The 65,275-nt window shown below is 44.9% G+C and overlaps 1 protein-coding gene across 1 annotated transcript; it reads right to left on the bottom strand.

Moving 5' to 3' along the window:
- Positions 1 to 15,203: 15,203 nt before the first annotated feature.
- On the bottom strand, positions 15,204 to 19,625 carry CAVIN3 (caveolae associated protein 3). The gene is made up of 2 exons (XM_082659852.1): positions 19,106 to 19,625; positions 15,204 to 18,538 (listed from the first exon to the last, which is right to left on the bottom strand). Exons 1-2 carry the CDS (start codon positions 19,487 to 19,489, stop codon positions 18,134 to 18,136), a joined length of 789 nt encoding a protein of 262 aa, XP_082515978.1. The 5' UTR covers positions 19,490 to 19,625; the 3' UTR covers positions 15,204 to 18,133.
- Positions 19,626 to 65,275: the final 45,650 nt, after the last annotated feature.

The raw sequence follows: 65,275 nt of genomic DNA on the forward strand, positions 1-65,275 counted from the left end.
GATGTTGTAAACAAGTAGGAGCACGTGAACATCAGCTTTCTATGGACCTAGAAAGCAGGACAAGATGAAACAGCCCCAGAGTGGGGGTACACATATACTTTTCTCAGTCCTGAATAACATTGCTTAAAATCACCACCATTGCTGATCAGTTTTCAGTGCCCAACACAGTAGTGCTTGGTGTTGTTCACAAAAGGATACAGACTTGTGAAGATATGATGGTATTGTACCCTCTCCCAGACTGTGAAACAAAGTGTGGGTTAGTTGCATATTTATAACCACCCTCCAACATAAGAGCACACCCAAAAGAAGGCCCAAAGCTGGAGATGTCCCTTCTTGGTTATTTCTTGTCCTTCTCTTTTGTAACTGGACCACCCAAATGAACCACATACTGGAAACCTGAGGCTGTCCACAGGGTGAGATTTGACAAAAGTTCCGTTGTGATGGTGCCCAAAGGTGATGTTTCACAGGGTGTGGTCCCTCACAGCCATAGCAGGGTGGGGGAGAACAGCCATTGAACACAAAGACCACCTTAGTTTCTTGATCAGGGAGAAACCATCCAGGAGGTGGTGCCTGACAAGACCCTTGCCCCCCAGGAAGACATGGCATGTTAGATAACCCCTCATCTGTGAGCCAAATAGCACAATCTTTGCATGAAAAGGAGCAGCAATGAAGGGGGTGATAGAGGCAGCTCTTTTTCTGGTGAGAAGTAAAGCTTATACACATCCAAAACTTATGGACATCAGCATAACCACTGAAAGGGGTCGGTGTCTTATTTTATTCTCCTCATCTGCTTGGGGCTGTCTTGTTGAGAGCTGGCCCAGGACTCACATATACTGACTCAGAACCATGTTAAAAACTGTGAGCAGGACCCCACTATTCACCAGAAAGGCCCTGGCTTCTGGCAGCTTCTGAGAAGTTTAAAGAATCCAGAAAGTGGCTGATTAAGGTTTTGTCCTGTATGTTCAACAGCTTTCCACCCTAGGCCACATGTTAGCCACCTGTCACCCCCAACCCTGGACAACTGAAGTCCACGGGATGTGTTTGGGTTCATTATCTGACCAGAAGAATGTTTTATTTATCCTCTGTTCACCCCATTTTTTCTAACAGTCCCTATTAACGTTGGCAACACATCTGCAACAAGCTTTGAATTACTCTAACATATTTGATGTTCTGGGTAAGCTCAGTTGCCATCTCCACCACAGAACAGTGATTTGTTTGACCCCTATCCAAGCTGCCGGAGCTGAATGTAATATTCAGGATACATTTACTTCAGGTTTTATTTAGAATCTCTGGGTACCCCTTTGGCCATTTTCTGGGATGTTAAACAAAAACAAAATCCATGGAAATATTCAGTAGCCCCAGTATGATCCACAAGCCTTTTCCAGTGCATAACACTTTTCAGAAATTTATCTACCCCCAGACATCATTCTTTGGGGTCCCAGTTACCTCCGAGTTTCCCTGAACATTTCCCTATTTTCCTATCTCAGAAGCCCTCTGCACTCCCTCCACTGGGTCCTGGCTGAGCTGGGTAACCCAGCGCAATGGACAGTGACTTGGCTGCCAAGACAGGCTGTACAGGTGGCCTTGGCACAGCAACTATGGTTGTGGGAGGCATAGCTCTCAAGTGGGCTCGCAGCTCTGTCTTAAAATCTTCCTTGTTGGGCTTCCCTGGTGGCGCAGTGGTTAAGAATCTGCCTGCCAATGCAGGGGACACGGGATTGAGCCCTGGTCTGGGAAGATCCCACATGCCACGGAGCAACTAAGCCCGTGAGCGACAACTACTGAGCCCGCGAGCCTAGAGCCCGTGCTCTGCAGCAAGAGAAGCCACCGCAATGAGAAGCCTGTGCACCGCAATGAAGAGTAGCCCTCACTCGTCGAAACTAGAGAAAGCCTGCGCACAGCAACGAAGACCCAACGCAGCCAAATAAATAAATTAAATAAATAAATAAATTTGTTTTAAAAAAAATTCTCCTTGTTATTTTCAGGCAGACTGCTGACAGGCCTGGTCAGCATCCACTGACCTGAATGCCCTTTTCTACATCATCAAGTCCCATTTTAAATTCCTGCTGTGATGATGACATTTATCTTCACTGGATTCACACAGTGTCTCTTTTCACTTTCTGTGTAATCACACCTAAATCACAATCAGAAAATAGTATTTAAAAATAACTGTTAAATGCCTCTGAAAAATGCACACACATAGACATACACTTGCCCTTTTGTATCTTTTTTTTAACATCTTTATTGGAGTATAATTGCTTTACAATGGTGTGTTAGTTTCTGCTGTATAACAAAGTGAATCAGATATACATATACATATATCCCCATATCTCCTCCCTCTTGCATCTCCCTCCCACCCTCCTTATCCCATCCCTCTAGGTGGTCACAAATCTCCTAGCTGATCTCTCTGTGCGTCAGAAAGAGAAAAACAAATACCATATGCTAACACATATATATGGAATCTAAAAAAAAAAAAAAAACGTTCTGAAGAACCTAGGGGCAGGACAGGAATAAAGACGCCCTTTTGTATCTTGCCCTAAAAATCATTTCTGGCAGTAAGTCAGAAAGCGAAAGACAAATACCGTATGCTAACACATATATATGGAATTTAAGAAAAAAAAAATGTCGTGAAGAACGTAGGGGTAAGACAGGAATAAAGACACAGACCTACTAGAGAATGGACTTGAAGATATGGGGAGGGGGAAGGGTAAGCTGTGACAAAGCAAGAGAGTGGCATAGACATATATACACTACCAAACGTAAGGTAGATAGCTAGTGGGAAGCAGCTGCATAGCACAGGGAGATCAGCTCGGTGCTTTGTGACCACCTAGAGGGGTGGGATAGGGAGGGTGGGAGGGAGGGAGACGCAAGAGGGAAGAGATATGGGAACATACGTATATGTATAACTGATTCACTTTGTTATAAAGCAGAAACTAACACACCATTGTAAAGCAATTATACTCCAATAAAGATGTAAAAAAAAAGTGCTAGATTAAAAAAAATCACTTCTGGCAAATAATCTTACATAGTTTTGCTTGTTTTTATTTCACTCTGCTGGTGGCACTGGTATTGTCTGATTGTGGTGCCTTTCTGTTGACACATCCAAGAACCCTGTTGCATTATAACAAAGGCACAAATAGGTGTCCTGGTAATGGGTGTTAGTATTTCTGAAAAGAAAAAGAACAAAATTTCCCCTCAAGTCCCTATGAGAATACTTCCGCACACACCTGCATTTTTTGGTTTTTTGGTTTTTTTGTTCTTGGTTTGGTTTTGTTTTGTTTTAATGCAATGTCTTTGGTGAGGCAAAGGGGTTACCCTAAATTAATGTTGCATCGTTTTCCTTCATCGTATGCCAGGAGAATATTTTTCATCCACTTCTTAATTGTAGATATCCGAATAGGGAACAGCCTGCGTAAGGTTCACAGCAGGGATCAATCAACTGTGAGGTCCAGCAACCTCAGCACTATCAACATTTTGGACAAGTTAATTCTTGTTGGGGGCACCGTCCTGTGCTTTGTAAGATGTTTAGCAGCATCACTGAGCTCTACATACTAGATGCCGCTCGTGATACTCAAACATGTCTCCAGACACTGCCAAATGTCCCCTGGGGGCAAAAGTTCCAGTTGAGAACCACTGGTGTAGAGAAAAGATTGTGATTGACTAGTTTGGATGGAATGCTTTGTCCTGTCCAGTCAACTGTGACCAGGGGACAGGAATCAGGAAATTAGGACATAACTCTAGCTAAATCTATGCCGCTGCTCCTTTAAGGGGTTCTGGGAAATCCATCCACTATGAGTCTAACGCATTGCAGAGATTCTCTCTACAGTTTGGCTTCTATAGCTCTGCTCTTTGTTGATGATGTTAAACTGTTCAATATTTTTTTATCTTTTTTACTTTTGTCTGTTGGTATTGAGATTTCTTGTCTTATTTTGGAAGCATGTCTTCTGTTTTCAGGTGTTTCTGTTAGCCTTACAGTTTTCTGCCATCTTCAAATAAGCCTTAAGTTCATTTTTGTTTAATCTAGATCAGAGCTCCATTTTTCCTATTCAATTCCCTCTTATTAGTATAAGCTGAAAACTCCTAGGCAAACGTGTGGGTCTTATTGTGTCTGTCCTTTAGGGGAAAAAGTGGGGGAGGCCATGATCATAACCAAATACATTATGCTCACTTGCTTATATATCCTGGAAGTCTAGGGTCATATTAGTGGCTAAATAACAAAGACTTAGAGGAGCAACACTCCCCCTTCACTATCGTAAGATTTAGTATATTTAACAGTCTGTCTAGGTAATATACTTGAAAGTCAAAGGACCATGAGTCTGTTTGAAGCATTCTGTTAAGTCCCCCAACCCACTGACCTGGAGAAAAGATCAAGATCCCACCCCTTCCTTTGAGAGGTAGGTTGCACTGAGTTATCGGTAGGACAGAAGAGAAATCCTATAACACAGTATCTTCCTTCTGAAACAATAATAGTTGAAAGATCTGCACTTCCAGGAGCATGGTGAGAGCAGTAAGATTCCCTCTTTGGGAAAACTTACCCTGGTTGGAGCAAGGGCAGGGAGGTATAACAGAATATTGGAGCACTGGCAATGGTAAGGCAGAAGAGGGCTTGAGGAAAAGAGATTCCCAGTGACAGAACAAAGAGCTCCCAGGAAAGTAAGCAGAGGAAACTGTGTGGTGGTGACAATATAACAGCAGTCATCCCAGAGTTGTGCACTGGTGTCTCTCAAAATGCAGAAGCTTCATCTACTTGTGCCTAGTAGAAAACACATCATGGGCATCAATCCCCAACAAAGGTGGAGGCACAGACACCTACCAGCAAACAGGCAGTTATGAAAGGGGATGATAACCCCCGTCTGTTTTGAATGGACTTGCATTAATGTATTTCTGTCACTGATTGGTGGTATGGGTGGGAAACAGGTGCACAGGAGGCAGGTTTTACGGTTCAGAGAGGACATATCAGTTCCATTTCTCTTACCTAAAGCATGTTTTTGGAAAGAGCTTCTTGGCACTGGGGTAGGAAGAGAGGGAAGCTAAGTTAATAATTATATACCAAGGCCCCAAGCATTTTTATGACTTCTAAATAAACATGTAGCATTGTGAAGGACCAAAAGATAAATTCAATATGTCCCTGCTCTCAAGGAGCTTACAGTGTAGTGGGGAATGGAACAATTACACAAATAAACTATAGCAAATATACAAGAATGCTACCTTGGCTAAGAGGAGGAGGAGGTTTTGAGAAGATCAAAAATAGTGTTTTAGCCAACTGAGTATATCAGGTAGATTGGAATAGGGATATTTCAGAGATGACTTCAGGAGCCCAAATCAGAGGCAATGAGACTCTGAATGAGGATAATAGCAATAAAACAGAAATGAGGGACTAGATTTATGAAATGTTGCATAGCTAACTTCAAGATTTGTTAACTAATGTACATATTGGAGATGATTGAAAGGGAGGAAACAAAATATTTGAGCATTAAGAATGGAAATATAGTTCACAGAAGTACGGGGAAAATGAAATGAGGTGGAAGATGACAAGCTTACTTTCTGAGATGCTGCTTTAAATACAGCATACAAGGGAATTCCCTGGCTGTCCAGTGGTTAAGACTCCGAGCTTCCACCCCAGGGAGCACAGGATCGATCCCTGGTCAGGGGAACTAAGATCCCGCAAGCTGCGCAGCACGGCCAAAAAAAACACAGTATACAAGAGGTTGGTGATTATGTAGGATGAGGCCATCTTGTCTTCTTTTGCCCCAGTGAAGACTCCTGTCTTTTCATTCTGTCTGTTCAGTCATATCCCTGGTTTGTAGACACTGTGCAACATAAGTACTTATGCTTTGAAAGCCAGTTCTTAGGATTCATGCCATCACCACCCACCTCCACCATGTCACCTCTTTATTTAGCTTTAGCTCCCTATGAGTAACTCGGACACCTGCAGTTTCATTTTCCTCTATGTGCTGACGAGATGGAGATGAGCCTGCCCAGCTGGAATGTAGGAGTACTCCATTATTAAAGCTCTGTCGAGGGAGGAATGGCTGCCTGCAGACACTTGAGCTCCTACCAAAGATTGTCTATCTTTTTTTTTTTTTGGCTTCTCAGCACAATCTGAAAGTACCTGATTTGGATGCTGGAAAAATAAATGCACAGGTTCAAGACACCATTCCCTATAAATCAAATGAGGCACTCTTACTAAATTGGGTCTCTTCAGCTCTTCTCTGAATTCTCCACATGTCAGCATAGAATTGCCTCAATCTTCCTACCTCGACTTTGCACTCATAAACTTCAGTCTCATTTCTGACAGGTTTTATTTACTTGAAACTATCTTGTATTGTTGTTTAACATTTTTTTAATTTACTTTTTTCTATTCACAAAAGTAAATATGTACTCATTGCAAAAATTACTTGATTTGGAAACTAAGAAAAAAGGTTAAAGAAGAAAATGTGTGACCTGTCCTCTCATCAATGTTAACATTTTTGCCTAGTCTTTTTCCTCTTATGCACATTTTAATTTTAAAACATAGCTGGGATCCTACTGTGTAAATGGTATAGTTTTCTGATATTTTTAACTATTATAGTTTGAGAATTTTCTTATATAATTAAAATTATCTTACTTTTGATAGCTGCCTGAAATTTCATAATTGTAGATGTTATATTTTTCTTTGTGTATATCTCCTACATTGATTGTTTAACTCTTTATAACAAAAATTTCCTGGTCTATGTATATATACGCCTATAGTCACAAGAAAAAAAGGAAGGAAAAAGGCTAGAATTTATACAAAGAAAAAAGTTATAGAATTCTTAATTCAAGATTTCTGCTTACACTTCTGCTGTGAAACATATATGTAGTTTGATTAAGAAATATAAAATTTTATTTTGACAGTGATTATGTGAAGTATTTATGTATGTTTAAAGGAAAGAAATAGAGAGCTATTTTACTTATCACTTAAGGGCTTCTGAGTTAGGTAGAGTTTTCCCTTTTTATTAACAAAATTAATACATATTTATAAGTGCAAATAATTGGAGAAATATAGAATATAAAAAATATAAGCGTATCTTTTTCCGTCCCGCTACCAAAAAGTAAATAGTTTTTTATGGCATATATGTTATACACTTCATGTACTTACATCTTTTAAGAGAATTACACAATTCGTAGTGTTCTACATTTGCTAAGTTAATATTAATAACACCTTTCCATATATTTACATATTCAATATTTCAGATATTTTTATATTTTTTCTCATTTTATTATATTAAGTAGAACTCCCAGAATAATACTGTATAATAACAATTATAGTGGACTTCTTTGTCTAGACACATAAAGGGCCCTTTGCATTAGTATGCTCAATATATTGTCACCTGTTTACTGAGCAGAAAGGAGGATGCTTTGGTAGTGGAGAACAGTTTTTCACTCTTCCACAAATGTATCTCATGCCTGCCACAGTTTTCACCATAGCCTCTGCTGAGTCTATACCATCATCTAGGGATCAGCAAGTTCTCAGTGCCAAAACCTTTTCTCCCATGATATTGCAGGTGGTGACATGATCTGTTAAGGACTTCCCAGTGGATACCATTTGTGATTTTTTTCCTTTTGCTAATGTTGTCTCTATTCTCTGATCCCTTAGCATATCCCTGGGTACATCAACAACCTGAGATCCACACAATGTTCTGCAAATTTTAAAGGCAAAGTCTATCAAATCAAAGATATAATAATTCCTACTTTATGTAAAATGTCCCTCCATGTGTCAACTTAAAATAGAGAGGGTCTAAAATAATGAAGAATCTTAACTTAGCAAAAGGAAATTGAATAGAAGTCAATACATGTGAGAGTGGTGACAGTGGAAACTGGAAACAAACTAAAATATTGAAGTTGTAAGCACTTATACCTGTCCAATTATAAACTGATGCTTTTAGCTTTGAATTATTCTGTTTGAAATGCATATTTTTAATCTTTCTGTCCATGGAGGAAAGAAATGTCTTCCAGGAGTTGGGGGCAGGAAAGGGTATTCTGGTCTTGAAATAATGTGACAATATTTCCAAAATGTGTTTGCTCTAAAAGATGCCTTCTAAGCAAATGTTTGAAAATAGGGACTTCCCTGGCGGTCCAATGGTTAAGACTTCGCCTTCCAATGCAGGGGGTGCGGGTATTTTTATTTATTTATTTATTTATTTTGCGGTACGCAGGCCTCTCACTGTTGTGGCCTCTTCCGTTGCGGAGCACAGGCTCCGGACGCGCAGGCTCAGCGGCCATGGCTCACGGGCCCAGCTGCTCCGCGGCATGTGGGATCTTCCCGGACCGGGGCACGAACCCGTGACCCCTGCATCGGCGGGTGGACTCTCAACCACTGCGCCACCAGGGAAGCCCGGGGGTGCGGGTTTGATCCCCGTTCGGGGAGCTAAAAGCCCACATGCCTTGCAGCCAAAAAACTAAAACATAAAAAAACAGAAGCAACATCGTAACAAATTAAAGACTTAAAAAAAAAATTTTTTTTAAGAAAATAGTTGCGAACATGAAATTTCCATTCATAAATATGAGACACTCCGTTTTGAAACTTATTTCCTGAAGAGTGCATTTTGACCAGAACGAATGTGTGAGTTATATGTGTGAAAAGTTGAGAAATTGTAAATATTATCAGTTCTGGTTAAATGTGTGATTTGCCTGTGAAAACATTTTTTTACTATCAGCTTTGTGTATCCCAAAATGAACTATAGTTCTCAAGCATACTGAAGTAATATGGACATCATTCGAGGAAAGTAAAATGCCATCCTGAGTTAAATCATGTCTAAAGTCGTGACTTTTTTTCAGGATAGTTTTTCATGAATTTTCCCTTTCAGAGATAAGTATGATCTTGATAAACTGAATCAAGCAACATATCAGGGAGAAAAATAAAGATACTTAAAACAAAATATACCCAAATAATTATCAAGAAGTTTCTCCCACATGGGACTTCCCTGGTGGTCCAGTGGTTAAGACTCCATGCTCCCAGTGCAGGGGGCACAGGTTCGATCCCTGGTCAGGGAACTAAGATCCCACATGCCGCACAACATGGCCTAAAAAAAGAAAAAGAAATTTCTCCTACATATAAATTCTAGAGGGAGAGACAAGGATGGATGGGGTCTTTTCAGCCAGTCAAAAATTCTACCTAGAAACTGATGCTTCAGAATCAGGAAGGAGAGGGAATCTATCACAACTCCCATTTCAGTCAAATTCCTGTATGAGGTTTCTTGAATTAATTTGTACAATTCCAAGTTTGGCAACTTTTATTCTAAATGTTTTGTTTTAAATCCAAAAGTATAGTGGTAAAAGTATATAATATAATAGAACTGCAAGATGTATTATCTCTCAATTTGGGCATTTCCTTATTTGATGTTGCTAATTAAAATAGAAAAACGTTTATTGGTAAAATAAGTCATTTATGAGCCTTAATTCTTAAAGATGGCCATATGTTTTATCTCTGTCAAAATCAAGAAAATTATTACAGAAGATGCATTTGGGGGATATGGAAAGGGCATGTTTTAATCCATGCAAAGAGTCAGTTATTTCTTTTCTTTTTTTTTTCTTGGCCGCGCCGCGTGGCATGTGGGATCTTAGTTCCCCAAGCAGGAATTGAACCTGTGCCCCCTGCAGTGGAAGCGCTGAGTCTTAACCACTGGACCGCCAGGGAATCCCTAAGAGTCAGTTATCATACTTAAGCTGAAACGACTTAAATTTCTTATGAACAAAGTTTTCTAAATGTTCTTTATTTGCTTTTAAACAAAAAAGCGATAATGTCTGGCTTGATATCTGGAGAACTAAATGTAAATGATAACACGAGATAATAACGGAAATATCTTTTGAGGAGCGATTTTGTGAAGATTAGCTGGATTTGTAGATATTGTTCTACACAAAGTTGCTCATTTAAGTTTTCAGAAATGTAATTTTATTTCTTTCTCTAATAATTTTAGTATGATTTGATTGTGTTTTAATGTTATATTAATTTAGTTCTAACTTGACATTCCTAACTGTTTTTTGGAAATTTATGAAATATAACATTGAGGTAGAAATATGTGCGTATGTGTGTGTACATATATATATGTATACATATATATAATATATGTGTGTATATATATATATATATACATGTGTGTATGTATGTGTGTTCATCCATATGTAGATGGATATATATGTGTGTATAGACATCAATAGAGAGTTCTCCAAAGGTCTCCCTAGAAACTGGAATTCAACTAAGGTAAATATTAAAATGTTTTAAAATGTTTGTGTGTGTGTGTGTGTGTGTGTGTGTGTGTGTGTGTGTGAAAAAAGTAAGCAGGTTCAAGTTATGACTCTAAGGAAAAGTTGTCTATACTTTAACCCCCCAAAATTGTAAAAGGTGGGGAATTTAAGGTAAAACTCCATTAATAAGGGTTTGTCTGTTTTATCTATGAGTTACTATTCTCTGTTAGTTGCATGAGAATGCCATCTGAGGAGCTAAATGCTCTGGCTCCATGATCCTTAGTGTTTCCCTGGATGAGGTTATATTTTTCTTTAATTTTCAGAGATATTTGTATTACATTCAGATGATCGGAACACCCTGTTTGGATCTATACTCTATAAAATCAATTTTAAGTTTCTTAAACCATCACACGAGAGGGAAATGGTGCATATTTGTTACATGATGCCCCATACTTGCACTGTGTATTTTTCTCCTCATCTTATCCTTTTGGAAAAAATCCTAAAGTAGGAAAGAGAAACATAAATGCAAACTCTGTGCATCTTTGATGAAACTAGGAAACATCTGAAAGCCCAAACCACAAATAGGAAGTGCTGCCGATAGCAGTGAGGATCAAAGCAAGGATGGTCACAACTGCAAGTCACAAAGACACACGCACAGAGTTGGCAGAACACACAGTGAGTGGGCACGTCCAGAAGTGCAGAAGAAACATAATTTAGTTTGTAGTAATGAGAACAGAGTCCATGGGCTGCAGGCCTGAGCTTCCTTGAAATGATTTTGATGCTTATACAAGTAGAACTTGCAGAGCTGACCAAGAAATCAAACAGACCACCATCCTGCAGCAAGTAATTTCAGGGAGAAGGAAAACTCTGCGTTGTTAATTGCTAAAGAAAAGAGAAAAAGTCACACTGAAAACTCTGTGTCATAAGGAGAATTCCTGCTAGCCTGGACCATTGCCCTGCCTCATTTACCATACAGTGAATCTCCTCCAAATACAGTCCAGAAGAAATCATCTCTTTCAATGATAAGCAATAGTTTTAAAAATTGTACTGAACTTAGTGAATGGATAAAGAAGATGTGGCACATATATACAATGGAATATTACTCAGCCATAAAAAGGAACAAAATTGAGTCATTTGTAGAGACATGGATGGACCTAGAGACTGTCACACAGAGTGAAGTCAGAAAGAGAAAAACAAATACCATATATTAATACATATATATGGAATCTAGAAAAATGGTACTGATGAACCTAGTGGCAGTGCAGGAATAGAGACGCAGACGTAGAGAACAGACTTGTGGACACAGGGGGAAGGGGAGGCCTGGACGAATTGAGAGAGTAGCATTGACAGATATACACTACTCTGTGTAAAATAGATAGCTAGTGGGGAGCTGCTGTATAGCACAAGGAGATTGACTGTGCTCCTGTGATGGGGAGGGTGGGAGGGAGGCTCAAGAGGGAGAGGATATGGGGATATATGTATACGTATAGCTGATTCACTTTGTTGTACAGCAGAAACTAACACAACATTGTAAAGCAATTATACTCCAATAAAGATGTAAAAAAAAAAATTGAACAGAACTTAAATAAAGTTACCCTAAAAAAAAGGAGGAAAGAAACTAGAAAATTAAATGGCAGATGGCAAGCTCCTCCCTCCATTAAAAATTTTTTTTTCTTCCAGTTTTGTTGAGACATAATTAACATATAGCACTGTATACGTTTAGCATAATGATTTGACTTGCATACATCATGAGATGATTATCACAGTAAGTTTAGTGAACATCCATTGTCTCATAGAGATGCAAAGTTAAAGAAATAGAAAAAAATTTTTTTTCTTTGTGATGAGACCTCTTAAGATTTACTCTTAACAACTTTCAACTATAACACACAGCAGTGTCAATTATATTGATCACATTGTACACTACATCCCTAGTACTTACTTAACTTATAACTGGAAGTTTGTACCTTTTGACCACCTTCATCCAATTCCCATGCCCCGCACCCCCCGGCCTCTGGTAACCACATTTTTAATTACATTTTACAACTGTGTTGTGTAATTAATATATTAACATCATATATTAAAACGTTTCTTTTACCTAAAAGTTCTTTTTTTTTCCTTCTGATTTAAAAAAAACTAAAGCATTGTCATGGGCCCAGAAAGGATTGTGGGCCCCAGGTACTGTCTCTACTAAGCCTTAGTCTGCCTGGGAGGAGGCAACAGCGCTCCGACGAAAGACAACAAACAAGGTTCAGCTGTGCGCCAGCTCCTCGAGGGCAGGTTCTTGTTCGTTCTTGTGTCCCTAGCACCTCAATGGAATAAATTTGCTTATTCTCCAAATATTCAGTACCTACTCTGTGACAGGTCCTGCACTAAGTGCTGAGGATACAAGGATAAGATGCTGCCCTCGCCCTTCATGTTGGTTTCACCGCCAATGAGACTGTATCTATTAGGAATCTTTCAGCTGCAGGGGAAAATCAAATACATCAAAAAACCTAAAACTAGGGTTAAACAAAAAGCATATTTATTAGTTCACATAAATGAAAACGTCCATGGTAAACCTCGTTTCGGGACTGACTGAATTTAGGGATCAAGTGACCATAACAAAACAACAGTGAAAGTTAAGCTCTCATATGCCTGGCACAATTCTGAGCCTTTTACATGTACCCACCCATTTAACTCACAACAAACCTGCATGGTAGGTAGTATGATTAGCTCCATTTTGCCCAGGAGAAAAGTGCAGTATTCAACTTCTCTCCGGTTCTCTGTTCTGCCTTCCAGACTGGAGGGTTTCTTCTCAAATCCTCCTAGTGGACCCAAATTTATTAGTTATTTATGAGAGAAAATTTCACAAGAATCACTAAGAAAGAATATGCAGGACTTGGCGACTCATTGGATGCAGGGATTTCAGCGGGTGGTGAAATTCAGGTCTTTGACTGTAACACTTTCTAAGGTGATTGTAACACTTTCTAAGGTGATTAACGGAGGAGAATCATGACTTTTGAGAAAAGAGGAGCAGTTTTAGATGTGTTCAATTTAGTGTGTCAATCAGACACTTAGATGACTAGTTTTTATTATGTATCAGGTCATTCCAAAAAGTCACTTGAGAAACTTACATAATAAGAAATAATACAACAGGATAGAAAAAAAAAATAAAAGAGGAAATCAGGTTAGAGGGAACGACTCCTCTGTAATTACTGCCACCCTACTGGATAAAAGGTCCCATTCCTGGGGCTCTTATAGGACCTTATATTTCTCTCATTATAACACCTATTTAAAACTTTATTACAATTCCCAGCTTAATATAAGTTCCAGTTTAATATAAGTTTCATGAGAGCAGCAGTCCTGTCTGTGTAATACACCGTCCATCCCCATCACCTAGCACAAGGAATATCAAGTGAATGAATGAATACATGAAAAACTTTATTTAATCCTCCTAACAGACAGACCTGAAAAAAGAGAATTCCCATTCACCAGCAATAAAGTTCAGCTGTGAAGAAGATGCTTTTTCCATGTACTTTGCCACCTCTCTATTTAACATGGATACAAATGAACTAAAACAATTCACCAAAGAAAGGCCAAGATTGGAAGGAACATATCACAAGGAATGACTGAATAAAAGCAGCGATGTTTAGCCTAAGGAAGAGATAGTGGGAGAAATCCTACATAAGTCAGTCCTGTGTGCCCTGCTGGAGCTGGACTCCAAGACACGCACATCATAAAAATAAAGGAATTTTGGTGTACAGATGTTGCAGAAGTGAGGCCAACTGCCACATATGGGAAACCATAAAGACATATTGTGATCTTACAAAGTTTCCTATCAGTTAAAGTTGTCCAAAAATAGAGTTGCCTAAGAGGCAGTGAGTTCCTTGTCACTGGACTTTTTCAAATGTAAGCCAGCTAAGGATAGGCTGTAAAATGGTAAAGGATGTTTAAGTGTTGGAAATGCAGGTGGATTCAATGGCTTTCTAGTTCTCTTCAATGCGGAAGTTATATGATTCAACTCTCAGTAAAGGGAAGGCAAAAGGATCTCCAGTACTTAACAGAGGAAGACACTTCCTACCAGGAATGTAGTCTTACCCATGCAGGAGGAATATCACAGCAGAAAAAAAGCAGGCAGGTTGGATAACCCTGCCCATTATCTTCATCCTGTTTTCACTATTCCATTTTTTTTTTTTTTTTTTTTTCTGCTTTGGTTCTTCATTGCTGTGCGCGGCTTTCTCTAGTTGCAGTGAGCGGGGGTTACTCTTCGTTGTGGTGCACGGGCTTCTCACTGCGGTGGCTTCTCTTGTTGCAGATCACGGGCTCTAGGCCCACGGGCTTCAGTAGTTGTGGCACGTGGGCTCAGTAGTTGTGGCTCGTGGGCTCTAGAGTGCAGACTCAGTAGTTGTGGTGCACAGGCTTCGTAGTTGTGGCGCACGGGCTTAGTTGCTCCATGGCATGTGGGATCTTCCTGGACCAGGGCTCAAACCCATGTCCCCTGCATTGGCAGGCAGACTCTTAACCACTGAGCCACCAAGGAAGCCCTATTCTGTTTCTTTACACTTTAAGATCTTACTTCAGTTTCCCATGTAGACTTTCTCGCAGGATGGAAAATGTTCTGACTAGCTAGCTAGATTATTCTCGTTCACTTACCAGTTAGACTTCTCGGGGAAATTAATGAATTCAGCACTCAAGTTAATCAGTGTTTTCTGAATAGCTCATTGCTGATTAATCCCTTTCAGCCTAATCATGCTGGAACACATAATAAATTTGCATTTCTGACCTTAAAAACTGAGAACGAGTCTCTGAATTTTGGTAATCCACCAGTGTGTCTCCCCCCTGGTTAAAGCAGCCACCTAAATGCCACATATGCTGGATGACAAGTTGGATCTCTGTGTCAGTGTCCCCATTCCCTTTAGTTTATAGTAATAGTAATAATAATGATAGCAGCGACAATGAAGAATGCAATGTCACGAAGAGAGCTATTAAAAAATGAAGTCGCTTTTGTTTTAACTTGATTTTTATTATTTGCTGCGGTAGAAGCATCAGGAAGGAATAAAAAGTAACACCCCCATCAAAGTTAGCCAAGCCTTTGGATTCCTAGGGGTCAGGGTCCAGGATCTCTGAGCCTTCGTGTGCTTCCCAATGATCTATCAAGCTATTTTATGTGAGAAACATGCATTTGAGCTCTCAGTTTTGTGCGGGGGGTTGAAAGGGGGAAATTGGATTTCCAAGGATTTGAAATGCAACAAGGATTTATTCTTCTTTGGGGATAGAGAACTGAGCCTGTTCAGACCAGCCCCTCAGTGATGGCAAAACCTTGAAATGAGTGGTTGCTGGGAAGCTGAATGGTCTGTGCACTAAGGTTTCGAAGCCTGGAGGAGGAGCCCTGAATTTCTCCAGAGGAAATGGAGCAACTGCAGAGCCACCCTCCATGGAAAGACCTCTGGTTCAGGGCACACAGCTTGACAGGCCGACCTCTGGGTTATAGGATGAGGCACCGACCAGGACACTGGTACCCCAACAGTGACATCGTGTGGCTATAAGGAGCAATAGCAGCAGAGATATACAGTCTGAGAGACACTGAGACGGTGTGAACCCCCGGTATAACTGCACAATCTAAGGAAGTGGAAGAGCCCTAAAGTGACTGGAAACAGACTTCCTACCAACTGTAGCAGGTAGGGGCTTGGCCTCTTCTAATTGAGTCCATAGAAATTTATTTAAAACGTCACTGTTGAACTCTGGTCCCACTTTAAGTCTCCAACATCCTCATTTAAAGCACTCATCCTCCCCAGTAATTATCTGTATCCTTAGTGTTTTCTTTTCTTCAGAGCCCATAACCAGAAGGCCCTTCTAGTTCATACATTTACTTGTTTTTATCTGGCTTATAAGTTTACTTCTTTATTGCCTGTCTTCCCCTTACTAGAATTTAAGTCCACGGAGGCTGGGATCTTGTCATTCTTGTGTGTCACTGTATTCCCAGCTCTTAAAATAGTGCCTGGCAGACCCTCGGAATTCAGGAAATATTTGTCAAATGAGTGGACGAATGGATTATATACCTGAAACAAACTATGTTCCACGTACTGTGCTAGGCACTTAACATCATTTAATCCTCGTATCAGCCCAGTAGGGGCTATCACCATCCCTTTGAATAGCTGAGGGAACTACGAACCCAAATCATTAACCACTGAGCTCTACTGCCCCTCACCATTCCTGTTTCCCATCCCTCTAGTTACCTTTTCCAAGAACATCCCCTCCCTTTCCTCCTTCAGGTTAGGTTGTGTCCCTTTCCCCTTTCCTCTCAAAATAACCTAGGTATAACTATCACTGCACTTACATCAGTCATTATGTTTGTATCTCCCTACACTCTGAGGTCCTTGAGTGCCTCAGAAGGGATTGTCCTCTTGGTGTTCACGAGAGATACTATAGGGCCTGGAACACAATAGGTACTCAAAGTATTTTTATACAACAATGACTGCATGAACGGGTGGATGACCACACTCCTATCCCGAGCCAACCCCCTCCCACTTCTCCTTTTTTCTGTGATGCTCGCGAGGGCCTACTGTGCACCAGGCATGGGAAATACAGAAATGAATAAGACAGTCTCTACTGCAAAGGAGCCACAGTCTGGTGGAGCTGGGGTGGTGGCGGGAGAGTAATGGCAAACAATCACCATTAGTGCAGTTAGCGCTGAAGCGTGCAGGTGGTGCTAGGAAGAGAAGCATCTGGCCCTAAAACAGGGGTACCTTGCTGCCTTTTGTAGGACAGTAGAGATGAGAGTGGGAGCACACGGCTCATCGTGATTCAGTAGTAGAATGAGGGGAAGTGGCAAGAGGTGAGGCTACAAAAACGGGCAGGTACCAGCTCATGAAGGGCCTTGAAGGTAACATTCAAGAACTTGGACTTTATTCTGAAGGTGATGGGGAACTATTGAAGGGTCTGGATCAGGAAGGTGATGTGATCAGATTGGCAGTTCAAATAATGGTCAGATGAAAGACGAAGCCTAAAATAGAGCAGCAGCAATGGGTATTAAGAAAAGAGAAGAGATCAGAGTTATCAGCAGGATAACTGTTTCCATGTGGTAGGGGAAGGAGAGAAAGGAGGAGCCAGTGAAGACTCCCAGGTTTCTGGATGGATGATGGTGCCATTCGCTGGTAAAGAAAACACAGGAGGAGGAGCAGTTTTGAATGATACATAGTAAGTGCTCAATAAATAGCTGTTGAATTGAACTTAATTAAAAGGTAGAAGACACACTGCTTCTTTTGGATGCATTTGGAGTTTGGATTCCTTTTCAAATACAGCTCAAGACAGTGGTCTAGGGGGTATGTGGCCCATTGGATAGCCTCAGCAGTGGGAGTTAATGGAAGAATACTCAGAATGAGAAGAGGGCTGAGAACAGAATCTCAGAAAACCCAACTTTTAAGAGGTGGTAGAGGAAGAAGAGACTAAGGGGAAAACCACAAGTTGACATTTATTGAGCACCTACAGCAAGGGACCGTACTAGATGTTGGGAAAAAATTATGATTGTATATCCCGAGGAGGAAAGTGCCGAAGGAGCAAGTAGCCAGAAGGATGTGTCTATGTGCCACTGGGGGAGAGCCCAGGATTCAGTGCAAACTGGAGAAATCACACAATGATCTGTTGGAAATGGAAGCCACACTCCAGGTGCCAACGTCTGTCTTATTCCTTGCATCGCCTTTCCCCCACCCCTTCACATGGAGTCCGGATTAGGTGCCATGACTTTTATTGAGGGTGAGTGTAAGCAGGTGTGAGCGGCTGCTCTTTTAAAGGACACAGGGTGCTGGGCTTAAGAAGCCAGGAAGGGAGGGCCAGTGCTGGGCTGTGGATGCAGGATTCACTCCTTATTTGGGCGGGAACGCTGCATTCTCAGAGGAAGATTTATTTCGGGGCTAGGCATCGGCGCGGGGGAGGCAGGCAGCACCAGCCATTAGGCCGCACTCTCTATTTGGAGCACAGCCGCTGCTGCTTCGGCAGCCCTAGGTCTCCCGGGATCTTCCTCGGTATCCTGCGGAGGTTCTGGTTCCTGCTTAGACTCCGACTCAGGCTGGGCTTCCGGCTGGCCCTCAGTGCTCCGGCCAGGCCCAAGGCGAGGAGGCTTAACAGGCGTGGGGGATGGCGCTGCAGGCCCTTTCCGGCCCGAAAAGGCCCTTCGCAAGCTATGCACCAACCCGGCGCGCCGCAGCCGCAGCGCCCTGGACTCCACGGGCTCCTCCTCGTCTGAGCTCTCCCCACCTTCGCCCTCTGGCTGCTGTGGGCCAGGTTCGGCCTGGTCCGCCGGGCCTAAGGGCTCCGGCGCCTTCTGGAAGGCCTTGGCCGGGATTTCAGCCTCCTCCTGCAAGTGATGGACACAGCACTGGCCCTGGCAGCCCCCTATCCCGCACCAGCCTGAGCCTCCCTCCTCAATGACACCAGGGGAACCCACCCCACCCTTAGCCTCCGCAGCCCGGATGGGAAAGAAAAGGCAGGCGTGGGAGGGGGTGCGTGGGTTGGAGGGAGGTGGGGAGAGCTAGGGCAGGGGAACTGCAGAAGTTTGTGGAACCCGGTTAGGGACAGAGACAGGATGGTAGCCGCAGGGGCAAGAACAGGAGGAGGGGGCGAACTGTCTCGGGATGCACTTCCGCCACCGTTCTTTTCATCTGGGGATGGGCTGGGACTTGGATCAACTGCTGTGGACGTGGCCTGGGCGTGGCCTGGGCGAGCTTTGATTGGCTGGGTTCAGGGGTGTGAGGGAAGGCTGGGGCTCGGTGGTGGGAAGCGCGCGAGGGCCTGGAAGTGGTTTCCACGAGACCGGAGGAGGGTAGGGTCAGGAATGTGGGTGTGGTAGGCGGATGGGAGGGGGAGCCCCCAGGTGGTGGCCCGCGGGAAAGGCCCCGATCAGGGGACGCCTGAGGTCACTGACCTTGAAGAGCAGAACGTGGAGCTTCCCGCGCGCCACCAGCAGCCCGTGGTTGGCCTCCAGCCGCTGCACCTGGGCGGCTCGGCGCACCGCGCGCTCCTGGGCGGCATCGGCGTGCGAGCCCACGCGCTCAGCCTTGGCCAGCAGCTGCGCCAGCGCGTTGCTCGTGGTGTCGTGGCTGCGACTCAGCGCGCCCAGGCGGCTCTGGATGCGACGCACGGAGCCCGCCAGGCCGCCCTGCCTCTGAGCCAGGCCCCCCTGCCGCTCGCGCAGCGCCTCCAGCATGGTGGCCAGCTTCTCCAGCAGGGTCACCACCGTGACGGCGTGCACCGGACCCCTAGCCGGCGCTCCGGGAACAGGCCCCGGCTCCAGCGCGCTCTCCCCCATGCTCCCTGACTGCCCTGCCTGGCTCTCCCTGAAGCCGCCGGCTGCGCTCTGGGCTGGGGCCGCCTTCCCCGGCTCCTCCCCAGCTCCGGCCGTGACTCAGGCAGGCGGAGTTGGCCTTCCCGGGCGGCGGGAGGGAAAGCGGGAGGCGGGATGTTGGTGGTGGGGTCCTTCGGAAGCGCTCCCCCTTTCCGCCGCCCCGCCCCGGAGACCCGCGGGGAAGCAGGTTGGCCCGGGATCCGCCCCACCCCGCCCGGCAAACTCTCTGGCTCTGAGTGTGAGTTCCCTCCCCCACTCCAATTCCCTAGTGTGCCTCTTTCTGGAAAGTACTCTCCCCACTGCAGAGGGCGAGCCATGGAAAATTTTGCTGTTTGCATCGAGTGGGCAGAGAAACTATGTTAGCAAAGCAAAGGGGTAACCAAAGGGCCTCTGCAGCCTCCTGCCCTGGCCTCCCACGCTTCAAAGTGTTGCGTTTGCGCCCCACGCTGGGCGCGGTAGACTGGGAGGTTCTTGGATATTCCGCTACCAACCTAAGACTGTTTAAGCCTGAGGCCTCGCTTTGGGACCCAGCAGGCCCCGCAGTGTGGACAGAGGAGGGGCGGAGGGAGTGAGGAGGCATCCTCTGGTATTTCCCTAATAGTCTTCACCAGGGTTTGGCCACAGGCCTCATTTCCTGCTTCTCTAGTTCCTACTGTTGTGTAGCATTACCCTGCTTTCTTTCTTCTAGTTCTTTCCCTCTCTTTCTTTAAGCCCATCAGAGCCTAGGTCCTGCACCCCAAGCTTGGAGGGCAGGCAGGACACCTCTTCCTGTGAGACCTTTAAAAGTGTTAGAGTAGGTTCTGGTATGTCTTTGTTCTTCTGGAGGCTAGTTGTGGCTCCCACCTGATGTTTTTTAAATTTTCTTTGGAAATAGGTGAGAATATCTGCTGAGAGTGAAGAAGATTTAAAATGGCTGCCTGGAGGGGGAGAGAGTGAACATAGAGGATCCAGTTAATGATGTGGGTAATGGATTCATTATGTCATCAGTTTGGAAAACCCCACGCCTTGTCTCTAGCAGTACTTGGTAAACTGATGGTAGGCACAGAAATTCAAGCAATGCATTGATCATGATGAAGTCTCTCCTTCTGCTTCTCCTCACCCAATCTCTGAGGGCCACTTGATGACTGTGGAAGAAACTGTCATTCAGGGGATAGTTACGTGGGTCTGAAAAGACCTGAGGTCCGATTTACACAGAAGTACAGCAGAGGATGAGCAGTTATTGCCAGAAATCTGGTGATGCTAAGTTAATGACCAAATTCTACAAATACAAGTTCATGTAGCCTGACCCCCTCAGCCCCTTGGGGGCCTGATGGGAATCACCATCTCCTCCAGTGGATCTATATTTGCTCAGGGAGACCCATCAGGATGTGCCAGTTAAAATACTTTCAAACTAAGGGAACAGAGAACCCAATTTAAAAGTTCTTAAACACAGGAAATCCAATTCAAACATAATTGAAAAAGACCATGGTAGAGTGATGCTTAAGTGTGGGTCAGTCACAGCTCTCTCAACTATGCCCTCTACAGGTGTCAGCTTCATTTCCAGACGGGGAACAGGGCGGTTACAGCAGTTCCAGGCCGCACATCTCTGTACAAGATCAAGAGAAAAGAGGGGACCATCTTAAAATTTAGAACATTTATTTCCCAGAGGCCCCCAAGAAGTTTTCCAGTTGCCTTCCACTGAATTAAATGGCCACGCCGGAACCAAGTTCTATGGCTCTGCATTGGTGGGCTTAAGCATAAGTTCCTTAACCCATCACTGACAAGAGAGCTGATAATTACCTTTTGACAAAGTAGGCCCACTTCTACAGCAGGGTAGGATCACCTTGCCTAGGTGCACATGGGTGGTTTGGGCGGAAGAGTGGTTATCTATGTATAACATCTGAGTACTGCTAAGGATAGATAGTCAATCAAAAATATCTGCTACAGGAAGCCTATGAAAGAATCACTAGCCTTGAGGATTGGTACTAAAGAAGCCCAAAGCATTTGGAAACAAGAACTATATGGATAGATATTTTTGAAAGGCCTGCTGAATTCCTCTCTGCATGTGCAGAACAAGGATGACCTTAAAATTTAGCAACAAAGCCACTGATGATTCCACTGATCTTCCCAAAACTTCAACTATAAAAGCCATAGAAACTAGCAGATATTGGAAAATGGAAGCCCATGAGCTGCATAAAAATAAGTTGGGGCAACCTAGAAGAATGCCCTGAGTCAAAAAAACCCAGATTGATGGAAATTATAGTAGTATGACCTTGATCACAAAGTATCCAAGAAAAAGCCATATTACAGTTTCCAATAAGGATGGAAAGAAGAAAAGAGAGCAAAGATGCAGAATGATACCCTCTAAGGCAGTGCAACCTGATCTTTTAAAGGTTTTATTTTCTCCATCAGGGATGTGACTGGGACCCACCCCCTCAAACTCCTCAGTATGGGTTTGAAAAATGGAAACCAATTGGTGCGGGTTTATCGTGTCACCCCAAAAATATATGTTCAGATCCCAACCTTTGATACCTGTGACTATGTTCTTATTTGGAAATAGGATCTTTGCAGATGTAGTCAAGTTAGATGAGATCATGCTAGAGTAGGGTGGGCCCTTAATCCTATATGACTGGTGACCTTACAAGAAGAAAAGAATCACACAGGGAGAACACCATGTGACAATGGAGACAGAGAGTGGAATCACGCTGCCACAAGCACAGGAAAGCCTGAAGTGTCCAGGAGCTGAAAGAGGTAAGGAAGGCTCCTCCCCTAGAAGCTTTGGAGGGAGCGTGGCCCTACCAAATTCTTTAAAAACTTGAAACAAAGGTATTGCCCGCCCTGTTTCTCAAGGCTTCTTTTCCTACATTGGCCTGTCCCCTTCCCAGAACATACATACTATGAGGAAGAGTTGTCTTTATTTTCAAAGAAATCACTACAGCTTTCATGAGGGCTGGACCTGCCTGGAATATATCTGCCTAACAAAGATGGACTCAGCGGTGGCCCCCTGCCTCTGCCTGTATCTGCTCTGGTTACTTTAAGTGAGAGGAAGCCCAAGGAAACCTCTGAAAGAGATCAGGTTACAGTGCCTTAGATGATATCATTCAGCATCCTTGTTTTCTTTCTTTCCTCAGTGGTCAGGTGCCCCACTGTATGATGTTGCAAAGATGCCCTGAAACGAAAGTGACAGAGGTGCTGCAGTTCTTAACATCATACCTGAGGGGAAGAGGATGTTCAGTCAGGTCCGGGGACCAGCCATGAGGGATGCAGCAGATGGGGGCCTCCTGGAGTAGTAGTACTTTAGCCCATGACAGGTAGTGAAATGTGTGTGATATCTCCCACTGCAACAAAGAACATCAACTAATGGGAGTGTTTGGGCTTTAGTGTCCAAATTTGCTCCACTTTGGAATCCTTATACACTCCACATCTTGGGTTATCCAAAAGGCCACATACTTTGAATAGGGTTCAGAGGCGCCTCAGTGATTGACCCTGGCCAAGTTACAAGTCAGCTCCTAGCCCTTGGGCCGTATAAGAAAGATGAGACTTGAGGTCTGTGTGTGATTTCTGCCTCTCCCACCAAGATGATTTGTGGAGAGGGGGAGAGATGGCAGGACCTAAAAGGAAAAATGTAACATAAACATTTAGGCAATGCTTCCGGCATCTGAGAATTATACTGCTTTTGAAAGATAATTGCTGGCTTACTAGTAGATGCTAGTGGAGAGATTCACCAGAGGTTGCTGGATTGTTTTGTTCATTGTCTCACATAGCAATGCAGCCTAACAGTCTTTGATTATGCAATGGAAAAAAATCTAAAAAAGGATCAGAAATGGCTGTGTGAGTTAATTGTACAAGAAACACCCTTGACCCTGAGCCTAACTTTCAGCTGCCAGACAAACAGGGACATCTTCCAAGGACTTAAGCTTTGAATTAAAAGTAATAACATGCATAGTAGTTTGTATCTGATAAGCAACAAGTAATTACTGTATAGCACAGGGAATTATACTCAATATCTTATAATAACCTATAATGGAAAATAATCTGAAAAAATATATATATAACTGAATTGCTTTGCTGTACACCTGAAACTAACACAATGTTGTAAATCAACTATACTTCAATTAAAAAATAAAGTAACAACGTGCAGCACAAGCAGAACCACCCATTCAACAGGTTAGGAGCCTCAGTGGACAGGCGCTACCTTCCACCCTTTGTCACAGACATCCTGCCTACGGAAGGGGTAAGGCCATGCCACACAATGAGGGAGCTCTGTGCCTCTGGCAGTGAAAAGAGCTATAAGTTTCGAGCAACAGGAAGTGAGAATCGATTCGAACTCCAGAAATCAAAATAACCAAATGGATGGGAGATCCTGGAATTGTACATTATGGCCAAGAGGTTTGGGGATGGCTTTTATGACAAGAATCAGGCATATTATTCCCTCAAACCACTACTTTTTGTATCTCATATTTTAGAAGGTTGAGTCGTGTCCCCAGAAAGGTATGTCCAAGTCCTAACCCCAGTACCTATGAATATGACCTTATTTAGAAATAGGGTCTTTGCAGATGTAATTAAGGATATTGAAATGAGATCATCCTAGGTTTGGAGTGGGTCCTAAATCCAGTGACTAGAGCCCTCATAAGAAGAGGAGAAAACAGAGACACAGAAAAGAAGGCCATGTGAAGAGCAAGACAGAAATTGGAGGGCAACCTCAAACCTAGCAGCCACCAGAAAGTAGGAGAGAGGCATGGAATGGGTTCTCCCTCAGAACCTCCTGAGGGTGCATGACCCTAGCAACATTGATTTTGTACTTTTGCCCTCCAGAACTGTGAGGGAGTATATTTCTGTTGTTTTAAGCCACTAAATTTGTGGTAATTTGTTACAGCAGCCCTAGGAAATTATTACACACATGAACACCCACCAGAAGGATTAGGGACACGAAAAAGCAGTTTTAACAACCAAGTAAATCAGTCAATACGCCATGAATGGAATCAGAGCATCCTGCACCTGAGATGAGGCTGAGTAGCCCAGAACTGTGGAATATGTCATTGCTGCTGGAGCCAGTTGTCAGGGTGTGGGAGTTGAGCTCCTCCTGCAAAAATGTCCTGGGACATTCAAAAGGCAAAAAGTCTGGAAGTGACTGAATAGACTCTATTGAATCCCTTTCTGTAATCTGAGGAATTCAGTGGGCCCTGACACGGGGAGGCCTGGCCTGGATTTGAGCTTGCATTCCTTGGCAAATCACTCAGAAGCCACCATCACAGCCCCCGCAGGCCTCTATCTTGAGCTAATAGGGCATTCCTCTGACCCCAGAACTTATTTTACCACCCACATAATAAAGGACAGGGCAGATCATTAGGGACTGGTGTGCCCTCCCTCTTAGAGGCAGGCTCGTGGAGTGAGAGGTAGAATGAGCCATTGAAGATGGGTTTGACCGAGATGCCACGGGCAGCAAATCCGGACTGGTGGTGACTTACAGAAAATTGTATATGGCTGGAGTCCTGCCGCTATTTTCCTCTTCGTACAAGCATTCCCCTGTGTCTCTGGGGCTGGGTCCAAGGAAGGAGAAGTCATCAGGAGCCACCCAGTATCTACCACAACTAGGAAATAATTTGACTCATAAAATTTAGCATTGCATTAGTTGAATGGTGTTTACTTATGAGATTTTGTTTGAAGAATAACTATCATTTGTATGGTGTCGAAAGGAGAGATAGTTAGGAATTCCCTGGCAGTCCAGGGGCCCGGGGTTCAATCCCTGGTCGGGGAATTAAGATCCCACAAACCACAAAAAACAACAAAAAAGAGAGATGATAGTTGCTAATCAATTCAACTACGGAAGTGGAAGAAGCGAGCCTACCCTGGGCAAAGAATAGCATTGGTTCATCCATCTGGTTCCACTTGAAGGCAAATGGCATGGTTTAGGAATGTTGCACAACACAAAGTACCCTACTGAATTTTTTTTATCTTATTTGGGTTCAGTGGATCTTAGAAGCAGAAGAGAAGGCTCTCAGAACCAGACCATATGTATAATAATCCGTTCACTAAGCCAGGCTGATATGACAATTGAGAGGCTTTGAAAAGGAAAAAAAAAAAAAAAACTTTTAATAGGTCTGCAAGCTTACCCATTTAATCTGAGAGTTAGTACGATCCCTGAGGCTGGTTGTAGAATGGTCCTTGAGGCCGGTACCCCAGCTTTTTGGTATCAAATCCCATCAAGTTAAGTGTGATGGTATCACGGTAACCCACTGAGTCCTCTGGAGGTAATATACGATGCAAAATCCATCTAACCATCTATTCAACTTAATAGTTTGACAGAGCTGCAGCTTAACCACAACTCCTCCTTCTTGTGGGGAGCTGGATGGAGGAAATATTAATTCACATAGGCAGAGTATATGGTTTAGATATTTTTTTCTATCGCCAAGTTGTGTCTAAGCCACACAGTAGGCCAGAGGGCAATGAGCAAGGCACTGCTGCCCCATAAAAACGAGAGGATTGCTTCAGGGTCTGCACCAGAGGAAAGAGACCAGGAAGGAGGAAGAGGAGTTGATCTTGGAATCATGTCCCCTACAAAGTAGATTCTCTCAAAGTCAGTTTGCTTAGGAAGCTAATATAGGAGAGGGGAATATAGGAGGGGGCCAGAGCCATTTTATTGATTCAGGCCAAAGATTTATGTCAAAAAAAAAAAAAAGAAGAAAGAGAATAAAGGTAGATACTTGCATATTTATACTTCCACCACTGGAAAATGTGTACAAGATGTTAAAGAGACCATATCTTAACATGGTTCCAATAGAATGGGAACATTTCTGAGGACAGAAAATGTAAATTGCTAATGGCCGCTGTACTTATGAAGGTTGTAAAATTACAAACTGAATCCTCAAAGGAAGAATGGAAACTGTTCTTCACACTTAAGTTAGGAAGTGAAGCATCCTCAGGAAATCAGATTAGAGCATCACCTGAGAAAGCCTGGTACAAGCAGTGTGACCGAAAACCCGATTTCCTAAATTTGTCTAAGGATGTCTCTAGCCCTGCACTGTACAGCATGATAGCCACTAGCCACATGTGACTGTTTAAATTTTAAGTTTAATTAATTAAAATTAAATAACATTAAAAATTCAGCCCTCAGTCACACAACCCACATTTCAAGAGCTTAACAGCCACTATTAGCAAGTGGCTACCACGTTGGACTCCATGCCTCTCAGTTAATATTAGCCCATGGGGTGAGCGTGCCACCCCAAATGTTACCAGTAACAACCGCACAGGTTTATCTGAGAGATGAGACAAAGAAATCTCCCATTTCACCTGAAAGGCACATCTTGAACAAGAAATTATCCGTATGAATGAAATTACAGAGCAATTCATGGAGAAGTGATTTCTTCCAATAGCACTGGGACCATTAAAATTGGTAGATAAGGATACAGGAGGTAGTTTCTGAAATGGTCCCATGCTTCAGGACGTGTACCAGCACTCTCAAAAATATATACCTTCCAACATGGTTTACCTTGATTATGGGAATTATGGTTATTGATTTTATCCTTTGGGGGGAAGTATTGCAACAATTGTGTCTGCCAAAGTAACAAGATTCTCTTCTGTCTGTGTGGTGAGAATGACCAGGATGTTCACTGTAAGCCTGCCTCACCCTGGAAAGAGGATGTATAGGCTGTGAGAAAGATGAGGGTGTTTACTTTGTAACATGCAATTTTGAATAAAAAGTAAACATAACCTTGCACTTACCTTCAACAGATATCTTAGTTTTAATAACAAGTGTCCCATATAGAAGAGCCTAGAAACATGAAAGGGCCCAATACAAATTTGTTGATTGAAAAAACACTGAAGTTTACTTTGCTAAGCAAAGTAGAACACCAGTAAGAAGTGGATCACGTTTGCCATGATAACCTTAGGAGTAAACACGTTAGTAAGAGTTAAGACTCTGCTTCTGAGGTAGCAACCTGGGGAGAGAGAGACCAGTGAGAATCAAGGGCAGGAGTGGGGGAAACATGATAAGTGTACTGAGCCTGGTCGCAGGCCAGGGCTACAGTGCTTGGAGTGCTGAACCCTGCTGGGCTTGTTTAACTGATGCTTCTTGGCTTTCCGTGAAGCCAGCACAACAGGTCCAACAGAAGTCACCATTACATTCACTGCCAGACGTACCCACCCTTAAGGAGTCTTCAGACCGTGGGGATATCCTGGCAACAAAGGTTGAGAAGTGGCAGGAATGAATGCATAGCTTTGCTTTGTGTCTATTTCACCTTCTGTAGCTAACCCAATGTTAAGTTTCCTCACAGGTCTTGATTTGTTTTCTCTATACAAGTGAGTAAGGGGTGGCAAAAGTAAGCTTTTTCTATGGCTGAACTATTTAAGCCTGCCTGTGATCTTAGGCTAGATCTAGGACTTAAGCCTCTATATAAGATGCCCCAAGAGGCTGAAGCCATAGTGTCTTGGTTGAAACTGAAAGCAGTTGCTACAGGGCAGGTCTGCGGCGGCTTACCTACATAGTGCACAAACCTTGCTGGACCTGCGTCTTGGGGAAGGGACGTGCAGAAAGACCTCTTGACTATCTCACGTGGGCTGCCTCTCAGAAAGTAGCCCCTGCTACCTAGTCCTTGTGTTCTCCAAGTCAGGGACTCCTCCCATCCTTTTTGTCAATCTGGGACCATTAGAATGAGAGGGGGAAATAAACAGAGAAGATTTTAAATGGCAAATATTATGAGAAAGAGGAAAAGGAGAGAGAAAGAGAGAGAGAGAGAGGCAGGGAGGGAGAGAGGAAGAGAGAAGTAAGTTAAGACTAGAGGTGAAATCGCAGAAAACAGATTGCGTTAAACACCTGCAAAATAAAATAAAATTAAGCTAAGTTTAAATTCAAATAAAAATCCGATGCCAAATGGATAAGAAACTGACAGTTGAGTTTAAGAAGTCAAGCTGCTCTTTATTTTTTCTGTCCTCTGTAATGCATGTCATGTTGCCCATGCTTTTAACCCATACCTACCCTGGTCAGGATTTACCTGGTGAGCTGACCCAAACTTTCATACAAGAGTCTGAACCCATGGTGAATTAGCCTAGAATTGTGCCAACGTGTTCATTAACTTTACCACCAGACATGGCAGAATAAGGAGTCTTGCCAGGGGTTCCTCACATTCCACCCATATTTCTCCAGGCCTCGGTTATAGTGGATCCTTCTCAGGCATCACTTTTTTGCAAGAAACAGAAGCCCCCTCAAGCTGACTAGGCCTCACCAAGCTGCTTTCCCAGGATGAGAAAATCTTTACCACTCAGCATCAAGCAGCAATACCGGAAACAGCATCCACATTCGTCTAAGGCTCTATTGCTTGCAAACCTACCTGCCAGCATCCACTTCTCTTCTAGACAAGGATCAGTTGGTTACACGGAACAGAAAGTATCTCGGTTAACTTAAGTGAAGGTGGGTTTGTGGTAAAAGAATTGGCAGCTACCCCAGCCCCCAAAGCAGACTGTTGAAATAATTTATTGTCTGGAGCCCTTCCTGAATTAACAGAAGGGAGGAGCCATTAAAGGATAATATAGCTTATTTATTATTTCAATAGCTTCTCAGGTGAAGCAGGAAAGAAACCAGACCTCTTTTGTGAACAATAATGGGGCCCACTAACTCTGGGGAAAATGCGAGATGCCCTTCTAATTGAGGAAATATATCCTTTTTCAATATGGGTTTAGATTGTACTCTATAAAAATTAATGTGTTCCTGGGAGCAGTGGAGGAGCTTGTATAACAATTCTATTAATCAGATGAACCGATGTGATTCCCACTCACATGTGTAAGAATATTGAAAAGGAAATCTGGCCAGGAAGAGCTAAATCCACAACTAAAACAGACCCGGAGGCCCTTCATCTTCCTCTCCCACTCCCACCTCCACCCTATACACACAATTCTGCAAGACTTGGGTGACAATAGGCGTCATTTTGAACTGGCTAAAGTTCTGGGGACCTGCCTCCAACTGGCATACTCAGATTTGGGATGTTGGGGTAGGATAACAGTGGTGAATTTGGAGACAGAGAGATCCAAGTGAGACAGGCTGGGACCTGGGACCTGGGACCCTTTGCTGCAGTGCTTGCACCTGGACAAACGTCTCCTCCAACAACAAAATACAAAGAATCATAAGGGACTAAAAAATAACTGCATGCATGTGCAGTAGGGGCAAATTATGAATAAGGAAATACAAAAAGGCCAAAACCCAACTGCCACTTCAGAAGCGCTGGGAGCAGAAGCAGGGTACTGCCCGTGATCCCTGCACACAGCACCACCAAGGGTGGGCAGACCATCTAAGCCAACCCTGAGGCCCAACCTACCGATCACCCTACCCTCACCCCATGTAAGGAACCAGCCCCCACTCAGCGAGTGAGCAAGGGCACCTGTTATTTGTTTTCACTCCTTCGTGCTGCAGCACGAGCCCAATAATGCCTTGCTTGTGTTCCTTGTCTGGCCTCTTATCAATTTCTATTGATTAAAGAATCCAAGGACCCTGAGTTGGTAACACAAGAAGCGAGATCCCTTCCTGTGATAGGTGTGGAAGTTGGTGGTTTCAAATGGAGAAAATGTGAAAAGGAGGCCCATGGAGAAGGGAATTTTGTGCATCTAAAAGCCAGGGAACAGGACTTCCCTGGCAGTCCAGTGATTAAGATTCCACACTTCCACTGTAGGCGACATGGGTCCAAACCCTGGTTGGGGACCCTGCATGCCATGCAGTGCCACCAAAGACATTTAAAAATAAAAACCGAAAGCCAGGGAGTCTGTGAAGGACCTAGATCTGTATGTACCTTCCCTCCCTTGGAGAAGCAGATAGAAGGTCTACGTTAAGAGTGTTTTATCCTTCCCTCTTTGACATTGACTCTCCCTTCTGAAACTGCTTCAACTCTTCAGTGAAGAAACCTGCATATACACTTAGGCTGCTGGTAACCTTGGAGAGACTAGAGGGGGAGAAAGATCTTCCCAACAATCTTCTCCTTTGATTTATGGGAGGGAGACATCAAATGGGGCATAACGCGGAGCTCCCAGCAGTGACAGGCCAAACTGAGAGCAGGGAGCAAATACCCTTGATGACAGGATAGCACTGCAGAGGTGACAAATTCGAGGGGCCATAAGACTGAAGCTTCGTATAGATCAGAGGACGCTGCCCTCTAAAAGAGGAAGTGAGGGAGGCTGGGCATTCAAAGTGACTGGATATCATCTAGTTACAATGAGTTCTAAACTCCTGTTTCAAGTCCAAAGGTCTACACACTCTGATACACTCCTACCACACTCACTCTCCCAGGGTCCCACACTCCCGCTGGCTGGCTCGATTCTTTCACTTGAATCTGGGTGTCAAGCAGAGCCCCTTCATCAGCTTTCACTAAGAAAACTGAAAATTTCTTATTTCAAGAGATAGGAGCTCTGAAGTTTTGGAGGGTCAGTCCGGGAAGTGTCGCATCAGTGTCACAGACTGTGCCTCCTACACTTTTCCTCTCGTTCTTCCCTCCCTCTCCAGAGTGACCAGCAAAAGCTTTTCCTGTTCCCTGCAGATGTGTTGCCCATACTCAGACCCCTTGGTTTCTCAGCTTCTACCTCAAATGAATCTGATATGAAAGTTCTTCCAAAAAAATTACAGTGCTCTCTCTTCAGCAAGTCTGGTGAGTATAATTCCCTCCTTGTAAACATAGGATCAAGTGACCATCTCACAGCATCTAAGGACAAGAAAAGCCTGGAGGACTAGAACAAGGGGGTCAGAGGGCCAGCTTTCTCCCTCTGATTCTCAAAGGCCTCCTGATCTCTCAGCTCCACTCCTTTCCACATGCCTCCTCCACGCTGCTTCCCCTGAAGCTCACTCTCTGTTCCCTCTTATCAGCAATGCACAGGGAGAGAAAATAGCCATCTCAACGCAGCTCAAGTGCCTTCTGTCAAATATTAGTCATTGTGTCTTAGTTGAATGTCCTGAGAGATAAAGAGAATGAGCGTCTAACCGGTAGCCTTGGGGCAGATACAATCAACTGTTGCCCAGCAGTTTGGGAATGAGATGAACATGGTACACAGGGCCAGCTCTTACAGTGCTAGGCAGGCACAGAAGCTTGTCTAATAGAAGTAGCTAGTCTGTGTAACCTTAATGGTTGTTGTAGAGTTTAGGGACACCAATAAATAATACCCCTCCATTGCCTGCCAAAGTTCTGAATCAACTGAGAAATAATTCAAAAGAATAAGGCAAATGAGAGATCAAAAGAACAACAGTGCTACTGATGAAGTTGATATTGGCAAGGGTGGCTGTATCGTTTAGTAAATGGGCTTCTTGATCCCGATTCCCAGGATTAGGGAAACTAACCCATCCACTCTGGGCAAGAAAACTATAGCTCTCCCTCTTCCCCATCCCATCCCTCAGCCCATTCAGGGAGGACCCCTTTCAATTTTACTTCATGGAAGAGGAAAGCAGAGCGTGTGTGTCCTGGGGAACCTGGCTAAAGAGAGTCAGAGTGTTGAGTATGCCCGACTCATTTGTCCCAAATTTACCAGAGAAGTGACCCCTTTGCCCCAGAGGGGTCAAATCAAAAATCAGATCTGAGTCTGATCAAGTCTCCAGATATAATTACCAATTCACCAGCAATATGTGAGACAGAGAAACATCTTCAATGATAACATAGCAATTCATGCTTACTGTGGGACATTCTACAGGACAAATAACCCACTTTCCTCAACCAATAAGTTTCAAAGAAAAAAAATGATGCAAGGGAAATATATAGATTAAAAAACATCTAAGAAACCTATAAACTAATATTAATGATTGGGTCTTATTTGGATTCTGATTCCAAAAACAAGCTGAAAAAAATTATGCAATAACTTAGGATATTTGAATACTAATTGAATATTAAAAATATTAAGGAAATAAGTTTTGAGTGTCACAATGGTATTATGTGATTGTGTTTTTCCAAGTGTCTTTAATTCTCATACAGTTGAAGGTACTGTAGTCAAAACCTGGTAGAGGTGAATCAGAATGTTCTTGGCTACTGGTCTCAGCAGATAAACTGATAAAGTCAAAAAAATATTTCTGGCACACAAGAAAGGTAAATTACAACTTATTCTTTAATTTGCTCATACTATGATTTCTCTTTCTCTCTCGTTTTGAGAAGCTGCCTCTTAATAGTTTCCTAAGTTTAGATTCCTTTAGAAGAAGTCATTCCAGTCAGCTCTGAAATCTAGACATTTTTACCTTGTTAAATTTATTTAGGATCTAATTAGTGTTTCTGAGCTAATAATAACTCAGACATCTCACCGTGTTCTGGTACCCTCTTTAAAAACAATTGGCGTGGTCCAGTGGTTAGGGGTCTGCGCTTCCACTGCAGGGAGCACGGGTTCGATTCTTGGTTGGGGAAATTAGATCCTGCGTGCCCCATGGTGCGGCCAGGAAAAAAAAAAAAAAGAGCAATTAGAGCTAGATGCATCTCCTTTTATCTTTTTTATTAACCCATTTCAATCTTCTCAACGTGTGGTAAGAGGAGGTTAGTCCCTCCATGGCTCCCTTTCTTAGATGAAGTCACTTCTAAACGACATATTTTGGATCATATATGGAGCAGCCTGTCTGCACTGATGAATAATACAGCTGATAACTAATCGTTCTGCACACCCCCACCCATGTCTGAAAGGCTCATATACACAAAGACTCTCTTTTCTCCATGATTAAAGTCTTGCTGCAGCTGCTCCTGTCTATTAAGTCACCGCAGCCCACCAGCATCACTGTGGACCCCACATGGCCCATGCACATATGTTGAGTCTAATACCTGAGCAGTTCAAGGATGAACTGTAGCACAGTACACCCAAGACTCCCACTTTTGCTGTGGTTGTGTCTCTTCTGAGAACAGTGCGACCAGCACGCGCTTGCTAGATCCTGTGTAGCAGGCATATGCTGAGGCCAGTGGCAACTGAGCCACTCCCCCTAACCTCCCTACCCCGCAGAGTCGTGTCTGGCTAAGCCCTGTCCTTGTGAACGTTGAGGTCACCTACATGTCCTTTGACAGAGGCATTTTGGCTGAAGGCAGGAAAGACCCACCCCCTGTACCCCTAAGGCCAATCCACGGTCCTGCCTCTATGAAAAAAGATCCTCACCTGTGGATAAAGTCCCGAGAGTTGGGATGAGGATAAGACCCCACATATCTGGCACTGAAAACCTGAATTTGCCTGCCCAGTTACAATGGATAAAAACCAACTCCAGCCAGGGACTTCCCTGGTAGTCCAGTGGTTAAGAATCCACCTTCCAATGCAGGGCACGTGGGTTCGATCCCTGGTCAGGGAACTAAGATTCCCACATGCCCCAGGGCAACTAAGCCCGTGTGCCACAACTACGGAGCCTGTGCGCTCTGGAGCCTGTGCACTGCAACTAGAGAAAAGCCTGCGCGCCGCAACTAGAGAAGCCTGTGCACCGCAGTGCAAGACCCCGCATGCCACAGTGAAGATCCCACATGCCGCAACTAAGACCCAACACAACCAAATAATAAAACTAAAAAACAAACAAAAAAAAAACAACTCCATCCAAAAAAAAAAACCCTCCACATGGCTCAGTGTAAGCTTCCACAAAACATTGCAGCCACAAGCACATGCTTACTGAAGTCCAGACCTAAAGCTACAGACCCCGGCCTCACCAAAAGCCTCTTCACATGTTAGTTGGGTCCCCAAATTCTACTCCCTGTTTATTTCTTAAGGCTCCTGGTCCAGTGAATCAGATGTTGACGTTCTGTGGATCCTCAATAAATAGGTCCCTCTTTCCCTCTCCTGAGTTCAAAACCAATTAAAAAGTAGAAGTCAATATATTACTTGGGTAAAGTTAATATTGGAGAAGGTGGCTCGTATCATTGGATAAATGAGCTTTCCAATGGTGAACCCCAGAAATAGAGTCTTACCCGGTCATAGATCATTCTAGAAAACGGAGGTCTCCCTGTTGGGGCAAGTCCGTTTAAAACATCCTACAGTATGCATGCTTCTATGGTCGGCCTGACTCCCAAAAAGAGACATGGAGGTGCTGAACTAATATGCTCAGTTTGTTCTCAAATTTGCCATTCCACTAAGTTATTAACTCCTCTTCTGGGGAGAGAGGCCAAGGGTATTACTCTGGAGAAGCTCCTGCCATATAAACAAACTGTAGAGAGTTGGGGGGAAAGCACTTTTCTTCAATAGCAGTCACGATTAATCATCCTAGATGACACCAGGACACATTTTTGTCTTCTTTCTGCTGTGTGTTGTGAGAAATGTGAAATGACCGTTTTCCAATCTAATGAAAATGGCCTTGACCTGGGTAGTGAAAGAATCTTGGTGTCAGGAAGCCAACATTTGGGGAATGATTATTAACGTATAATGATGAGTAATGACATTCCCATCTTCCACACAGTGGGAAGGATGGCTTTTCCTTCCTCCTGCCCACTTCTGCCTGGTGGCTGCGTCCTGTGCAGAGCTTTCTGCAAATCAGCCTTGAGTCTTCTCATCCTCTGTCAACAGGTCCTGGGAGGGACTTGAGGGAGGGTGGCATGAATTGTATTCATTTTAATGACTGCATAATATTCCATTATAAGGACTATTCCATCACATTTTCTTGAACCAATCCTCCATTCCTGGTATTTTTGTTATTACAAAAAAGCTGTGATGAATACCCTTAGGTAGGGCCCTCCTGTCAAGGAGCTTGTAGTCCAGTGGAAGAGACTGATATTAAGTCACTAATTATAATTGTGATAAATGCTGTGAAACAAAAGTACTAGATGCTGTGACAATACATGATACGAAGACCTTAGCTCCTGGGGTTGAGGGTGAGTCTCAAAGTGCCGCCCTAAGGAAGTGACATTTAGGCTGAGACTTGAAGGATGAGTAGGAGTTGGTCAGATAGTGCACGTGATAGGTGCAGTGCGTGTGAAGGTCTCCGGGTGGGGTGTACAGCAGCAGCGTGCCACATACACAAGTGCATACGGGCAAGAAAGGGATGCCCTTTAGGGAGCTGCCAGCAGCCCTGTCTCCCTCATCTTTAGAAAGCGCTGGAGAAAGGCTGAGGGCAGCAGGGACTGGATGGCCGAGAACTTTGGGCACAGCTGTGAAATGCTTGGGCTCTGTTTTATCTTATACTTATTACAGAGCCATTGGAAGGTTTTAAGGAAGGATTTTCTGAAGCTCAATCTGGTGGCCGTGTGGAGGGTGACCTGGGGGGTATAAGACTGAAGATAGGAAAACCAGGTAGGGAACAGAACTAGCTGTGTGGCCTTTGGCATGCCACATAGCCTCCCTGAGCTCCAGTTTCTTCAGCTGAAAATGGAGGTAATAATTCCGACCTTATAGAATTCTGTTATGATTAGTGAGATACACTACCATAAATGTTAAATTCTTAGTAAATGTCAACATTTATTGTTTCCCTAAATTCTTTATTCTCTTTATCTTTCACATCTACTTTGGCACAAAATCCTATTTACCTTCCCTCCTAAAATACCCCTCAAATCTGTTTTCTTCTCCCTATATCCCTTTTTAACTGAACTCTCATAAATTCTAATTTGGTTGCCAAACTGGGTTCCTGCATACAATCTGTTCCTCCTCTAATCCACACCATACCTTGGCTACCAGAGTAATTAAACAGAAACCTGAATATGTCACCTGCCTACTTGAAAACCCTCCTGATTCTTTTTTTTTTTTTTTTTTTTGCGGTTCGCAGGCCCCTCACTGTTGTGGCCTCTCCCGTTGCAGAGCACAGGCTCCGGATGCGCAGGCTCAGCGGCCATGGCTCACGGGCCCAGCCGCTTCGCGGCATGTGGGATCTTCCCGGACAGGGGCACGAACCTGTGTCCCCTGCATCAGCAGGCGGACTCTCAACCACTGCGCCACCAGGGAAGCCCTTTACTCATACTTTTGTTTCCACCCCAGACACCTTCCCTCATTTGTGCCACACAAACAAAATCCCAGTCCCTATTTTGAGACTCTGCTCAACGCCACCTCTTTCTTCCCCAAGTTCTATATTCATTCCTCCCCTGGGCTCCCACAGCATTGTCTACATCCCTATGTTACAGTCCTTATCACATTTAAATTAATTTAATATGTTTATATTCATTTTTCGCCTCCAAGACTATGGACTTCTTAACAACAGTGACCTTGTTTAATCACCCTTGTACCCTCAGTGCCTAGCACAAATTCTTTATGTATTGGACCTACACTTGCTGAGCAAATGAACATTAAAAAGTCACTCTGCATTTGGAACTAGTTGGTCTGGTGCTAACAGGACTCAGCCTCTAGGTGGCCTGTGTTTAGGGGCTCTCCCTTGTCCATCAAAGCCTAGTTCCTCCCTTCCTCCAGGGAGTCTGGGCGGGGAGGGGCAACTAATTTCTTCTAACTCCCATGTGTCACCTGCTTGTACCTGGACCCCACCTTGGGATCCAAGCCAGCAGCCCCCTCTTCGTGTGAAGCTGCAGTGCCATCTACTGGTGACTGGAAGATCTGCAGGTCATGCTGAAGGAGGAAGGAGAAGGAATTAAAGGCCACTGCGCTTTAATCTGGCTGTGGAATCTCAGCTATTGCACCCCACACTGGGCAGTTTTTCCCACCTATGTGAGCCCAGACTTTTCTTTTTTTAATTTTATTTATTCATCTTTGGCTGCGTTGGGTCTTCGTTGCTGCACGCAGCCTTTCTCTAGTTGCAGCGAGCGGGGGCTACTCTTTGTTGAGGTGCACAGGCTTCTCATTGCGGTGGCTTCTCTTGTTGCAGAGCATGGGCTCTAGGCGCGCGGGCTCCAGTAGTTGTGGCTGGCAGGCTCAGTAGTTGTGGTGCACGGGCTTAGTTGCTCCGCAGCATGTGGGATCTTCCCGGACCAGGGCTCGAACTCGTGTCCCCTGCGCTGGCAGGCGGATTCTTAACCACTGCGCCACCAGGGAAGTCCGTGAGCCCAGACTTGATGGAGGGAGCCTCTTATTTATATTTTCCATTGACCAAAAGCCCTCAGGCATGTCTTGGTGGTTAGCCCTTTCTTCAAAGCTGGGAACTCCACACTCAATGACCCTAACTCTGGAATCCAAACACCCTCCTTGGTCTTCTCAAGGAGTAGAGCTTTTCACTTTGGAACCATTGACCACACTCAAGAATTTGCGCCCAGAGACTCTTCTTCAGGCTTTGGTGACCAGATGCCTCCCCCAAACCCCTCAGTAAACAGGGCCACTGACTCAGATGCTTCAGTGATGGGGACCTTTCCTCAGGTCCTCAGTGACCAGGATCCTCACAGAGATACCTCGGTTAACAGAGGTCTTGCCTCCATTCCCTTAGCAGCCAGGGCCCCTCCCTCAGACACATTGTCAGGGACAGATTCCTCAAGAGGCCGACAAGAAAGACCTTACGGCATTACTAAAGTGGAAACACCAAAACAAAATGGAAAAAAAGTTTCTTTTAAAGAATTCAACATTTGCAGAAAAGCATCAATATGACCTTCATGAGATAAACCTAATTAAAACCTTCTTTGCACTTATTTTGTGGCTTAACTGTTTTTACTTTGAAGGATATATGGAGACCAATCATAATCTTTAATATGTTTAGACCTTTAACATTCTGGATCCAGCCCCACTCCCTTGGGGGCCCAGTGCCCACCGTTCAGGGCTTCGTGACCAAAGGGCTTTAATTAAGGTCTAGTGACATAACAAGAGCTCAGTGGGTCTCTTCAGGTCACCCATCCACCTTCTGCTTCCCTCTGGTCCCCGGAGAAGCTGCCAAAGCCTCTTGCCTCCAGGACATCTGCCTCCTGCCTTGTCCCTGGGCCCCTTGTCCAGACAGGGGCCGCAGCTGAGTCCAGATCTCAGGAGGAGGTGTGAGCCTGCTGGACTAATTGGAGCAGTCGCAGGGATTGTCCCCCAGAAGGTCAGCTTTGGCCACCTCTGCCCCAGCCCACCTGCACTGGGAGTGATTAGCAATAATCCTCTTTGAAATGTTGCTGCCACACACTAACCCACATGAATGGTATAACAGACAAACAAACCGACTTCCACTTTTACCCCAAATCCTCTGAGAACGTGGTTCAGGGTCCAAAGTAAATACAGTTATGGGAGAAATTGGTGGGTAGGGTGTAGGAAATTGTGACCCGAATTCCCACTCCCATTTTCAGCCCTCCCCGAGCCATTTGTTCCCTCTATTTTGGCCCAAGCTGGGCTACCCTGCACTTAAACAGGTTGCCCATGGGTCACTTTAAGCATTAAACACTGCTTTTGGCCTCCAATTGCCCCAAGACCTGTTTTTCCCTTTCACAAATAGAGCCTTCAGTGTCTAAGGCTTCCTTCCAGAGAAACAAAACCATCCTCTTTTTATCAAAGTCATAATTGGTCATTCATTCAGTCTACTAATTCCTGTATTCATTCATTCATTCATTCTTATCATTTTTATCTTTATTGAGATGTACTAGGTATTGGGTCCTATGCTACATGCTGGGGATTCAGAAGTGAATTAAATAGAGTTCCTGACCTTGTGGAATTTACCTCCAAATGGGAGATACAGATGTGAGACAAACTGTATGGTTACTTATTTAATAAAAATCGTAGTACATGCTGCAAAGGAGGTGGGCCTAACATGTACCTAGACCTGTACTACATGCCTGTACTTCATGTTCTGAATGACATAAAAGTGGATAAGACATAAATATACTGTCAAAGAGTCAAAATCTAGTTGAAGAGCCAACTTAGAACTCCTGCTGAGGGGACGAGAAAGATGGAGAAACCTCTCACTCTAAATAAAGCTCTCAAGGGACTTCCCTGGTGGCGCAGTGGTTAAGAATTGCCTGCCAGTGCAGGGGACACGGGTTCGAGCCCTGGTCCAGGAAAATTCCACATGCCACGGAGCAACCAAGCCCGTGCGTCACAACTACTGAGCCTGTGCCCTAGAGCCCGCAAGCCACAGCTACTGAGCCTGTGCTCCTAGAGCCCATGCTCCACAACAAGAGAAGCCACCGCAACAAAAGTAGCCCCCGCTTGCCACAACTAGAGAAAGCCTGCAGGCAGAAACAAAGACCCAACGCAGCCAAAAATAAATAAATAAAACTAAATAAATCTATAAAAAAAACAAAAAAGGAGACCAGGAAACAGGGCCAAGGTGTCAGGACTGGCAGGCTAGACAAACATAAACAGGCCACCGAGAAAGCAAACAGTTTAGAAAACGTAGCAGCAAAGGGCTGCTGGTGGCACTGACCTGGGAGACAGGACTAGAAGGAGAGTGGGATTTCTTAGAATCAGAGCAAGACGCAGACAGGCTTTACAGCAAAATGGGTTCATTCAGTCATTCATTCAATCCCTGTCCACTGGTCAACGTCAGGCACAGTGCTAGGCACTAGGGATACAGCCACTAACACATAAGTTTAGTTGGGAAAATAGACATACAACTAAACGCAATAATTGCTCTAAAAATATATGCGTGAGACTTAGTGGTGACCCAGTATTGAGGTTATCCCTATAATGATGTCACCCTCACTAATTTGGGAGAGGAAGAGGTAGCATCACAGCCAGTACCCAGGAACTGCATCTCCAAAGCCTGTGCTACGTGTGCAGCAGACTAGAGCGGGCAGACTGCTAACACACCAACAGCCGTGCCAATTTCAAATCATCGTACTGCATTGAGACGTAATGGTTATTTTTACCATTGTCTTTCATTTCCTGCCCAAATCCTTCCTGGGTTTAGATAAAATTGGGTTTAACCTTTGAGAGTGTGTCTGAATAGGGATGTCATCCATCCCACACGGTGGGCAGAGAAACGACTGAGGGTGGCTGTTGCATGCAGCTGAGTGTGAGTCACATTCTTAGACCAGAAAGAGAGCTAAGTGGGAGGCTGAGCGGGAGGGAGCTGCAAGTACGAGTCTGGCTTTTGCAGCCTGGAGGCAACAAGGACGTCAGGAGACCTCTCTAATGGGGAAGGAATCAAGGTGCCTCGACCTAGTCAGGTCGGGAACTTGGAGAGGAAGCCAGCCCACAGGCTCAGAAAGTCTAGTGGTAGGGCAGGGTCTCCTTATCGTGGTATCTTCATGCTCTGCTTGGAAATGTGACTGTTGGTGAACTATTTATATTTTCTAATTTTTTCTTCCTCTCAGTTCTTCAGAAAAACTTTCAGAATTGCCAGCTACGTGTGTATTTCCTCCGATGAATATGCATTGCTTGCTTAATTTTTTTATGGAATGTTGCTATTAAAAGTCATAGAAAGAAAAGACTTTAAAGTGAAAATGCCAGTTTGAGCTGTGTTTCAGAGAAATTAATGACAGTTTTGTTCGCATTCCCAAGAGCATTGTAAAAAAGGAACAGTTTAACTCAGATTAGGCGTTGGGGGCGAAGGTGGGCTGGTAGCTGGTTTTTAAGTCAGAAAAGTCCAAGATTGCTGGGATAGGTGAGATGGGGAAAGTCAGGGTCTTCAGCCAGCTCCCAACGCCTACAGCCACAGAATTCTCGCTCCAGAACATCCCCCTGCTAGGCCTGCCTGAGGTTCCGTGGTGGTTTGTTTCTGTGAATAAAGTCCTTTTGATGGATAATGGTGGCCAAAGAGACACTAAGGAGAGTGTCCCGCTCTCGGCCTCAAAAGCCCTGCAAAGTCAGAGGGGAGCCGGGAGAGGCTAGTGAGCAGGAAATGCCACCCAAGTGTGTGACATCTCCTCCCTCCATCTCCATAAAGCGCCTACCTTCACATAAGCTGACACTGCACCTCACCTGTGAGATCTCCCCTGACTCTTCAGGTCACCACGGACCTCTTCCTCCTGGAGTTATCTTTCATTATTATGGTTAAACACCATTCCACGTCTTTCCTTTTTGGGAAAACATCTGGTCACACACTCTATTTATTCACTGGGGCCTCCGTGTATTCTTTTAAAATCAGTTTATGAAAGTTCTTGCTGCAGCTAACTGCAAATATTTCCCCGGTTTGTTTGTCTTTTTATTTGGGTTACCTTTCTTTTTTTTTAACATGCAAAAGTTTACAATACTTATATAGTCATCAGTTAACCTTTTCCTTTGTGACTGCTTCTGTTGCTTCTAAGACGGAAAATTCCTTCCTTCCAGATATTTGATAAATAGGTTAGTGTTTCCGAGGTTTTTAAAGCTCTTTAGCCCATCTGGAAAGTTCTTGGTATACAATGTGAGGAAAAGACAGATTATGGTTTTTTTTTTATGCTAGCCAGTTTTCCCAGCCCATGTATGGAATAAATTTCTTCCTTTACCAATAAATTTCTGATTCCAACTTTATGGTATATTGAATTCATGTCCATCAGGGCCATCTTTTTTTCCAGGCAACCTCTTCAGTTCCAAGCAACGATTATTTTGACACTTGACTGTACATTCTGTATTGTTCTGTGTTAACTATACTCAAAATTGTTCAAAGGAAAAAAATCACATATTTTCCTCCCAATAATTCATTCAACAAATATTTATGAAATATTGACTATGGGCCATTGCTTATTTGGTCCTAAGACTACGCTGACTCGCCAGATTCCTCAGACTGGCAGGGACCCAGGTCAGACTTTGGAATCTCTGAGCCCATATACAACGTTGTCTTTTCAAGTCCTAAGTTCACCACCCAGACACCTGCATAGCTCAGTGAGCTCATAAATACTCATCAGGACCTGAGGGTTGTTGCTGACATCACACCGAAGTTCAATACAGTGCATACAGATGCAGGATCACAGCCTCGCTGGGTATCTTTTGGGACTTCTTTCCCTAAAGTTTCCCATTCCTATTTGTTCCACACAGGCCATGCCCAAGGCCCACCCATCTGGCTACCATCTTTCCTTCCTCTGTACCCTGTGCCTTAGTTGTTCACGCCGGCCACGTCCACCCTTCACACGCCCCTGATGTGTCACAATAAATATGGCAACTATTCGTTATTCCCGTGCTGCTCGAGGTGTGGCCGACACCCCAGGGCCAGGCCACAGATTGTTACCAGTCCATGAAGAGACAGTTCAGAGATGAAGTGCTTAGAAACTTTTATATCAGTTTGACAGAATAATTATATGTCATTGGAACCTAATAATAAAAAGTGCAGTGTGGTATCCCAGATTGGATCCTGAAACAGAAAGAGGACATTAGCAGGAAAACTGCTGAACTCCAAAGAGAGTCCATAGTTTAGTTAATGGTACGATGTTAATTTGTTAGTTTTCACAAATATACTTCAGTTATCTAAGATGTTAGCATTGGGGAAGTTGGGTGAGGACTATACAGCAACTCGCTCTCCTCTCTTTGCAACTTTTCTATAAATTTACAATTATTCCAAAATAAAACCTCTATTTTTTTAAAATATGGGCTTATACTTTATATGGCTTTTTTCTTTTTTTTCAGCTCTTTTATTCCTTTAACACCTTAACAAGATTCCCCAAAGTTTAAAAAAAAAACTTTGAAAAATATACAGTTTCATATTATTTACATAACATATGAGCACAGGTTCCAGTATCATACAAACATTGTGATGTTAGAAATACAGTGGGAAGGCATGATGTAACTCACCTTGTATGGCTCTTTTCAATTTCATTTTTCTAGCAATTTAATTGCACTTTACAAAAGTGTCGGTCCGTAGTGGATCCAAAACGGAAATTTAAAAAATGAAACTGGTCTTCCATCACAAATAGTTGGCAAAGCACTGCTTTATACACTGTACCCTCCTCAGCACTTGTCACCATGATCATTATAGATGCCAATCATGAATTCTTGTTGATGACGGCCAGACTCACAGGTACAGGTTTTGAGACCAGTTATTGTACTCTCTGAATAAAGTCACAGCCCAGGCCCCTGTCATCACTCAAATCCAGGCACATTTCAGTGTTTGGTCATGTACTCAATATGTCACAGCTCAGCTGTCACGTCGCAGATACTATCACAGCTCAGGGCCAAGCATGGGCTGTGACAGCACCCTGGGAAGACTGACAGTTCAGGCCCCGGGCTGTTCTGTGTATGAAGGGTGACAGGGTCCCGCAGGGTGCCTTTATCCATGGGATGACAGAGCACTGCTCGTAACTGTATCTGGGGTATGACAAGGCCCTGGAGTGTGACACAGTTCTGGAACATGACCAGGCCCTGGGATGTGTGCTATCAACCAGGTCTGGGCTCTGACAAGTTCTGACCATGACAAGGTACAGACTAATTCTGTCTGGGTTTTACAGGACACCAAATGCTCTGGGAAACAACCTCTCTAATGTTCAGGGTGGATCCTAGTTTGCCTGGGATTTATGGACGGGGACATCTGAACCAATCCAGAGGGGATAATATATCTGGGTATGTGTGGCCAGATTTGGAGTAGAGCTTGTTCTGGGCTCCGGAGCTATTGATCAAGCCTGTCCTGGCTCCTGGTGTACGAAACACACACAGGGCTCCTAACCCACAGCACAGAATTCGCTGCTTCCAGGGGATCTACCTTGGGCCATCACCCCAGGGAGTCTGGCCAGAGTTCATCTAACTCCCCACCTCCCCTCCGACCCGCCCCTGCAGCTCCTGAGTCTGGTGAAGGAGGCTGCGCCTGAGCCCATCTCAGCTGAGCTTCTCCACCCCAAGGACTACCTGCCCGAGGACGGCCCCCCAGTCTGAGATCAGGCCATGTGTGAGGCCACAGTGCCATCTGCTGGCTCTCATGGGCCATGCTGGTCAGGCCGGCAACATGCTGAACAGATTGGGGGCCCTGGGAAGCCTCCCCCATGCACCTCAGCTCAGGATTAACAGAGTGTCCTCTCCCTTAAGCCCCCAGTGACCAGGGCCCCTCACTCAGACTTCAGTGTTCAGAGGCCCCCCGCTCAAGCCCTTTAGTGGCCATGGCCCCCAGGACAGGTCCTCAGGGATCAGGCCCCTCACTCAGCACCCAATCCCCTCCCCCAGAGACCAGGGCCTCTTTCTCAGGCCCCATAATGACCAGAAACCTTCACTTGAGCTTCAATGGCCAGAACCCCTCACTCAAGCCCCATAGTGACTAGGGCCTCCCTCTCAGGCCACTCAATGACCAGGACTTGCAGCTCATGAGTCCTGGTGACAAGAGCCCCTCGATCAAGCCTCAGTGACCGGGGCCCCTCAGTGACCTTGAGTCCCCTCATTCAGGACCCTCTGCCCCTCAGTAACTAGCGACCCTTACTCAGAGCCCAGTGGGCATACAGAGTGGCATTTGGGAGGCTCTTGGCCCCCAAGAGCTGAGCAGGTCCCACCTGGTTTCCCAGCTACCTTCCGCCTTCCCCCCAGTCTCCAGAGAGGCCAAGACAGGGGCCTCTGGTCACCAGGGCTTTCCATCTTGTTTTGCCTTTGCTCCTGGGTCCCTATTTCAGACGTGGCCACAGCTGTGCCCAGGTCTCATGAGGAGAGTGGGCCCTGCTGAGGCAATTGATCGCATCCCAGGAACCCTGGCCTGAGAGGACCAGATTCTGTCCAGAGCAGAGAAGCCCACCCGCCCCCACCTGAGGCTCACATCTCCTGGCTCCCAATGCCAGGTCACACGTCTGGGTCACCTCACCCCTTCTCCCTCACAAACAGGGCCTCTGTCCCATCACAGTCCTAGAAAGCTGAGAGCTCCTCAGACCCAGCATCCCGCTAGGCCTGACACCTACCCCAGACCCTAGTGTTACCGGGGCCCTTCTCAGATTCTTGGACAGCAATACCATAGAAATGAATATCACTTCCACAAGACTCTTAGGCAAGCAAAGCTTTTTATTTTAAAGAGATAACTTGTGGGACTTCCCTGGTGGTGCAGTGGTTAAGAATCCGCCCGCCAATGCAGGGGACATGGGTTCGAGCCCTGGTCCGGGAAGATCCCACATGCTGTGGAGCAACTAAGCCCATGCGCCACAACTACCGAGCCTATGCTCGAGAGCCCGTGCGCCACAACTACTGAAGCCCGCGCGCCTAGAGCCTATGCTCCCCAACAAGAGAAGCCACCGCAATGAGAAGCTCATGCCCCGCAACGAAGAGTAGCCCCCGCTCACCACAACTAGAGAAAGCTCACGCGCAGCAACAAAGACCCAACGCAGCCAAATAAATAAATAAATAAAAGAGATAACTTGTGCACAAGGAAGAAGGCAGAAAAAAACAAAATGCCAACTCCCACAGAAGGGGCAAGTTGCTTTTGTAACAAAAGAGATCTTGTGATCACTGAAAATTTCCAGAAATCGTCAAGCTTCTTTGACCAGCAGCAGGTGACTCCATGGTGGCTCTCAGGAATTGGGAGTGCTTCTGTGAGGGGAATGGAATGCATGAGCATTCTCTGCAAGAAAGCGCAGGGACACGTAAGGTTAAAATTTATAGTTGAGCTTCTTGTCTTGTGGCAACTAGGTATACTTGTTAGTGTGATGGAGATAAAGTTAATCTTTTACTCCTGCGAGCCTGGTTTTTGTCTCCAGGGCTCAGGTCCCCAGGGACTTTGTCTTTTTAACTTGAAAGGCCTCTTTTGTCCAAAGCTGTTCCCCAATCCTTTCCCCAAATGGCTGTACTCCTGTCTTCCTATCTCTCTAGTGCAGACTCTCCCTGTCTCTCTTTCTTCCAGACCCCAGCACAATTCAGGCCCTTCCCTCCTCAGTCCTCATGCCACTCCAGTCCATCTATTTATTCAAGCAAACATTAAATGAGCTTCTACATGGAATCATGCAAAGGAGGGTTGGGGTCTGGTGCGCAGCGTACAGCAGCACAGAAGAGGCATTTGGGCTGAGATTTGAAGGACGAGTAGGAGTTTGCCAAAGGGTCAAAAGATAGGAAGGTATTTGAGGAAGGAACTGTAGGTACAAATGCACAGAGAGGGCCGGGGGGTGTTCCGAGAATTCCACACCGACACAGCTGCACATAAAGTGAAAAGCAGGCAAGAGGGAGAAGAGAGACGTGGAGGGAGCTGACTGTGGGAAACAGAGCATGGGGTTGGGAGCAGGAGAGGAAGCAGGGACACCAGTTAGGATATCTTGAAGCAATCTAAGCAAGAGACGATAGTGGCTTTGGCTAAGAGGGGAGCTGCAGAAGTACTTAGCAGCAGCAGGTTTTAGGATAGACTTTGGAGGAGAAGTAGACATAACTTGGTGATAAATAAAAGTTAGAGATAAAGGGAAATGAGAGGGCTTCGCTGGTGGCGCAGTGGTTGAGAGTCCGCCTGCCGATGCAGGGGACGTGGGTTCGTGCCCCGGTCCGGGAAGATCCCACATGCCACGGAGCGGCTAGGCCCGTGAGCCATGGCCGCAGAGCCTGCGCGTCCGGAGCCTGTGCTCCGCAACGGGAGAGGCCACAACAGTGAGAGGCCCATGTACCGCAAAAAAAAAAAGAAGGGAAATTAGAAGCCAAAAACGACTCAAGTTTCTGGTACGAATAATGAAGACTGGAGCACCGCCAAATCCAGGAAACAAGATCAAAAGTTCCGTTTTAGACTTAGTTAAGTTAGACATGTCTGAGCTCAGCAGCAGAAACTGGATATATAAATCTGGAATCATCAGCATAGAAAGAGTCTGCGAGGCTGTTGGTGTGGCTGAGATCACCTGGTCCTCAGGAGGTGCAGGGATGCCTGGTTCAAGCTGACCAAAAACAGATCCCAATATAGGCAGCAGATCTTCCTTAGCACTTTGTGGACAGCTAGATTCCCCTTATCTAATTTTTTTTTTCTTGGTCAGGAGTGAATCTTTGCTTTCTAGTATGGCCTTTAGACTCCTACAAGCAAGGCCCCTGCCCCAATCCCACGACTCAGGGGATCCCTGCTTTGGAGTGCCTTCCTCAAAGTTTGCTGTCTCCTCTGGTGCCTGGGACTGGCTGGGGCCAGGAGTGCTGCCCCTTTGGGTCACCCTAAATCTGTATCAGGATCTCTGTGTGCCACAGTCCCTATTTTCTCCCTTCAGAAGAAAGCACAGGATTTTTCTAAAATGAATCCTGGAGTATAGAAGATCTTTCTAGATATGTCACAAAACTCATAACCCATAAAAGAAAAGATCAAAATTTTAACAATGTAAAATAGAAATTCTGTGTTGCAAAAACCACCGTAAGCAGGCTTCCCTGGTGGCACAGTTGTTATGAGTCTGCCTGCCAATGCAGGGAGCACAGGTTCGAGCCCTGGTCTGGAAGGATCCTACATGCCGCGGAGCAACTAAGCCCATGAGCTGCAACTGCTGAACCTGTGCTCTAGAGCCCGTGAGCCACAACTACTGAGCCCACGAGCCACAATTACTGAGCCCACTTGCCTAGAGCCCATGCTCCGCAACAAGAAAAGCCACCACAATGAGAAGCCCCCACACCGCAATGAAGAGTAGCCCCTGCTCGCCGCAACTAAAGAAAGCCCACGCGTGGCAACAAAGACTCAACACAGCCAAAAATACATAATAAATTTTTTAAAAAAATGAATATACACATGGCCCTAAATATAAAAAGATGCTCAACTTTACTCATAAAAATAAAAGGTGCAAATTAAAACAGCTCAGAAATATTTTTTATCCGATCAGATTAGCAAAGATAATGCTTTGTTATGGTGAAATTGTTAAGAGATGGGCACTCCCAAATATTTGTTTTTATATTCAAAGATCATCTCTGGAAAGATACCAAAGAAATTAGTAATAATGTTTGCCTCTGGGAAGGGGAACATGGTAGGGGGAAGATTTTCTTTTAATTCTGTATCCTTTTGTTCCTTTTGAATTTTGAACCATGTGAATGTGTTACCTTTATAAAAAATTAATAAAATTTTAATTAATAGAAAATATAAATAAATATGGTTGTCTGAGTCCAAATCTATGTTTGGAAACTTTTTTGGAGGATGCCGCCCCCCTTGCTTGGTCTATCCAAATCCTATACACCCCATAGGGCGCAGTTCAGGTACTGCTTTTCCTGAAGCCTTTTTTTTTTTTTTTTTTTTCGCCACGCAGCACGTGGGATCTTAGTTCCCCAAGCAGGGATCAAACCCACATCCCCTGCACTGGAAGTGCAGAGTCTTAACCACTGTACCGCCAGGGAAGTCCCCTCACAAAGCCTTTCTTGATCACTTAGCCCATACTGACCCCTCCCTGCCCTGAACACAGTGACCTTTTCTTTACAGTCTGGGTCAGGTAAGTACAAGTAGTTAAAGAACACCAAAGTAAAAGTAGAAAGCTTGAATTCTTATCTAAGCTCAAGCCCTTAAGTCATTCAAAAATTCAGACCATTCTCTGAGCTTGTGTGGGCCAGACACTGTGCAGGGGGGTGAGTGCAGAGAGGGAATACCAAGATAAGTTTAATTAGACCTGGCACTGAAGAGTTCCACATTGTGCTCTCCAAGAGCCCTGTTCCCTCCTTCCTCGGCCCACAGCCAAACTAGGTTCCCCAGGCTTCCTTTTCCCACTTCCTGCCAAAGGAATGTGGGCAGTGACGGTGGGTACTATTTCCAAACTTGGTGCATAAAACTGCTTCCAAGCCCATTATCCTCTCCCCCACCCCCAGCTGCCGCCTCCCCCTGCCCCATCTGATGTCTGGATTTCCACATCTACAGGAACTTCAGGAGTCATGAGTTGAATATGATAGAACCTCTATCTACCTGGGTCCCCCTCATTTCTCTTTCACCACAGATCCACGCTGGACAGTGACAGCTTATATCAGGTTAAGTCACTGATATTTTAGGATGTTACTTATAGCAGCTAGTGTTACTTATCCTGATATACAAGTACGGAAATAGAGTCCTAATAGTCCTATAAACACAAATTTGTCCTGCAACATTACTATGCTTCCCGAATCAAATGGCTTCTGAGCTATCCACAGCACTATTTTTTTGTTTGTTTTTGTTTTTTGCGGTAGGCGGGCCTCTCACTGTTGTGGCCTCTCCCATTGCGGAGCGCAGGCTAAGCGGCCACAGCCCAGGGGCCCAGGCGCTCCGCTGCATGTGGGATATTCCCAGACCGGGGCACGAACCCGTGTCCCCTGCATCGGCAGGCAGACTCTCAACCACTGCGCCACCAGGGAAGCCCCACAGCACTATTTTTAACTTTCCTCAAATCATCAACTTCCCATCCACACGCCCTTCATTTACATCTTCATACTATGGTGATACAAATCTGCCTGTCCAGGGAGAGACAGCCAAAGCCCTATCCTTTAGCTAAGGAATCGGATCACTTCCTTAGTCATTTCTTACACTTCCTGCTCTCTTCTTACCCAGGCAAGGAGTAGAGAAAAGACCTTTCAATTATTTGTTGTAAAGTTACTCATTATGTTATTGGTAGGCATTGCAGTGTCACACACGTTTCCCACCTTTGCAATAATGTCCCGTCCCTAAGGCACACTATCTGAGAGGTTTACATGGCACCCTGAAAACTACTGTTTCCTAAATTGGAAGAAATCTGAACATCTCATAGCTTGTGTGACTGGCAAGATTTTCACAGTGGAATGCTGACAGAGAGAGGCAGTGCAGTGGAATCACTGAGAGTACAGCCAGGCACTGGACAACCTGGAAGCAAGTCCCAAGCCTAATTCCACCACTCACTGGCTGCATGACTTTATTCAAGTCATTTAATCTCTGTAAGTCTCAGTTTCCTATGAACTGAGGATAATTATAGTACCTGTCTCAGGGTCATGTGATAATTTGATTAAATTTTCTGGTCCTTCCAGGCTTCCTCTCCCCATTCTTAGCTGCTAAGATACTAGAGCCCAGCTCTAGAATCAGATTTTGTAAGCCCCTCCAGACATTGTAGAGTAAATCTCTGACGGCAGCAAATAAAAATTAGAACTCCACCATTTGCATCCAAAGAAACGGTGAAAGGGACAAATTAGATTTCAACAGAAAGAATACCACAGGCCCGGCAAGTTCTGGAAGGTCACCTGCCCTGTCCACACTGCACAGCTGCCCAGCTCTGGGAAAGCAGCCAGCTCTTCAGTGAGGTGGGGACTACAGGCTTTTGGCCACAGAGACTCCCAAGTATCTTTGTGTGATTCATGTGTTAAAGCGTCTGCTTTAACACAGGAAAGTTAAAGCAGGAAGCCTGCTTTTGGCTGGAGTTCTGCAGTAGGTAAAAAGCAAAAGAAAGTCCATTATTGGCTACTGGTAGCTTCTCAGTGTCAAAAGGAGGAATAGATAAGAGATTTTTTTTTTAAAAGAGAGAAATAAAAAGGAAAAAAACTTGCAGAAAATAATATACTACCTTCTTGGCTTAGATTCAAGAAAGATAAGAAAGGTACCAAGAACTACCAAGAGGTAAAGTCCTGAGCCAGGCAGCCAGGCAGGCAGAAGACTCTGTTATGGGATGTATCCTTACATTAGAGAGTGAACTTTCTTATATTTTTAGGTGATAGAGGCTGAAATTAGCTGCCTTGCTCAAGAGGAAGTGCAAGGCAAAATGCAACTGTGTTGCACGTTGGTTTTGTCAGAGTTGCATGGTCTAAGGGGAAATAGCATAAAACCAGGAAGGTCATCCTAAAGGAGAATAAGACAGAGGACTGAGTGTCAAATAAGATCTAGAGTTTGGGGCTCTGTTTGAAGCTGGGAGCAGAACCATGATTTTGGCTATCAACCCACGTTACTTTGTAGTTTTTTGGGTTTTTTTTTGCGGTACGCGGGCCTCTCACTGTTGTGGCCTCTCCCGTTGCGGAGCACAGGCTCCGGACGCGCAGGCTCAGCGGTCACGGCTCACGGGCCCAGCCGCTCCGCGGCACGTGGGATCTTCCCGGACCGGGGCACGAACCCGTGTCCCCTGCATCAGCAGGTGGACTCTCAACCACTGTGCCACCAGGGAAGCCCCTGCAACCCTCTCCCCAGATTTGCCTATAAAAACTTCCCTGAAACCCATCAGGGAGTTTGGGCCTTTTGAGCACGAACGGCTCGTTCTCCCTGCACGGCCCTTGCAATGAACCTTTCTCTGCTCCAAACTCCAACGTTTCAGTTCATTTGGCCTCACTCTTCGTTGGGAACACGAACCTGGGTTCGGCAACCGGAAGAGCGGGAGAGTGTGGCGGAGACTGTTACTGTTCTCCTGTAGCCACTCTCCCATATTCTGTGGTGCTTGAATCTATGAATGGGATGAAACAGAGAACAATAAAAGAAGTATTGGCCTTTGGTAGAAAGAGGAACACTTCCTCTATTCAGAACTGAGCTCAACACCTTGTGTGATCTTAGGCAAGTTCCTTAACCTTTCTGCACCCGAGTTTCATCATCTGTCAAATAGTGTAAGAGTAGATACACACACAATACAGTGCTATATAAATGTTCGCTGTGGCTGTTAGGACACAACAGAAGGGAAAGGGAGAGGATAGCTATAGATGTGAGTAGACTTTTAATTTGTTATAGCAAAAACAAGGATGTTTCTTTGTGGTGGCTCCTAAATTATCTGTGAAATAGAAGACAAAATCCTTAAATGCAACTTATGGTGTGGGAGCAGATGAATCAGAGATACAAAAAGATTTACAAAGTCTACAAACAATAAATGGAGAGGGGGCTTCCCTGCTGGCGCAGTGGTTGAGAGTCTGCCTGCCAATGCAGGGGACACGGGTTCGTGCCCCGGTCCGGGAAGATCCCACATGCCGCGGAGCAGCTGGGCCTGTGAGCCATGGCTGCTAAGCCTGCGCGTTCGGAGCCTGTGCTCCGCAACGGGAGAGGCCACAGCAGTGAGAGGCCCGCGTACCGCAAAAATAAATAAATAAATAAATAAATGGAGAGGGTGTGGAGAAAAGGGAGCCCTCCTACACTGTTGGTGGGAATGTAAGTTGGTGTAGCCACTATGGAAAAAAGTATGGAGGTTCCTTAAAAAACTAAAAATAGAGTTACTGTATGATCCAGCAATCCCACTCCTGGGCATATATCTAGAGAAAACTCTAATTTGAAAAGATACAATCACCCCCATGTTCATAGCAGCACTGTTTATGATAGCCAAGACATGGAAACAACCTAAATGTCCATCAACAGATGAACGGATAAAGAAGATGTGGTACATATATACAATGGAATACTACTCAGCCATAAAAAAGAATGAAATAGTAACAGCATGGATGAACCTAGAGATTATCATACTAAGTGAAGTAAGCCAGACAGAAAAGGACAAATATCATATGATATCACTTATATGTAGAATCTAAAATATGATTCAAATGGATTTATTTACAAGAAAGAAACAGACTCACAGATATAGAAACCAAACTTATGGTTACCAAAGGGGAAAGGCTGCAGGGGTGGGCGGAAGGGGGGGATGAATTAAGACTTTGGGATTAGCAAATACAAACTACTATATATAAAATAGATAAACAATAAGGTCCTACTATATAGCACAGGGAACTATATTCAATATCTTGTAATAACCAATAATGAAAAAGTCTATATATATATGTATATATAACTGAACCACTTTGCTGTACACCAGAATCTAACACAACATTGTAAATCAACTATAATTCAATTTTTTATAAAGGATTTACAAAGTTATGGGACAAGCTGTAGAGAAAATTAGGGCAAGCGGGCTAGAGGAAAGTAGAAAACTGCCAAGCAGCACTGATGGGCCATGTGAAGCTGTGGATTACGAATTTATCATCATATCAATCTTCTCCCCTACAGAATTTTCTATAACAATTTCAGCCCCTAGGATTCAGTAGTAGAAAAGCCAGATGAAAAGGACAGTGGGAAGAGGAGCTAGGGAGCTGCAGGTGTCTGTGGAGAATCATTATAATGTTGGATTATAGAATATGATCTAGAAAGAACGTGAAGCCAGGAGGGGTGGATAAAAGAGGGGAAAAAATAATGACAGATTGAAGGTATTAATAAAGCCAGAGAGCTATTGCAGTGGTGAGGAGTAGTGAGCGCATCCAGGCTCACCACTCAGTTGCACATGTCCGCACAACTATATATATCGGTTTTCTAATTAAATTCCTGATTTCTGGCTGAAAAGTGCCACCATGGCTTAACTTCTATGGATAGTAGAGATGCTAATAAATGTAAATGATCCATAGGTTGTGGACCGGATTCCACCCCCCCACCCCCGCCCCCCCACCCCACCCACCCACCCCCCTGCCCCGCTCAGCCCCACACCAGTACAGGATGGTCCCTCTGGCATTTCACTCCACCCATGGTGTCAGAGACCTGATCATCTGCTTCAGTGGAGCTCAAAATATCCTGAGTCACTGAAAGTGGGGTGTCCGCATAGGGCAGTATGGTTGGGGTGCAGCACTGTCTCAGGACACACACAGGTAACCTTCATCATTAGTAACGTGCACGCATAGTGGATGGGGAACCTCCTCCCAATGATGACTGGGAGATCGTCGGCCAACACTGGTGACATGGGGTGGTCGTGTGACTGTTGACAGGCCGTCCGCAGGGCATGGCTTCTGCGCAGCTTCCTGATTCTGGCTGATGGAGGTGGTACGGGCTCAGGCATCTTGGTGCTGACCCTGGAATAAGAGTCACTCCCGGTCCAGACTCCCTGCCTACCTTATCACTACCGTCTCCTTGCTATCAGAAGTCCCCACGATCCTTACCTAGTTTCTCCAGGGCAAGGATGTGGGATTTGAATTACCTGCCTATCCCTGTTCTGTTCCCTATCTATTGTAATGGCATAAACTCCATGCCTTGATCCCCTTCCCTTTTTATTCCCCAAAGCTTGTTTGAAAATAAACACTACACCCAGTTATACACACACACACACACACACACACACACACACACACACACACACACACACATACTACTCTAAACATTAGCCCTTTGCTTCTATTTGCATTCCTCCTACTAGCATAATCCTAAATTTCCTTGAGGTAATATGTATTTCCCACCGTCTAGAGCCCTGGGCAGCAAATATTTCCTGTAAAGGGCCAAATAGGAAACACTTTAGGTTCCAGGGTCATAGAACCTCTGTTGCTACTACTCAGCTCTGCCATACTGGTGTAAAAGCAGCCATAGACAGTCATAAACTAGGGAGGGTGTCTGTGTTCCAATAAAACTTTATTTATAGGCATTGAAATTTGAATTTCCTGTAACTTTTATATGTCACAATGTATTATTCTTCTTTTGATTTTCCTTAACTTTTTTTTTGTTGTTGTTGCATTGGGTCTTCGTTGCTGCGCATGGGTTTTCTCTGTTGCAGCGAGCAGGGGCTACTCTTCGTTGCAGTGCGCAGGCTTACTGCGGTGGCTTCTCTTGTTGTGGAGCACAGGCTCCGGGCGCATGGGCTTCAGTAGTTGCAGTACATGGGCTCAGTAGTTGCAGTGCGTGGGCTCAGTAGTTGTGGCTCGCAAGCTCTAGAGAGCAGGCTCAGTAGTTGCGGCACATGGGCTTAGTTGCTCCGCGGCATGTGGGATCTTCCCAGACCAGGGAGCGAACCCATGCCCCCTGCATTGGCAGGCAGATTCTTAACCACGGCACTACCAGGGAAGTCCCCTCTTTAACTATTGAAAAGTGTAAAAACCATTCTTAGCTTATAGACTGTCCCAGAAAAACAACAATGGGCCAGATTTGGCCCATGGACAGTAGTTTGCCCACCCTCTGTCTAGAGGAAGAATATGCAGAAAGGAAACACACACACACACACACACACACACATACGCACACTCACACGCACACACACATAAAGAAAAATATTCCAGGATATCTCATGATTATTTATAGTGGAATACTAAACTGCTTTTAAATTTTAGAGTAGAAGGTGCTTATTACAGTATTCTTCAAGTTTTCATAGAGGGGAAGTACTTCTGTTACATTTGTGAGCAGATAAGGTAGGGGGTCTCCAGGGAAAGAAAACCAGGAATGGCTTTCATGACATAAGAGAAGCCATTTTTTACCTAAACTTTGTGGTCTAAGCCTGGCCACAATGCTAGCCCTTGAACAGGTCTCAGTAATGAAGGATCTTAAAGGAACAAAAGAATGCAGAAATAAACTGTTATCAGGCAAGAGAAGTAGCAATAGCAAAGATAACAAATTAGCTGTAAAGGCTCCCAGTTCTGTTTCAAAGACTACCCTAAAGCACTGTCTCGAGCTGTTTTGCAGAATTTAAACCTTCCTCAGGTGCTCAACCACGAGACCAACTGGAACCTAAGGGATGAAATGTTGACCTTTTCTGACCCTCATGACTTCTCTCAACTAAAGCTTGGACTCTTCAGTCACCCAAGCCCCTTCATGGATATGCATGTGCCCTTAACTTGAAACTTCCCTGATTTTGCTGTTCGTGGAGACACTGCTTTGGGAAAGATCCCTAGTCTTTCCCAAAGATCCCTGGTTCTCCTAACTTGCTGCAGGTAATAAATCCTTCCTTCTCCCAATCTTTGCCTTGGTTGTGTCTTTTAGCTCGACACCCACCAAGAGGTGAACCCAATTTTTGGGTAACACGTTCTCCACAAGAGAACTCTATTGAAAGAATACTTCAGGTCTCTTTCTCCTCTCACCAAACTCGTGACTCAGTTGGTGAAATGAGGCAAGTGGCTGCTAAACCACAGCCCAGTCTTCTGGCTTTTGCTCTCACATGGGACTTGCAGGCCCACACGGAACACACTCTTTCTCCACTCTCATTCTCCTCCTTCTGGAGCAGCAGAGTATACACATCCCAGGCAGTGCACCGATCAATCCACTGAGATGCGAGAATAAAATATGAGACTATTAGAAGAGGTATCTATTTTTATTTATTTCCTTCTCTTAAATTTATATTTTAATAATTTTTAAAGAAAAATAATGCAACAGTAAATTTATATGAAGTGATTTGTAAATGAATGAATATATGAGAACGTGTACTCAAAAATCATTTAAAAAAATTTTTTTTTCAAAAATCATTTATTCATAGGAATTTGCCTGTAAAAAAGTGTGTTGCTCTCTCCCAGTAGATGGGCTATGGGCCAGGCTGTGACCCTCGATGCTCCTCGCTGAGTAAAGAACTGCTCTATAGCCCCAGTTCTCCCCACAGATTGTCCCAAAGGCTGAATCTTGCTGCAGGGTGGCTTCAGGAGAAGATTCATAGGAGGTCTCATGCTGGCCTCCAGCCTCAGCGTCCTCCTCCAGCACAGCACCAGGTTAAAGCAGAGGGTGCCCCTCCATCCCCATCTGCCTCTGGCCATTCTCCCTCCACTCAGAATCCAGTGAGGACCCCTGTGATTAACTGGCTCCCTGGAACCACCCCAAAGTTAGCGCTCTATATGTTGACATGAAAAGATACTTTGCTAAGTGAAAGAAACAATGTACCTTTTTTCCTTTGTGTGTTTTGTATTATTGCCCATAAGTACATATGCAATGGAATATTGAATGAACTGAACTCAGTGAAGTACAATCACGTCTCAGCTTTCTTTCCTACCACTGCCTTCACACAGGCTGCACTGAATTCCCTTTCACACCACCCTTCCCATGATGTCTCAAGCAGATCTCATAGATTTCTGGTCACTTTCAGATGGAAAGAGTCTCACATTGGTAATTAAAACTAAACTCAGGATTTCCCTGGTGGTCCAGTGGTTAAGACTCCATGCTTCCTCTGCAGGGGACACAGGTTCCATCCCTGGTCAGGGAACTAAGATCCCACAGGTCGCGCAGTGAGGCCAAAATAATAAATAAAATAAATAAAATAAAACTAAACTCACTTCGAGGTATTGAAATGATTCTGTTCTGCCTAAATCAAAATTCAAGACATTTCCAATTCAGAATTTCCCCCATTAACCTTGCACTTCCAGCTTAGGCCAGTTCTGTGGCCTGGGGACATGTAGCAATGAAAGATGTGAATAGCTCTTTCATTCTCCATCCACCTCCTTCACCTCCCACAGCTGGCTCCGCCAGAGTCCCCAGAGCATGTTTGTACATGAGTTTACTTGAAAGACATAGCTGGAAAGAAGGCAGCAGACTCTGTGTCACATTTCAGCTCTTCCAAGAACTCTCTCACCACACTTTGCCCTGATAACGTCATTGAGATTGCGCTGGGTATATGTTTCTGCAACTCTCCCAAGACTTTCTCCCCAAGAAAGTTACCAGGTTCCCAATCACTCTGAGTGGTTTTCTTGGAACACCACGCCCCTCCTCCCATCTGACACACACACACAAACATACTTAGAAAACCATAGCACTTGCCCCTTATGCTTTAACTTTCATAGAATTTCAGACTTATTTTAAATAGACTGAAGGTGGATGTTAGGGTGAAGGTCAAAGGATCTATTCAGCCAACTTTTAAGTAATCCTTTGGGTATGTGTATTGCCTAAGGCTAGAGCGTTTGTCAAAATATTTAGATATCAGAAGTCTCACTCGGGCTTCCCTGGTTGCGCAGTGGTTGAGAATCTGTCTGCCAATGCAGGGGACACAGGTTCAAGCCCTGGTCCGGGAAGACCCCACATGCCGCAGAGCAACTAAGCCTGTGCACCACAACTACTGAGCCCATGTGCCACAACTACTGAGCCCGCACGCCTAGAGCCTGTGCTCCGCAACAAGAGAAGCCACCGCAATGAAAAGCCCGCCCACCACAACAAAGAGTAGCCCCCACTCACCACAACCAGAGAAAAGCCCGGGGGCAGCAACGAAGACGCAACGCAGCCCAAAAAATAAATAATAATAAAAATAAATAAATAAAATTAAATAATAAAATCAATTTATTAAAAAAACGAGTCCCATTCAACATTCTGTTACACAGGTGTACACACACACACACACATTATGGCAGGAACATTCTACAAACACACAGAGAAGTAGTCATGTTTCTCTCCAGAGAAAGGCTCAGGAGTTTGGGGTAGGAAGAAGGCATCCTCTATTTTAAGTATACCCATTAAAGTACTTAAAAACAATTTTTAACATGTGTGTATATTACTTTTTCAATTTTAAGAAAACTGGTCGTTAAAAACATTGAAATCCTCCCTGTTCATTCTCCCATCTCCAAGATGGTCTCTGAAACACCTTACTGGGGTATGGTGCCTACCCAGGTGTAACAGAAAAGTGTGGGGGGTATTACACAAAGCCAAGCAATGGCCTTGTCAAAGCAACTTCTCAGACAAGTTGATTTAATCAAGGGTTAAAGTTTTATTTTAAGCTATCCCTCAAGGGATCCAGGCTTCCAAGAAACCCAGTTGAAAAAAACTTTTTCTTTGGAGGAAAAAGGAGTATGTAGATAAAATTATTAGATAAGATGCAAGAAAAATACGTTTGGTTAAAGATCATTAGGCTCATGACAAGACTAATGGGCAACTCAGAGGGTTAAATTCTAACTTTCTAAAAGGGACTGTTAACCAGATCAAACAACAAAGTTCTTTGCCATTTAGTCTATCCAAGTGGTTCAACTTCACCATCCAGGCAATAGCATGAGAGTTCATCTTTTCTCAGGTTTTGGATCATTTTTTTTCCATATCCATATCTGGATTCCCAGTCTTTTTTTTTTTCAGTTTTATTGAGATATATTTGACATATATCTCTGTGTCAGTTTAAGGTGTACAGCATAATGACTTGACTTACATATATTGTGAAATGATTACCACAATAAGTTAACATCCCTCATCTCATGTAGATGCCAAAAAAGAAGAAGAAGAAAATGCATCTTTCCCCCTTGCAATGAGAACTCTTAGCAACTACTCTCTTAACTACTTCCAAATATACCATATAGCAGGGCTAACTACAGTCATCCTGTTGTACATGACATCCCCAGTACTTGTTTATCTTATGATTGGAAGTCTGTACCTTTTTTTTTTTTTTTTTTTTTTTTTTTGCGGTACACAGGCCTCTCACTGTTGTGGCCTCTCCCGTTGCGGAGCACAGGCTCTGGACGCAGAGGCCCAGCGGCCGTGGCTCACGGGCCCAGCTGCTCCACAGCATGTGGGATCCTCCCGGACCAGGGCACGAACCCATGTCCCCTGCATCGGCAGGCGGACTCTCAACCACTGCGCCACCAGGGAAGCCCTGGGAGTCTGTACCTTTTGACCTGGATTTCCAGGCACACTTGTCAATAAGGTTGGTTGTTTCTCCTTAAATTCTTTGTCCTTCTGCTATCTCTGTACTGTCAACATTCTCCTCCAGACCCCCGCCTCAGCCTCACTCCTTTCTCAGAAACAAACACACAGGGAGCGCCATTCCAGGAAATGGGGACAGAGCGGTGACACGGAAGCTGCGCCCTCGCAGACACCCGGTAATTGGGTAACTGTCTCAGGCTGGGTGCCTGACGTGCGTGTTGTGTGGAGACGCACCCTGTGAGTGCCCTGCCCGAGTGGCTGAGCTGAGACCTCAGCCGCTAGGACCTGTTAGATGAGGGAGAAGGCAGTACAGACCAAGGCCTGTGCGGCCTCAAACTGCTACCCGCTGGAGGCCGCAGGGACTTTGAAATCCCTTCACTTTCTGTCTTCTTCTCCCCCTACACAAGGCTGAAGTACAGCACCTTCAGCCTCAGGGAAGCAGTATCTCTTTTCTTGTCCCGGTCCAACACTTACACATGTGCTCCATCTGCCTATCTCCCAAGCCGGAAACCCTGCTGTCTTTAACTCGAGTATTCACTTTTTTCACTTATTTACCTATGGATCTGATGTGGCTGCTTGGAAGGTATCAGGAGTTCCCTCCCCACAGTGTCCAGTTGGTTCTTTTGAGGCCGCTTTCAAACATCTCTTCTATCTGTATGCCCAGCAGAAAGCCCCTCTTCAATGCCACTTTTCAAAATTCATCATCTCTAACTTGACTTATCACCATTCTTCACCAGCTGATCTTCTGGCCCTTCCTCACTGCAACCCCATAGCTTATGGGGACAAACCCCTGATTAAAGGATCCTTTAGTGACTCACTTGTCCAGATTGTAGCTAAGATCTAAGATCTAAGATCAAGATCTGGTCTCTGGCCACCCACCTCTCTTGCATCTCCTCTCAAAAGTGCCCTTCATCTAAACTTTCAAAAATTTCCCCTTGTTGCATAATATTTCATACCTTTTGTTCTTTACTTATACTCTCAAGTCTAATTTATTTAAGCAACCATTCTTTTTTTTTTTCTTTTTTTCTAATAAATTTATTTATTTATTTGTTCTTGGCTGCGTTGGGTCTTCGTTGCTGCACGGGGGCTTTCTCTAGTTGTGGCGAGCGGGAGCTACTCTTCATTGTGGTGTGTGGGCTTCTCATTGCGGTGGCTTCTCTTGCTGCAGAGCACGGGCTCAGTAGTTGTGGTTCATGGGCTTAGTTGATCGGCATGTGGGATCTTCCCGGCCCAGGGCTCAAACCCATGTCCTCTACACTGGCAGGCGGATTCTTAACCACTGAGCCACCGGGAAAGCCCCCACTGAGAGACTTTTATTGTATTTTTGTGCGTTCTTATCTGTATCTTCCTACGGGTCCACAGAGCTGTCTGAGGGAGCTGCTGCTGTCTTTTTTTTTTTTTTAACATCTCTATTGGAGTATAATTGCTTTACAATGGTGTGTTAGTTTCTGCTTTATAACAAAGTGAATCAGCTATACATATACATATGTCCCCATATCTCCTCCCTTTTGCGTCTCCCTCCCTCCCACCCTCCCTATCCCACCCCTCTAGGTGGTCACAAAGCACCGAGCTGATCTCCCTGTGCTATGCGGCTGCTTCCCACTAGCTATCTATTTTACATTTGGTAGTGTGTATATGCCCATGCCACTCTCTCACTTCTTCCCAGCTTACCCTTCCCCCTCCCCATATCCTCAAGTCCATTCTCTAGTAGGTCTGTGTCCTTATTCCTGTCTTGTCCCTAGGTTCTTCATGACCATTTTTTGTTTGTTTTTTAGATTCCATATATATGTGTTAGCATACGGTATTTGTTTTTCTCTTTCTGACTTACTTCACTCTGTATGACAGACTCTAGGTCCATCCACCTCACTACAAATAACTCAATTTCGTTTCTCTTTGTGGCTGAGTAATACTCCATTGTATATATGTGCCCCATCTTCTTTATCCATTCGTCTTAGTCATCTCTGTGTCTCATGCTCCCTGGCACAACACGGGGCACAGAGTAGACTCCCCCAAAGTGTTTGTCACCTGAATGGCCAGCTGGCCAGATGAAGGAAGGAATAAAATTAATAATAAATACACCCATTCCTTTGAGGATTAAGACTAAACTCTTTAACGCGATCCTCTTAATTTCAGCCTGTGCCGGCCTCTGCAGCCTCAGCTCTTGGCCCTTTCCAAGTCCCACTCCCTCTCAGGGCCCCCATCTTCTCTCCCAGTTCCCGACCCTGCCCAGCCCTCCCTCGCCGGAGGACGGTGCGAGAGGCAGCCCTCCTACATCTATGCACACAAATCTCTTCCTCTGGAAACCTCCGCAAGGGCCCTCAGTTGCAGGGGACACTCCTCCTCTCTGCTCCCACGACTCCGCTCGCTTAAACCGGTGAAGCACTCATCCGACTGATTAGAATTGCTCAGTTACCAGCACGATCGGTCCTCAGTATCCACGAGTTTGGCATTCACGGATTCAACCATCTGAGTGGTTGGTTAACTCCACGGGTGCCAAACACGCGCATATGGAGGGCGGACTGTACTCATTGTACGATGCCATTTCATACAAGGGACTTGAGCATCTAGTGGATTTGGGTACCTCCCAAGCTCCTGGAACCAATCTCCCACGGATACGACGGTCAACTGTATAACAATATAGAGAAATTTCTAACTATATTTTTCTTAGATGCAGAATTAATCCCTCTCCTTTCAGAGGAGAATTGTTTGTATTGAATGAATCCTTTGATGAGAAGTCTAGGGGTGGGGAGATTTAGGCCCCGGAAGGCTGCATGAATAACAATACTATACAGTAGGGCTTTTTTAGGGAGACTGAATTCAATGAGGGTTTTGTTTTGACAAATCAGTGTGTATGTGTGTATGTGTTTTGAGTGAATGAATGCATGACTTCCTGGCTATAAAAGGAGCTGTTACTGTCTGTTAAATAAATGTTCCCTACATCTTAGGTGGATGGGGTAGGGGCGATTTTTCAAAGTTTCCCACATTCTTTCCTTTGGCCTTCACCTCACTGCAGCCAGAGTTCCTTTCCCCTGACAGTGGACACCGTGAATAGGGGGTGGGAAGCCGGGGAGGGCTGGGAGTTGGACCTCATTAAATTAAATCAATGATCGTCACTACAGACGGCAGATGACACTGTATTGCTGTGCATTGCTCTAAGTACTCTTTAGCTCACTGAATCTTCACCACAACCCTGTACTATTATCTCCACGTCACACAGGAAGAAACTGAAGTTCAGAAAGTGACGTGTTTTGCAGGGTCACACAACCAGCGAGTGGCAGAGCCAGGATTCTAACCTAGCAGCCTGATTCTAAAGCCCAAACCCTTAGTCACTGCCCTGCCACAGCGGGTTCTGTACTCGCTGCGTTGGAACTGCCTGTCAGAAGAAACCATTTCTTCAGGGTCTCTGGTACTCCCTAAAAATTCCACAAGAGGGAGACATTTCGCCATCAGTTCTTCGCTGCTGATGAATTACAGACTTAATTTGCAGTTTCGAAAGCAGCCCAAGAATCGACTGGTTACCTGTATAGAATCTGAACAGGTTTCCTGACAAAATGGAACATTAGGTACCCTAAATGGGATCAAATTAGCCCAAATTAATTAGGAAGTTCACAGTCCCAACCAGGCAGCCCATATTATCCCTCTGCCAATCACTCTCCTAGACTGGAACCCAGTTTGCAATGGTGGCAAGGGCTGTGTGAGCCTTAGATCTTTAAACACTGGGGCCCCCCTTCCCTTCTCCAAGTTCTCCCCATTGTCCAGGAGACTGGGAGCCTCAAAAATAGGTTTCAGTGGTTCTAAAGGCTGGAGAAAATCGAGAATAAAGTTGTCCTTGACCACTCTCACTACCAGCCCTGCAGGGCCCCACTCATAATGACTCTTAGGCCACAGTATATCCCAGCTGTCTCTGTGCCCTATCCTAAGACAGACATTGGGAATAAGAGCGTGGTGGACGTGGTGTTATGCCCCCAGGTTCCCCTTCAGGTATGAAGGACTCACTCCTCCAGCTGCTGGGGTGCTGCTGGAACATGGCCCTCAAGGATGAGGCACTATAGGAGGCTCCACCTGGGACAGCCACCTCGCCCAAGGCTATACCCCCTTTCTGGGGCAGCCCTCATCCTATGACTGATCTGTTTTGGAGGAGAAAAAAGGTCCAATCCCCTTGCCTCAGCTTGGAACAATCCTGAAGGGTCATCTCAGCTTCAGAGTTCACTGTAGGGTCAGCTGCGGCCTCTGAAGGGAATGCATCAAAGCTAGTCCTCTCTCTCTGCCCAGTCCTACTTGCTTCCTTTCTGCCACAGGTGGTGATCCTGAGACCGCTCCCTAGTACACCTGCTGCAAGTTCATCTCCATCCTAGGGTCTGATTCTTGGGTAACTCAACCCGTAACGGTTGGTACCAGGGGTCTCTGAAAAAGCTGGGATGGGATTTGGGATCAGCTGGATCACTCACCACCCAGCTGACAATGAGGACCCTATCAGTGGTCAGGTGGAGCTTGGAGAGACCGTACTGAACTGGGATGGTCTACCAGTGGCAAGAAATGCATCAGGCTTTTGAGAAACGTGAGGGAAATAGTAACTATAAGGATAAGGGAATTGCTCAGTCTTAAAAAAGAATGAGGGCTTCCCTGGTGGTGCAGTGGTTTAGAATCTGCCTGCCAATGCAGGGGACACGGGTTCGATCCCTGGTCTGGGAAGATCCCACATGCCGCGGAGCAGCTAAGCCCGTGTGCCACAACTACTGAGCCCACGTGCCACAACTACTGAAGCCCGTGCGCCTAGAGCCCATGCTCCGCAACAAGAGAAGCCACCGCAATGAGAAGCCTGCGCACCGCAACAAAGAGCAGCCCCGGCTCGCCACAACTAGAGAAAGCCCACACGCAGCAACAAAGACCCAATGCAGCCAAAAATAAATAAATGTCTTCAGAAAATAAAAATAAACAAAAGGCTCAGAAAGTGGGCATTGAGAATGGATATATCAGGCTGGAAAACCCACTAAATAATTATGTTCCTTGGGGCAGCCTGGAGGATACACAATTTATGAAAGCAATAAGGAATGCGTGATGAGAAGGGCGCCAGCATCACTAAGAATCTCCGTCATGGCTCTCCTGTATAGGCCAAGACCAATGGTAGGAAATGCCGCTACTGAGCTGTGCGCACGGATAGCAATGGAAATGATAGTACTTTCCCCCCAAAATCGAGGCTAGGTGGCAGCATATAACCAACAGAAGCCCACTAGCATAGGCCCAATAGCAAGGGCTCCCACTTACCAAGGCTGACACAGCTGACAGTGCCTAAGCTGCTAGCAGCAAAAACAAGTACCATCTTCCAGCATGCAGTGTCTCCTTTAACACAACAACCTTTATATGGAGCTGTGTGCCCAACAGACAGAACACATGAGTCTAGAAACAAGGGGAGAGGGAAACAGGAATGGCGTGCTTACCATCACTCCTGTGATCCGCTTGGGCAACTGGTATTTCCTGCCCCTACAACTCTACGACCTCATGTTGAGAGTTCCTGGCTCCCAAACAGAAAACGTGTCCAACAGGAGAAGGAGTATGGCTGCTGTATCGGAACTCTGGGCTCCTTGTGTGAAGGGACCATCAGGCAAGAAGAGGCATCGCCATGTGGACTACAAAGTAAATCCTGATCACAAGAACAAGGGGAGGCAGGATGGGGGGAGTTCCCTGGTGGTCCAGTGGTTAGGACTCCGCGCTTTCATTGCCCAGGGTGCGGGTTCAATCCCTGGTCCGGAAGCTAAGATCCTACAAGCCGTGCAGCACAGCCATAAATCACCTAATATCAGGTTAGCCAAAAAGTTCATTTGGGTTTTCATGTTACAAAAAACAGGAACAAACTTTTTTGCCAACCCAATAAATAAATAAGGGGAGGCAGGATGGCTGTTACACAAAGGAGACGTAAGGGAATGTGTTTGGCACCAGCTGGTCCACTTGGGAGCCTCTTGATACTCCCCTGCTCTGCTCTGTTTGACAGTAATGACAAGTGCAGCTGCTATGACTTGAGG

The sequence above is a fragment of the Grampus griseus genome, assembly GCF_964374135.1.
Source record: "Grampus griseus genome assembly, chromosome: 8".
Taxonomy (NCBI): Eukaryota; Metazoa; Chordata; class Mammalia; order Artiodactyla; family Delphinidae; genus Grampus; species Grampus griseus.

What these genes read in the sequence shown, in the direction of transcription:
- CAVIN3 (XM_082659852.1), bottom strand. Translation starts at nt 19,489, where the DNA reads ATGGGGGAGAGCGCGCTGGAGCCGGGGCCTGTTCCCGGAGCGCCGGCT. An exon ending in TCCACGTTCTGCTCTTCAAG is followed by an intron (nt 18,539 to 19,105) that starts GTCAGTGACCTC and finishes CATCACTTGCAG; the next exon opens with GAGGAGGCTGAAATCCCGGC.